This window comes from Miscanthus floridulus, chromosome 6 (genome assembly GCF_019320115.1).
Source record: "Miscanthus floridulus cultivar M001 chromosome 6, ASM1932011v1, whole genome shotgun sequence".
In the NCBI taxonomy this organism is placed as follows: Eukaryota; Viridiplantae; Streptophyta; class Magnoliopsida; order Poales; family Poaceae; genus Miscanthus; species Miscanthus floridulus.
In genome coordinates, this window is record NC_089585.1 from 61,425,607 (window position 1) to 61,497,695 (window position 72,089).

At 42.3% G+C, this 72,089-nt stretch overlaps 1 non-coding gene across 1 annotated transcript; it reads left to right on the forward strand.

Annotated features, from left to right (window-relative positions):
• The first annotated feature begins 49,787 nt into the window (after nt 1-49,787).
• LOC136462062 (small nucleolar RNA R71) lies at nt 49,788-49,894 on the forward strand. The gene has a single exon (XR_010760585.1). It is a non-coding gene; the product is annotated as a small nucleolar RNA R71 (small nucleolar RNA).
• The last annotated feature ends 22,195 nt before the right edge of the window (nt 49,895-72,089 follow it).

Below are 72,089 nucleotides of genomic sequence, written 5' to 3' on the forward strand. Positions count from 1 at the left end.
AAATTATCAAAGCTCAAACATTCATCCAATGCAATAGAGCAAAGGTTGACCAATTTTTTTATGAAAATTCATCTAATAAATCTCCCAAATTTGAACTTAACATTGATTTCCATGACGGCCACAAAATGCTAAGCAAGGGAAAAACAACATTGAATTAAATCTTTAGAGTCCAATTTCAACATGTTTGACTTAGAAACACCATTATATGTTGATTCTATATGTAAGCATCCACTTTGCACTAAAAAGTTAATATTAACAAAATTTTAATCGTTTAAGCAAATTATTAGTCTATAAAATCACAAAGACCTTAAGCACTATTATTGATATCATTTCATGCAACATATGAAACAATACATATGCAATATATGAATTCTATTCTTGAAACATAAATTGCATTTATGACTCAATGCTTGAGGTTTATGCTTGATGATGCTCATGATCAAAGTTTAATTGCTTTTTAACATTTGGGATGTTACAATCATCCCCCCTTAAAGAAATCTCATCCTAAGATTATTAAGTGACAAATGCTTTGGGTTAAGTAATGGAAAAGGAAATGTGTCAAACACATTAGCTTACAAGAAGTTCATAAAGCAACAAGGATTGGTTCAAGAATTATAGCCAAGATCAAAGGAAGGTTGTAATTAACAAGGGATTTAGGAAATTTAGGAGAAACACGAAATGAATTTCCAAAAGAGCTTCCAAGGAGAGCGATAGTACATTAATTGTGGGCAATAATGGATCATGACCGCATACCTCGATAATAGTGAGCAACTAGCAGTATTTCCTTTTATGACCGTGGTCAACAGGAAACCCTAGGTTTTGAAGATGTATCAGTGGTCACGGATCATGGTACCATCATAGGGCACAATTGCAATAACTTTCAACCATCACATGTCGGCTATCAGAATCAAGGTATAGCATGTGTCATGGTAGAAGAAAGCAAGGGCTTACACATGCATAGATTGAGAAGTCAAGGATCAACCAGGTTTTTGTATTGAGTTGTCATACTAAATAAGTGCATCCAGAAGTTCCCCAAGGATTAAGAACCTAATGGAGAAAAGATTGTCAAAGGGTGGTTTAATTTGGCAAAACCTGGTACTTGACGAGATTTAATTGAAACAAAACAGGTATAAAGAAGAATAGTTGTCCCTGGAATAAAAGGAGGAAAATCTCAACATCTTTATATTTTAATCTTATGTGGAATGATATGATGCAAGCTTGTCCTATACGTCTTCACAACGTAAGTCAGGATACTTCTTACTTATATAGGGAAATACTTTATATACTATCTTTACTTTGGTCTAGACGAAATGTTTCAAAGATACCCGATAGAGCATTGTTGGAGAAGTTCGACTCTTCACTTGACTTGCTGAAAAAGAGTGAAAATCTTTTCGGTGTCTTCTACTTCAGTCACTAGAAAGTCTTCATGAAACTTTGGTAGCAAGCATAAGGAAGATCAAAGAACATTTTTAATTTGTTTCCTTCCAAAAACTTTTAAATTGTAAAATCATTTTGAAGTTTTCAAAGGTAATGTTGTAGTCGATCCATATATGAGCTCCGATACCAGCTATGGCAGAATCACCCAAATTATATGGCCCACATGCACATATCATTGTCCTAAAGACCTCTAACTGCTGCACATGAGAGCCAGATAATCTCGGTAGTCTGTCGGGTGTCCTCGAGCAACCCTGAATCATCCACATTGTACAACTCATACAGGATCAACATGGAGTTACCACAACATTACAACATTTGCTACAAAAATAAATTACATCGGAGTGCGGAAGACTTATATATTAGATTACAAAACATGTTCAAGTAAAACTTAACTTAAGTTTCCAAAAGATGAGTAGGACTACGGAAGCAACTTAGGTGAAGCATCTAAGAAGAGATGGTCAGATCATGTCGAGCCCACTGACATACCTAAATTAGCAGCCCAAGTCAGATCCTGCAACAGGGGTTAACAAACCCTGAGTACTTAAGGGTACTTAACAAGTCTTACCCGACCAAAAGGAAAGACTCCAAGGTGTTGGTATTTATTAACGCACATAGATAAATCCACAAGCACATGTATACTGACGTAGCTTTGACCCAGGAGTATTCTAGGGTATCATATTTATCCATAGGGAAGCACTGGTTAAAGAAGTTGATAGCTAACAATCATGTATTTACTAACTTAGTATACTAACTAAACTAAAATGGGGTAAGTGATATACGATAAGAATGGGGTGACACACACAAGAAGTTCTACTCTAGAAAGGATAAAGTGAAAGCATAGCTAAATGGGAGGTCAATGAGTAAGGGAGTTTCCTAAGTTCTTCTCTATATTCTAGAGCAGACCAGATGGGACAACTAGGAATGGGTAAGACAGTGATCACACACAATAACACTTTGGAGCAACAGTACCTTTCTGACCCTCAAATGAAGTGAGGAGAAGTGGTTGGGGGAAGGCTACCAAAAAGCTCTACAAACACCAATACGAACATCTTGAGAGTAGAGAGAGTTTCTCTTGTGGTGTGTGTTTCAAGTGAGGGGTGAGGGTCCTATTTATAGCCTAAGATGGAGTAGGGGCAACTCCAATGCCACATCATCGATCTAGGTGACACCTTCTCCTTGCCCTTGGATCAAACCACCACTGAAACTGACTTAACCAATGCTTGGGATGGCTTCCACTTGTGCTTCTTTGCATGCTATCCAAAGGAGAGGTGGTGGAGCCAAAGTGGGGCTCTGGGCGGTGCCCTTGTAGGGCCAGCCAACCCTCTATGATAGGTGGGGCCTCCTTTCTTTCTTCTAGAAGCTTGGCCCACATGTCTTGAGTGGGTTTGGGTGGCTGAAGATGTTTGTCACGTTGGTTATATTGCTATGACACATTAGTGATCCATGTGATGCTCCATTCGAGCCCTTGATGTTGAACCGACATTGAATCAATGCTTGCCAATGCTCTAGGCCACCTTCCCATGGATGAGTGACATGACAGGGCACTAGGTGGGGCCAAGCGCTACCACCATGGCACCAGGCAGCACCCCCTTGTGGACCATGCCTCTCCTAGCCATGTGGATGGCTTCTAGAAGGCTTGGTTTTGCTCCTCTTTGACTATTTTGTCCCTACAAGCACAATTCTCCAAATACATGTGGAACCAAGTAAAATCTAAACATAAAATGTTGCTTCTTGCTTGATTTTATACATTTTATGACCAAGTGTTGATGGCAAAAGAGGGTGTTAAGAGCCATCAACAAGCTCCCCCACACTAAACCTTTGCTCGTCCCAAGCAAAGTGAGAAAACAAAGATCTAGGTGTAACTTGATATGAAACAAGACTTCAAAAAGTTGTGATGCTAACATAAAAGATATACCAAGTCATACCTCATACCTTGTGGATTTTGAAGTGTCTACCATGTTGCCTTGAGCGATTGAAAAGTGGAACAAGCATTGACACCAAGTCATCACAATCCCCTATGAATCATACTTGGAGTTTTTATAACTTTTGCAATTGAGAACTTAGCTCATACTTCTCCTCAAATGGTACTCTCAAATCACTCAATGGTGTTTGTATCCTCACCAAGGCATTAGTGTTTTGCCTTATATCCTACTTCTAATAGGCTTATGTGGAGTTTTGGGTAGGATAAAAGTAAAGCACACTAGCATTGCATATATTGCTAAGTCGAACAAAGGATCCATGGAGAAAAATTTCATACCCCTAGATCAAGATGTGCATGTGTGTGGAAATGTGATGATCATGATTACTCCTTAGCATGATATGATTCTTTCTCCACCTTTTACTTGAGAGCATGGCTATGTTTCTCTCCTTTTTTCTTTTTTTTCTATGGACCTTCTTGTGTCCACATTTTTTTTTCTTTTTCAATACTTTTTTTATAGCCCATGCCTCATTTGCAAGGATTGTGGAGAAAGATCATGCTTGAAAACATGGAGTATTTATTTGGTGGAAATGGAAAGGCATGTTTTTGCTTTCTTCCAGTGTAGAAGTATAGCATATAATTGGTGGAGTGTATGTGATTTTGATCTTTGGAGCATGACAAATTTCTCAACAAGGGTCAACAAAGTTTGACAAAGCTCAATACAAAGACAAGCAACATATGTGGAAGGTTTTCAACATATAGCATGGTATTTGGCTTTGGTAGGAAATCTCACCATTGAGGAGAAGTGAGGCTATTAATTTTGATGTTTTATCAAAATAGAAATCTCCAAGAGCTTACATAGATAGATAGGATTTCTTTAGTCTTTACCATATCTCACTTCACAACAACTTAGTTGACATTTTTCCTAATATAGATATATCCACAAGTAACAAGTATATGCACCAGGAATAAAGTTTAAGTCGGCCCATCTTTATAAAGTCATGTTCATAGGTTGGCATGATTCACATTTTAAGTTTTAATTTTAGCATATGGCATGATATTTGATATGATTGAAAGATGATATATACTAAAATCAAACTTATAAGAACAAAGCAAGAGTGGGCAGAGGGAATGCAAACTAGTGTGCCAAAGTGGCAGAGGCCTGAGAGGCGGCGGAGAAGAATCGACAGCCTCTCCCACACTAGTACTTTTATGTCATTTGACATTAAAGCCTAGTGTAGATGTTGGGGCATCCCTTAGAGTGTACTCGTATGTTGAATGACAGTTTTGCACAAGTTGTTGCCACCTTGTTGTTTTGATCCTTCATCCTTTTTGATTTCAACCTGAAAGGTTTAGCGACAAATACCCAAAGGCTACAAGTTCTGCAAGATGCTTTTTGTTCTCACTTTACAAAGTTACTTCTTTTTTTGGGTGAGAACAAAGAGAAGAGACTAAACATGATGTTTTTAGAGAGCAAGGCAAGGGGCAACATCGCTAGCTCAAAATAGAATTTAGCAATGATGGATCATGACAAGATGTGCTGCCCCACACTTGCACTTTTATGCAATAAAAATCCAAGTGTAAGTGTTAGAGTATATCTTGAAGTATCTTTTATTGCCAAAAAGTATCAAGATGTTAGAGTTGATGCAAGAATCATGTTCTTGGACATAGTACTCCTCTGGTTCTTTTTAATCTTAAAACAATTAGTGAACAAAGATATCCAAAGGGAACTTGTCCCAGAAGCATTTCCCTCATTGCTTTTTTTGGAGAGGCTTTATTAAAGGTGTGGTTGCAAGCTTTGTAAAGAAACAATGCTAGTAAATCTTTATTTTAAACCTAAGATAGATTGTTCTAATTTATTATGCATGAAAGAAAAGAGACTATAATTAAAGCTAAACAAGCAATAGTTTAAAATCTAAAAGTAATGCAAAAATTAAATATGGGATAAATACCGATTTACCTATTGGCGAGGGCTCATTATTTAGGTCAATTGAGCATGACTTCTCCATTGAACTTAGCTTGAATATGCATCTTCCAATCCTAGAGATAAGGATATGGATTTTGGCCCAGCAGGACTATTTTGGACTTGGAGGTGTATGCTTCACCTCCTTCTTGATCAAGTTTCATTTCTTAACCCTACAAAGGTTAGTGTACAACACATACCCGAAGGATTTATTAAAGAAACAAGGGTGATTGTTGTTATTGGGGCCAAAGGTTTTCATTTATGCTAACAACAAGATGGCGGTTTAGTTTAGTTAGCAAAAATCCTTTTCCCATAATAGCTAGTGGTAAACTAGAGTAGTCGACATCAAGGTCAATATCAAAATCTTCATGCCAATTGCTTCCCCGGCAACGGCACCAGAAAGCTTGTTGGTATTTATTAACGCACATAGATCAATCTACAAGTGCACGGATACTAATGTAGCTTTCATCGAGGAGTATTCTAGGGTATCGTATTTATCCACTAGGGAAGCAATGGTTAAAGAAGTTGATAGCTAACAATCATGTATCTACTAACTTAGTATACTGACTTGTCGCAGAATCGACTAATTTATAAGAGTACAAGTACAATGGCAGCCCGCAAGCGGTTACACTAGTCATACTTGAACCCATATAAACCCTGGTAGTCCATCGAGTACCACGACGGGTCTCGATAAACGATTTACAACAACCAAGATCATACATGATTCAACATACATGTCACATATTACATAAAGTTCACTTGATACATTTTCATCATCAGAGTATGAAACCAAGTTATTACAAACCAAGTTTGATAGATAAAAGCGGAAGCAAATCAAGTTTGAAAGTAAAGTTTCCAACATAGTTTAGTACAGTGCCGAACTAGGATCACAGTCCACAAAAGCAAACAGAGGGATTAATAAAGAAGCCTGCCCAAGGCTTACTCATCATCCACAACAGGATAGAAGCAACTCTTGCAATAACCATGATAAACTAGTGCCATCTACAACAATAGGAAATAAAACCCTGAGTACGAGAAGGTACTTAGCTAGACTTACCCGTCATAAACCAGAAATAATTCGATTTCAAGGATTATGCAAGGCTGTATAAGTGGAGATAGCTTGACAACATTTTGCATAAAAGTGATTGACTCAGTTATACAATTATGATTCCCTTTTATCAAGTTAATTATAACTATCCATCTCTAAATTAGCAACTATCCTATGCCAAACATGTGGTATATCAATTTAAAAGCATACAATAGTAACCATAGCTAGATATTGTAATTCCATAGTCCTTCGAACCATCATGTTCCATAACACAATTACTACGATGTTGGGACTAGCCAAGTTTCTCACTATCCGGGAGAGACGGCGATTCGAATCGATTTCAACCAGCTGGGAATTTATTCCTAACACAAACCTAGGCATGCCGCGGGAAGGTAGCCTTAGGTCACCTTTAGGTACAACTCACGTCTGGCTCCTCGCAAGGAGCGCACAACAGAACGAGGCCCAGCCTGAATTGAGCTACTCGGCTTCGTGGTCAGAATGATTTATCCAGCCAGCTAAATGATAGGCATGCGTTCAATCTTGTCACAAGCACCAACAATGGTACTGGTCAATTAATCAACATGGATGGACATCACATGAGTCAACCTACCCATAGACTCCGCCTGGCTCCGATTTACTTTTGCCCCCTGGTTCTTTTCCACGATAGCAAATATAGCCAACCGTGCTCCTGGTATCCACCTATATCTACCGGCATAAGCATGGCTAAGCATATACTCGATCCTGGACCTATACCGGGTTAAAGGTAGTATTTCTGTACAAGGAATTCATATGCATCAAGTGTTTCCTAATCAACTCTTATACCCTAATGCATCAGTCATAAGAACTTGAGTAATCATTTAGTAAAATATTGGGAGACTTAGAATGCTCCGGGGCTTGCCTTTCAGAAAGGACATGGGGCAGTGATCAAGGGCACTCCGGAAGCTCTTTAGGGTTCTACTCCTCGCCTTTAGGAGCTGCGGCTTGAAGGATTCTCCTGCTGGTCCCCTTCCTCTACTTTGTCGAATTCCAGCAACGTTATTCCTTCCTCTGATCCTAGATGCATGAATATGGCATAAGGTATTGCGAATGTATGCATGACAAGTATAATGTGATGATATGTGACTGAATGCATTCTTGTATGTACTCTTAACATCATGGTGCTGAAGTAATACAAGTGTATCATGTTTTACTGAGTATGTGCATAACTTTTCTTACTTACTCAATAGAACACTTCAACAGTTCATGTACCACGCTACCAAACAGCAGCTAATTGTTTTATTGATAACTAAAGTTCTATTTATCCAAATGCTATAATCTTGAACTTTATGGAAAGCTTATAAAATTGTCTACAACTCTTATTTAATCATCAAAAGCTAATTCACAATTTAACTTAACCAAAACAGACAAGCAACCCAGTGCTGTCCCGAAATTCCAGAGAGCAAGCAATTCGGAAACTCTAACTTTGAACAGCCATAACTCCCAACCTCTTTGGTCTATTGCTCTGAAATTTTAACATAGGATACATGAAGAAGTTTTCTACAACTTTGTTATTAACCATTTTTATAGCAAACATCATTTTACCATGCAACACATCAAACTATAGAATCTGTCCTAAATTCCGCTCAATTCAAATTATAGAGCAACAATACTTCTACTTCATATAAGCACTCCAAATTTGACAACACAAAGTCTACCATCAGTGCAATCATACCAAATACACTCAAGAAAACATAATGGTGAAGCCCAAAATATTTATTTAAATGCATTTATCATTTTATTTAGATACTTAGGTTAAATAATAAACATATACTAAATATGCATCATAAATTCTTAAAAATTTACAAGTGCCTTTCTAATGCTACCAAAAGACTACTGTAAACAGTTTCAGGCCATTTTATAAAGTAGAACATTCTAATATAAAAATGACAAGACAGAAAGGCTTACAATAGAAAAAAATAGAAAACCCTAGTGAAAGTGTCAAGCAATAGATTTCCTACTTTTTCTTATCATCCATATGGTACTAGGATAACCTCCAACAAATTTCATGAATATCGGATTCATAAATAATTTATAAAAATTCATACAAGGATTACCTATTTATAAAAGAAAAATCTATAACTACAAATCTACACATGCACTGATCCTCAAATTTTTACTAGAGCTCACACATGTCAAGAATAGCTTACCACAAAAATTTCATAATTTTTGGAGCATAGGAACTCTAGATATAAAATAAACAAGTTTGCATGCATTCAAAATCACATTTCAAGTTTCAATTTAAATCCCCCAAAAATTCTACTGTAAGTGTCAAGATTATATTTTTCTTAAATACTACACTTCCTAAGGAACACTACCAAATTTATGTCACAATTTTTGAAGCTACACAACTAGAGATATAAATATTACAAAATAGCATGAAATCCTGAATCAAATGAACTATCCTACTCTCTACTGCCGCTGACAGCTGGGTCCCGCTTGACAGAGGACCCCACACGTCAGTGACACTGAGCAGAGCAGTGGTGTTGCACGATGCTTGCACGGCCAGAGCTCGTCGCCGGTGAGTTCACCGGTGGTGGCATCAACACAACATGACCCTCATGACCTAGCGCATCGATTGGTCTACTTGGTTGGTCCTCTCGTCGGCGCTAGCGACGACGGCGGCGACCATGGCGGCTCAGAGGCAGTGGGACGGTGGCGCTACGCCGGTGGAGACCATGGTGAAGCAATCTCAAGCGTGGACTGAGCTCCTATGGACTTAGGCGAACCTAGCGCACAAGCTATCACGTGGAAAGGTGGACGGTGATGGCGTGGCCACGACGATGGACTCGGCGGTGGGACTCCAGCGAGCTCGTGCACTGGTGCTGGGGCTTACCGAGCGCGGTCAGCGAGCATGGGTGGATGTGGCGAGTCACAGGGGTGCTGGTGGAGTAGCTTCGGTGGTGGAGAAGTGACTGAGGGCGAGCTGGCAGTCGGCAATGGCGACTGGTGGCACTCTGTGCTGAGGCGACTGCTGCTGTAGGCAAAGAAAGAAGGCCTGAGGAAATGGAATGACGAGCGTGGGGCAGTGCGGGCGGGTGCTGGGAGTGAAGTAGTGCGCTTTCAAGCCCGCCTTCGCCACGCTGGGCAGGGCACCGGTGACGCGCGGCCATCGCTGGCCACCACGCGGTGCGTGAAGCCTGCCGGTGTCGACCACTGAACCCGGCGTCGATCATCTCATTCAGTTAAGCAGCAACGCCTGACAGCGAGTTTTGACAGCGATTTAACCGCTAAACCATAGCTCCATAGTGCAAATGACCTAAACGACTTTTGTAGACCCATGTACCAGCTCCATTTGTTCTTAAGGAATCATGCTCTAATTCGCAACCAAAATCGAGTTACATCAGCCCCAAAGTCGGCTTGTTAGCCTATCATGTCCAAATGACTTAGAAAAATTGTTAAGTGTTGAAATTGTTGTTTTGCTAATTTTTGTGAGCCAAATTCAAGCATGTTAAGAGCTAATTTCAGTCAATGACCCAAAAATAAAAGTTGTTCCCTATATCAAATACTACCACTTTGCTTTAGTGACCACCTCCATGCAAGGTCTCTAACACATAGTTCAAACTTGGTCAAACGTGCCACATTCAAATGATGGTCTACATTCAAACTAGGGCTTAATGACCTATTTGCCCCTAACCATGAATATCAAAGTTGTTCATAATGATACTCTAAACATGTTTAAGCTAATTGCATGGTCACACACTCATTTCATGTATTAGTCACACATAGGGCTATCCTAGGTTAACACATGTAACATCACTTAAGTGCTTGATCATGAAAGGTGACATTCATGAACAATGTTCTATTTGCTAACCTAAGTGTTACTAATATGTTTTTGTGACTCATATCAACCAAGTACATGTTTACACCCATGATCATATGCCTATACACATGGAAACATGAAATAATAAGCAATGTTGCATATGTTTCAATTAAATGTTTCAAGTGTGAATGCTTATATATGAATGCTTGATGCTCATGCTCATGCTATGCAAGTCAATTTATGCAAGGCTAACACCTAGGGTGTTACAGCCCCTCCCCCTTATAAAAATCTCGTCCTGAGATTTGCAAAACCTACCATTCTTAGGAAAAAGGCGGGATAAACCTCTCAGTAAATAATCCTCTCGTTCCCACTGTAGCATCTTGTTCACTGTGATTGTTCCACACCACCTTATAGAACTTAATAATCTTACTCCTGTGTTACTCTGTCCATCACTTCTAATACTTGGATTGGCTTTTCTTCATAGGTCAAATCCGATTGAAGCTGTACTGTTGGTGGGTGTAATAGCTTCTTCTGGTACACGAAGACATTTCTTCAACTGAGAAACATGGAAGACATCAAATATTGCACTCATCTCAGGTGGAAGTTGTAACTTATAAGCAACATTCCCCTTTCATTCTAGAATCTTGTATGGCCCTACATATCTAGGTGAAAGCTTCTTCTTCATTCCAAATCTCTTTACTCCTTTCATGGGTGATACTTTCAAGTATACATAGTCACCCACTTCAAAAGTCAGTGGTCTTCTTCTTCTATCAGCATAACTCTTTTGTCTCGATTGAGCTGCCTTCATATGCTATTGGATAACACATACTTGCTCTTCAGCTTCATTGACAAAGTCAATACCAAAGTATCTCCTTTCACCGGGCTCAATCCAATTCAATGGAGTTCTACATTTTCTGCCATACAAGGCTTCAAATGGAGCCATCTTGATACTTGCTTGATAACTTGTTGTTATAAGAGAACTCAAGCTAAAGGTAACCATTTCTCCCATGAACCTTTGGAAGATATAACACAAGCTCTTAGCAAATCTTCTAAGATTTGGTTTACTCGCTTCGTCTGTCCTGAAGTTTGTGGATGGTATGCCGAACTTCTAATCAATTTAGTTCCCAAAGCCTGGTGCAAGTGCTCCTAGAAATGAGCTATGAACTAGTGATCCTCGATCTGAAATTATGGTCCTAGGCACTCCATGTAGTCTCATGATCTGAGAAACATATATCTCAGCATATTTCCCAACTATATACCTTGTGTTCATGGGTATAAAATGTGCTGACTTGGTAAGACGATCAATAATAACCCATATTGAATCGTGACCTTGTGGTGTCTTTGAAAGGCCTGTGATAAAGTCCATACTAATCTCCTCCCATTTTCAACCTAGAATAGGCAATGGCTAAAGTAATCCGGCAGATTTCATATGAACAGCTTTTACTCTGCTGCAGTTGTTGCACCTAGCGACGTAGGCTATGCATCTCTTTCTTCATCTTAGTCCACCAAAAATGGGTTTTCAAATCTTGGTACATCTTACTACTACCTAGATGAATAGACAATTTGGATGAATGAGCTTCATCTAAAATTTGATTTCTAAGCTCATGGTCTTTCGGTACCACAAGTCGGTCCTCAAACCATAACACACCTCTTTCGTCCAATCTGAATTGCTTGGTTTCTTGCTCTAGCATCTTTCGCTTGATGTGACTTATACCTATATCTGTTTGTTGCAGCTCTATGATTTTGCTCTCAAGTGAACAACTTATCGTTATATTGTGTAGTACAGTAGGGTGTAACAAATTGAATCCGTCTTCCAATAATGCTTCTATAGTGTTGCAATGAGACTTTCGACTGAGTGCATCTGCTACTACATTAGCTTTTCCTAGATGGTAGTGCACTTCCAAATTGTAGTCCTTAATTAGCTCTAACCATCTTCACTGTCTCATGTTCAGCTCTGGTTGGGTAAAGATATACTTGAGACTTTTGTGGTCAGTATATATATGACATACATTGCCCAACAAATAATGTATCCATATCTTTAATGCATGAACAACTGTTGCAAGTTCTAAATCATGTGTAGGGTAGTTGACTTTATGTTTTCTCAATTGTTGAGAAGCATATGCAATAACCCTTCCTTCTTGCATAAGTACACACCCCAAACCTATACCTGATGCATCACAAAATACATCAAAAGGCTTTTCAATGTCTGATGTCTGGTTGTGCTAGAATAGGTGCTATAGTTAACAGAGTTCTAAGGATGTGAAAAGCTGCTTCACATTCTGGTGTCCATTTGTACTTCTCATCTTTCTGAAGTAGTCTAGTCATGGGCTTAGCTATCTTTGAGAAATCTAGAATGAAACAACGATAATATCCTGCTAACCCTAGAAAACTCCGAACTTCATGAATTGAAGTCGAGGCTTTCCAATCCATGACCTCTTGCACTTTTGATGGGTCAACAGAGATTCCATCCCTTGATAAGATGTGACCTAGGAAAGGTACTTTGCTCAACCAAAATTCACACTTGCTAAATTTCGCATATAGCTTATGCTCCCTCAGTCTGGATAAAACAATCCTCAGATGCTCTTCATGATCTGACTCATTTTCTGAATAAATCAATATATCATCGATAAACATGACCACGAACTTGTCGAGCTCGGGCATGAATACCGAATTCATCAGGTACATAAAGTAGGTAGGAGCATTTGTTAGTTCGAAAGACATAACCAAATACTCATATGAGCCGCACCTAGTAGAGAAAGCAGTTTTAGGTATGTCCTCTAGCCTGATCTTTATTTGATGATAGCCTAATCTCAAGTCAATTTTGGAGAATACCTTTGCCTTTGCTAGCTAATCGAACAAAATGTCGATGCAGGGGCAATGGGTATTTGTTCTTGATGATCATAGCATTGAGTGGTCGGTAATCTACACACATTCTTAGTGACTTGTCCTTCTTTTTCACAAACAATGCTGGATATCCCCATGGAGATGAGCTAGGTTGGATAAGACCCTTGTCTAATAGATCATGTAACTGAATCTTAAGTTCTGCTAACTCATTGGGTGGCATTCTATAGGGCCTTCTTGAGATGGGTGTCGTACCTGGCACTAACTCAATCTTAAATTCCATATCCCTATCAGGTGGTAAGCCTGGTAATTCCTCTAGAAATACATTCGGAACTCACAAACCACGGGGATATCACGAAGGGTGGTGGTTTGGATAGCACAAGCTAAATGTTAGAGTTCAAAATTGTGGGAGAGTGGTACTAGAAAAGCATTTCCTCCTGTGGGTTCTCTCAACATAATAGTGCGAGTGCTCATATCAATGAGAACACCATGATCCTTCATCCAATTCATGCCTAAGATTACACTTATCGATAACCCAGGCAATATTATCAAATCCGTGGTATACTCCCTCCCTTGTATAGAGATGAGCACATTTTTATTATCTTATTTGTAGAAATAGTTGCCCCTGCTAAACTTATATTATAACCCCCTTTGCTTACTTCAATTATTTCTTGATCATGTCTAGATGCAAATGCTTGACTCATAAATGAATGAGAAGCTCCTGAATCAAATAAAACAACAGTGGGATGCTTGTTGATAAGAAACATACCAGCCATGACAACTTCTCCAGCGGGCACTTCCTCCACAGCGGTATAATGTATGTACCCTGGACGTGCCCTTGTATTCGCCTGCCTCTAATTGTTCTGATTTTGGTTGCCATTCTTCTTTGGGTGGGGGCATTCCTTGGACCAATGCCCCACCTAGTTGTAGTTGAAACAGGGCTGATTACTCCTAAGTCCTGTGGAGCTCCCTTGACTGCCAGTTCCTATAGGTAAGGCAATAGTGAATGCCTTACAGAATGGTTTCTGAGGTCTGCTGTTCTGAGCTTTAGGTGGTGGAGGCCTAAACTTGGGTCCAGTGGACGGAATTGTGGCCTAGCTATGATAGGCGCTTTGGACTATGAAGATCTGGAGGCACCTACCTCGAATGCCCTCTTGTGACCCTTAGCAGCCGCATGCATGTTATTGTGGTTTTCCTGGGTCAGAGCATCGCTGATAAACTCGTTGTAAGTAGTGCACTTGGAATTGGACATGGTCTTCATCAGTTTGGTACCTAGACCCCGCTTGAAGCTCTCTATCTTCTTCTCCTCGGTATCCACAAAACCTAGAGCATACCTGGACAAATTGTTGAATGCATGCATATATTCTGTGAGGGTCTTTGTTCCCTGAGTGAGCCTAAAAAATTCAGCCACTTTCATGCGCATTAGGCTCGGGGGAATATGATGTCCTCGAAAAGCCAACTTGAACTGCTCCCATGTCACTCGTGCATTAGCAGGTAGTGATGACAAGAAATGTGCCCACCAAATCCCTGCTGGTCCTTGTAGCTGGTGAGAAGCATACTCAGCTTTCAGATGCTTAGTGACCCTTAGCAAATGAAACTTCTGCTCAATGGTATTGAGCCACTTGTCAGCCGATAGTGGTTCCTCTGCTACCTTAAAGATAGGAGGCTTTGTATCTAGAAATTCCTTGAATGTACTATGTTAATTTGGCTCAGCCCCTTGTTGCTGTGGGTAGCCCCGAGCGGTGTTCTACGCAATGAGGCGCAGAGGTTCTTCCATTGTCCTTTGGCTCCCCAAGAACTGAGCAAAGAACTCCTAAGTGGACAGCGGCGGTGGTGGTGGTAAGTCATCACCATTGCCATCCTGGCTGCTACTAGCTCCTGCACGGGTGCGCGTCATCTACGAAGTTGCAACAATAAGCAATTATTGGTTGATGTCACAAGATTGCAGATGAATTATAATCATGCCAAACTAAAATTACTAGAGACAATTCTCAAATTCACAATAAAAATAGAGGCATAACAATTCATTCTCGCAACATGACACCACCAATTTGATCGCTTATCAGACTAATAAAGTTAATATTCAAATCATGAGCTCGGATAGATCAACTGAAATTTGCATAGGTGTTAAACCAAACGTGCGATAGTCGTGCAAATAACAATATTACATGATAGTTCAAATCACCAACACCAAACTCAAACTACAGGTCCATTACATAACCAATGATGATATATTAAGTACTTCTACTATGTACTACGCGATATAATCCTCGTCATGATCACTATCAAGGTCAGAGATAGGATCATCTCCTTCCTCAGGCTCCACCTCCTCCTCTTCCTCATCATCATCATCATCTTCTTCCATATTTGGACCATCTTCTTCCCCATCTAAGACTGGGTTCAGCTGGTTGTTCAAATAGTGCACTTCATGCTGAAGGTTCATTACTTGAAGTTGAGCCTGTGCAAGCTACTGACGTAGGCCCCTTTTAGCATGGTTCTAGGCATTACTCATGCCACGGTGCCTATCTCGCTCTATCCTTATTGTAGCGACATGGTTTTCTGCTGCATCATGCTAACGTCTAGCTATGGACACCTCCACATGGGTGGTCTCCAACTGCTCCCTTAGTCCTGCAAGTACTGCTTGATCATTAGCTCTAGCTTCTTGAGCTGCTGCTCTCTACTGATCCACTTGCTCCATTTGGGCATGAAGAGTGCCCAAAGCTGCATAGGCTTGGTCAAATTCCCATCGGGCTTTACTTGCAGCTTTCTTTTGCTTGTGCACACACTTCTTGAGCTTATGCTGCGCGGCTTCAGTTCTCATGAGTTTGTCCATGCAGGTGGTGTATGATTCCTGCCAGAAATCCCTAGTGTCTTGGCATGCACAAAACATCTTCATCACCGCAAACATTGCACTCATGGAGGGACTAGAGCTATCTGCTCGCTCATCCCAATCTCTGATCAAAGCATTTTGGCTATGTTGTTCCCAATTTGTGGTGGACGGATCCACCTAAGGAAACATACTCACGGCACTGCCAGTAAGTGCATCCCCATGTTGTTGGCAGATTTGCCTCAAAACCTCAAAGGCCACAATTTGGGTAGCCTCCCAAGGAGTCTTCCCTTCCGATTCTGCCTTCCACTCTTGCCAGAAGGGTGGTTGTGTGCGGGCTGTTATAGTGAGACGCACCTCGTACCATGGTTGTCCTTCCAAGTACTCTTCAATCTAATGATAAAGGGGTAGTTCATGGTATCCCACAAAGTGCAGAACTCTCCACAATAGGGTAGGTGTTTCGAAACACATCAGGAAATTCTCACATCCAACTGGTGCTGCCATCTATACCATCAACATGTACACTTTGTGAGACAAGGCCATAATGGATAAGAGTTACATAACCGAGTAAGAAATTTATAAGGGGAGGAACAATGTAATTATGTGAATGATAATTATCATGATGCATGCTCGTTCCGTACGTCCTCACAAACTTAGGAAAATTTTGTTTCTAACAGTAGACACGGTGGCATACATACGTTCTCTCATATATAGCGTAATTAGTTGAGCTACACGTTTTGTTGTTAGTGTACCTACATAAGAGTTTCATTTCAGCCCAAACCCATAATGAAATATGCAGAATGTAAATTTAAATACTTCCATATATGTATACCCATACATATACTTCTGTATCAAGCTACCCGATAACAATTTAAACCCACAATTAAATATGTGCCATATACACATGCAAGCATGCATACATAGTTGTACCAAAGCTAACTCTCCCCGACTGCACGCTCACATTTTGCGGTCATACTACTCATCATCTTACCTTGGCATAGAGGCATTTGATCCATACATTACCATTCAAGTGAATGGCATCCATACAATAGCACGCCGTATGGACGACGAAGTAAAAACCCCCATGTTAGTACTTAAATAGCCACCTAATAGTCCTTAATTTGGGTATAAGGAAAGTGATCATTGGCACACTTTAGATTTCAAATTCCTATTTATATAGCTATCAGTTACTAGAAAAGGTTTTTGGAAAACAAAAACTTTTGTTTTAAATACACATGTGACAATTAGCGTTGAATCTTGCTCTGATGCCAGCTGTCGCAGAACCGACCAATTTATAAGAGTACAAGTATAATGGCAGCCCACAAGCGGTCACACTGTCATACTTGAACCCATATAAACCTAGTAGTCCATCGAGTACCACGACGGGTCTCGATAAACGATTTACAACAACCAAGATCGTACATGATTCAACATACATGTCACATATTACATAAAGTTCACAGATACATTTTCATCATCAGAGTATGAAACCAAGTTATTACAAACCGAGTTTGATAGATAAAAGCGGAAGCAAATCAAGTTTGAAAGTAAAGTTTCCAACATAGTTTAGTATAGTGCCGAACTAGGATCACAGTCCACAAAAGCAAATAGAGGGATTAATAAAAAAGCCTGCCCAAGGCTTACTCCTCATCCACAGCGGGATAGAAGCAACTCTTGCAATAACCATGATACATAGTGCCATCTGCAACAATGGGAAATAAAACCCTGAGTACAAGAAGGTACTCAGCTAGACTTACCTATCATAAACCAGAAATAATTTGACTCCAAGGATTATGCAAGGCTGTATAAGTGGAGATAGCTTGACAACATGTCGCACCCAATTTTGCAAAGCAAAACCAAGTACTCATATATGTGCGCCCAGGATGTCCAAACACACACATATATCACAAATTGCAGTAGTATCAAAGTAAAGTACTTATTACATCGCATATCCCATCATAAATTTAAATACAAAGTTTGCTCGAAGGCAATATTATTACAAACACAGCGGAAAAACTAGCCCAACTGTCACAGGGACTACAACTGGTGAACGTCTGCCTAGTAGTCCTGGACATCCTCCGGAAACTCTTCATATCCATTATCTGTTACCCATCCGGGATTTTCATTTGATGTAAAGCAAGTGTAAGCTCACCATGCTTAGCAAGTATAACAAAGGGATCTATGAGGCTCAAATAGGCTTGACACTGTTTGACTGCGGTTCGCAATTTTAGTTGATCAATTTTTAGCCAACCTGAAATACTACTTTAATGAACAGTCCCAATTCCCAAGTGGTATTAAAGTATCATCCAGCTTTGTCTCAATTCCCAACCATCCATTATCCATAGTAACCACTAATCTCGAAGGATCCAGACCGCTCGTATCCGTGAGCACGGCTGTTATAACATGTTAATTATTTCTACAGAAATTGTACATCTTTACCCACCGAGCCATGATTCCCAATGCCGGGGTTCGCGAGACCCACTACACCTCTTCCCAGGAAGTGTGGCAGAGTTTCACTATGAAACCCTTAGCTAGTTGCACTAACAAATCATAGCTACAAAGGAGTGGCACACGTGGGCATCGCAGCACGGTGCACACCCTAACAGAAAAAGGAAAGATACCCTCTTACCCCTTACTGGAGCTACAGACGAGCTAGTACAAACTAGATAATAGGTTAAAGTCAGAGCCATTTAACACTCGGGGTTGTACGGTCCCTCCTGGGTTGCCACTTCAGGATAAAGTCCTTATGGAGAGGCACTAGAGTACTCAACCCCGTACTCTAGCCCCCTATCTGTTGCTAAAAAGTTCCATTTTATCACATTGCATATAGTCTTTAAATATGTTTAACAATTACTTCATGTTAAGCGCCACAGCATCTATCCAAAATGCCTACCCAATAAACCCAGGTATCAAGGATATGTGGTACAATGAATCATCTAGGTAAAGTCCTTAAAGGCAATTCAAATTAAACTCATGCATGAATGTAAGTGGTAGTAGTTCATAGGTAACAAGGGGCCTTTGGTACACTTGCCTTCCTCAAAGTCCTCTTGGGAGTACTGCTGATCCTGCTGGGGGTCCTCAGTCACCTCGAATGGCTCACCCTCTAATCGTGATCCAATCATAAATCAAGCATCATTCCAATCATTACATGCATACAAGATAGAACTCTATTAGAACAGTACACCAAATAGTAAAAACATATGTTGAAAAGCTTATAGATCTGTTCTACACATTTCTACGAACACATGAGCGAAAGAATCACTCAAATCGGACTTAAAACGTGAAAGTTATGCACGAAATAAGATGTAATGGCAATTCTGTAAATAAACTAACCTATTTTCGAATTAAAATAATTAAAAATCTGAATTTAAATGAAATCTGGACTGGGCTTACTATTTCTGGAAACTTCAGGGACTTGAATGAATAAAAATAGGACTAAATAAAAATTAGTTTGAACTGGACTGGACCGCGGGTTGATTTCTGGAAAAAACGGGGGCTTTTCTGCAAAACGTGCATGGCTGATCGGATGTTGACTGCGGGTTGACTGGGGATGCTGACAGGTCGACACGTGGTGGCTGTTCATTGGGCGCGGTGCACCACGCGGGCGTGGGCGCGCTGACGTGGGCGCTGACGCGGCCACGGTGGACTGAGTCCATGGTCCGCTGTGGACCGAACCGGTACCAGCTGATCTGGACCATTCCTTGATGATCGGACGGCATAGGGTGAGATCCGGGCGGTGGCTCGCCGGGGAAGAAAGAAAAGCCGGCGGCACCATGGCCGGTGCATCGGGACCTTGGGCTATGGCTTCCTAGGGCGCCAAAACAAAATCCGAGGGCACGGGAAGGTGGAGGGGCTCACCGTGAGCCGCCTGGAGGGGAACACAGCGTCCGGGAAGGCTCCGAGGATGGTCGTCGACGGCGGCCGCGAACTGGAGAGAGAAAGAGAGCGCGGGTGAGGGCGTAGCCGGGCAAAATAGCACCAAAATGCGAAATGGGATGTACCTACGGGCGCGGGAAGATCCGGCGAAGCTTCGGGTGGCCTTGGCGTCGGCGTTTGCGCTCGGAAGGGGAAGGCTCTCACCGGCGGTGGCGGCTCTCGGTAGCGGGCAAAGGTGGGGAGAGAAGGCGGGGTCGGCTCGGGGTTTTATAGGCCGGGTGGTGCGCGGAAATAAGGAAGGGAAGCAGGGGATTCAGTCACCTGCCATGCGGGGGCGACGGCGGTGGCCTTCCCTGCATGGCCGCGCCATTGGCGGCCGAAGAAAGGAAAACACCGGGGGAAGAAAAGGAAGCTCGGGGAAGAAGAAAGGAAAGAGGAAAAGGGCGCTGACCGGTGGGGCCGGAGCGTAGCGAGAGAGAAAGAGAGAGGGCGAGCGACGCGGGTGAAGCCAAGCAGGCCGCAGCGACGTGCCGTCGCGTGAAGCGGGCCGCAGCGAAGCGTGCGCGCGCGCGGGTGGCCAGCTGGGCCGCGTGCGGTGTGGGCCGCCGAGACAGGCCAGCGGAAGGAGGAGGGGGAAAAGGGCTGGGCTAGCTGGGCCAGAAGGTGTCTTTCTCCCTTTTTTTCAAATCAAAAGTTTATCAAATTCTATTTTCTCCATTCTCATTTTTAAGCCAAATTCAAATAAGTTTTGAATACAAATTTCAAATCTTCTAGCCCTACACTCAATCAAAACCCATATGACTCGGCATGAATGCAACAAACAAGTTTCTAAACTTATAGTTTATTTTATTTATTCAATATTTATTATTTGGCCTAAGTTAAAAATACCTAGAAAATGTAATAAATGCTAAGAATTAATTGCTAATTTGTGGTAAAAATTTTTGGGTGTTACAAACCTACCCCCCTTAGAATGAATCTCGTCCTCGAGATTCGGATGGTTCAAAGAGATTGGGATAGTCAGTTCTCAGATCTTCCTCTCTTTCCCACGTTGCCTCGTCCACTGAGTGTCTGTTCCACTGAACCTTGCACATTCTTATTATTTTACTCCTTGTGATTCTCTCCGCTGTTTCTAGGATTTTCACCGGATACTCTTTGTATGATAGATCCCCTTGGATATCCAGTTCTTCCAAAGGTAGTTGTTCCTCAGGTACTCTCAAACATTTCTTAAGTTGCGACACATGGAAGACATCATGAACACCTGAGAGCTGCTCTGGTAATTCTAGCTGGTAGGCAACTTCTCCTCTCCTGTTAATGATCTTGAATGGTCCCACATACCTGGGTGACAACTTTCCCTTGGTATGGAATCTCTTTACTCCTTTCATAGGTGAAACTTTGAGATAGACAAAGTCACCAATTTCAAATGTCAAATCTCTTCTTCTTGTGTCCGCATAGCTTTTCTATCGGGACTGTGCAACCTTTAGGTTTTGCCTTATTGTTTGCACTTGTTTTTCTGCCAGTTGCAAAACATCTAGTCCAAAGACTTGGCTTTCCCCCGTTTGATTCCAAAACAATGGTGTTCTGCACTTTCTGCCATACAATGCCTCAAACGGTGTCATTTTAAGACTCTTTTGGTAGCTATTATTGTAGGAGAATTCGGCATAAGGTAAACTCTTATCCCAACTTGTTCCATATTGCAGAGCACAAGCTCTTAGCATATCCTCTAAGATCTGATTTGTCCTTTCGGTCTGTCCATCTGTTTGAGGATGGTAAGCTGAGCTGAAGTTCAACTTCGTATCCATTGACTCATGCAATTTCTGCCAAAAATGTGATGTGAACTGTGTACCCCTATCCGAAACAATCTTCTTTGGTACACCATGTAAACATACAATCCTTTCCATATACAACTCTGCTAACTTTGCACTCGAATAAGTTACCTTGACTGGAATGAAATGGGCCACTTTTGTCAATCGGTCAACAATCACCCAGATAGAGTCAAATCCTTTCTGTGTACAGGGTAATCCAACTATAAAGTCCATTCCAACTTCTTCCCATTTCCACTCGGGTATCTTCATAGGCTATAGTAAACCTGCTGGCCTCTGATGTTCTGCTTTCACTCTTTGGCATGTGTCACATATCGCCACATGTTCTGCTACGTCTCTCTTTAGTCCATACCACCAGTACCTCTCTTTAAGATCAAGATACATTTTAGTACTTCCTGGGTGTATGGAATAGGCTGAGTCATGAGCTTCCCTCAAGATAGACTCCCTAATAGATTTTACTTCTGGCACACAAATCCTTTTACCGAACCATACTGTCCCTTGATCATCCATATGGAATCCTGGGGCTTTACCAATCACTACACGCTCTGCAATATCCTTGATCCTCTCATCACCCATCTGTCCTTTACGAATCTCTTGTTCTAGAGTGGATTCTACCACTAACTCCATGGTGTTGGCCACAATACCCAAATTCAAGTATTTGAACTCCTCACACAACTCTTCAGGTAGTTGAGTCGTATAGGCCATGTTCACATAACTCCTTCTACTCAAGGCATCTGCTACAATGTTAGCCTTTCCTAGGTGATAGTGAATATCCAAATCATAATCCTTAATTAACTCGAGCCATCTTTGCTGCCTCAGATTCAGATCTGACTGTGTGAATATATACTTTAGACTCTTATGGTCCATATAAATCTCACACTTATGACCAATCAGGTAGTGCCTCCATATCTTAAGAGCATGCACCACAGCTGCCAATTCCAGATCATGAGTCAGATAATTTAGCTCATGTTTTCTCAGCTGTCTAGATGCGTAGGCAACAACTCTGCCTTCTTGCATAAGAACACCTCCTAGACCTTGCCATGAGGCATCACAGTAGATAGAGAAACTTTTGGTGAGATCAGGTAAGATGAGCACTGGAGTAGAAGTCAGTCTCTTCTTCAACTCCTCAAAATTATCCTGGCATTGTTTAGTCCATACAAATTTGGCATTCTTCTCCAACAACGCAGTCATGGGCTTGGCTAACTTAGAGAATCCCTCGATGAATCTCCTATAATACCCAGCCATACCCAGGAAACTCTGAATCTCACTAACATCCTTAGGTGGCTTCCAACTCAACACATCTCTAACCTTCTTGGGATCTACTGCTACTCCTCCATTAGAGATTATGTGACCAAGGAAAGATACTTCTTTTAACCAGAACTCACATTTGCTGAACTTGGCATAAAGTTGATGTTCTCTAAGCTTTTGCAACACCAATCTCAAATGCCCTTCATGTTCTTCTTCATTCTTAGAATACACTAGTATGTCATCAATGAACACGACAACAAACTTATCAAGGTACTCCATGAATACTTTGTTCATCAAATACATGAAGTAGGCAGGTGCATTAGTCAGACCAAAAGACATGACTGTGAACTCATACAGTCCATAGCAGGTCACAAAGGCGGTCTTGGGGATGTCAGTACGCCTTATCCTCAACTGATGGTATCCAGATCAAAGATCAATCTTGGAAAACACACAAGCCCCTTTCAATTGGTCAAATAGGTCATCAATTCTAGGCAATGGGTACTTGTTCTTAATTGTGACCTCATTAAGTGACCTATAGTCTATGCACATCCTTTGTGTACCATCCTTCTTTTCTACAAACAGTACTGGTGCACCCCATGGTGATGAACTAGGTTGAACATAACCCTTATCTAGCAAATCCCTTAGTTGTTTCTTAAGTTCTGCTAATTCATTCACTCCCATTCTATAGGGTCTCTTAGCTATGGGTGTAGTTCTAGGTAAAAGTTCAATTATAAACTCGATGTCTCGGTCAGGTGGCATACCTGGCAATTCCTCGGGAAAGACATCCGGGTACTCATTTGCTATCCTTATATCTTCTAAGGTTGTGCCCTCCAACTGATTAACCCGACAGATTTCTATAGCAGACTGAGTTGCCACAAACACCACTTCTTCTCCAGTTGAAGTGATAAGATTCACCAAGCTATTACCACAATTAATAACTGCTTTCTGCAACCTTAGCCAATCCATACCCAAGATGACATCGATACCGGTGGAATTTATGACTACAAGATTTGCTTGAAATTCTACCCCCCTTATGCTGAGACTAGCAGCTAAGCATATCCACTCTGCTTTCATTACCCCACTAGGTGAGCTTACTAACATGTGTTTCTTCATAACACTTACTGGAATACCATGCTTCTTTATGAATGTATACGTTATGAAGGAATGCGAAGCACCAGAATCAAAAAGTACTATAGCTGAGTTTGAGTTGACCGGAAACGTACCAATCACCACATCCGGTGCCTCCTGAGCTGTTTCAGCAGTAACATGGTTCACCTTTCCCCGAACGTAGTTTTGCTGTGAGTTAGTCTTCTTGGGGCATCTATTAGAGTAATGTCCCGGCTCTCCACAATTGAAGCACTTGTTGTCATTAACTGCATTTGGCGCTTTTAGTGCGCCATTCCTCTACGGAGCATTGGGGGCATTATTCCTCACTGGTACATTGTTGGGTTGCTGCTGGCGCTGAGCTGGTGCCTTGTACTGCTGTTGCTGCTGCTGTGCACGCTGCTGCTGCTGGTTGTGGTTGAGACCTGTCTGACCTTGATAGCGCTGCTGAGGTTGAGTTGTTGAGGGTTGGTACGGAAGCGAGAGTTGCTCCCAGATTGCTGTCCCTGAAATTTTCTCTTCTTGTCCTCCATCTGGTGGCGCTTGTTCTCAATCACTAAGGCTTTGTCCACCAGCTGCTGGAAGTTAGCAAAGGTATGGGACAACAGCTGGTACTGGAGACCATCATTCAAGCCCTCCATAAACAGCTCCTGCCTCTTTCCATCCTCGTCTACCTCAGTAGGTGCATACCATGACAATTGTATAAACTTGTCATGATATTCAGCAACAATCATGCCCCCCTGCTTGAGAGCCAAGAACTCCTTCTTCTTCAGCTTCATTAGTCCTGCAGGCACGTGATGAGTGCGAAAGGCACTGCGGAACTCAGCCCAAGTGATGGGATTAGCTTCGGTGCGGCCGAAGCGGAATGAGTCCCACCAATCCTGTGCAGCTCCCTGCAACTATCCAGAAGCATATAAAACTTTCTCCCTATCATCACATTGGGCAATTTCCAGTTGCCTCTCAATGGCACGTAGCCAATCATCAGCTTGGAGTGGATCGGCAGAGTGCTTGAATACAGGTGGGTGTCCTTTCAGAAACTCTCCCCTCTTATCCCTGACATGAGGGGGTGCATTTCCATTCCCTTGCCCCATGTTCTGCATGTTCTGGGCCATCTGCTGAAGTAACTGGGTCTGCATCATCATCAGCTGCTCCATGGAGACTGGGGGTGGTGGTGGCGGTTCCTCGCCTCCCTGGTTGTTTCTCCTGGTGTTCACCATCTGTAGAGGCATCATATAAGTCTCACATGTCCAAGCATATAACTCTTACAAGATACTGGTGTAACAAGAGTAGGTGTAGACAAGAGATATATGTAGGGTATGCAAGAAGATATTTGTTCTGAATTTTTCCAGCGAGTTGGATAGCAGCAGCGCTGTAAAATGAGCATATCTCAGTCTCTGTTTATCATATGATTGCGTAGCATACTTTTCTGGAAAGATTATGAAATTCCCTACAACTTTTGTTTAGATTACTTTTTCAGATTCCAACGTTTACTTAGTCAAACTCAGACGATAAGAAGTACTGTTCCGGAATCCTGACAGCACAGAAACCTCGACTTACAACAGTTGTATCTCACAATTTGTAATAGCTATTGAGGTGATTCCAGAGCCAGAAGAAAGATGTTGAAGTCTACTTATCTCCATAAAAATTTCATGACCTTTGAGTATCTAGATTATGAAATATGAACTGATAAAGATAGACTGTTCCGAAAGATACAGAATGGACAGCATGATAAAACGAAACCCAACTATTTATTCATAATATCCCTAAACCTTAACCTTAACTAAATGACCGTGGACATGCCCACAAGTCATCACAATCATATCAAAGATCCAAATCAAACATTATTCATAATGATAAACATCCAACCATGCAACTAACACTTGTCCAATCATAAAAAAAAGAAAGAAACTAAATACTCTCTCGCGTAGCTACGCGTGCTTATTACATATTTTTAAGACTCTCCTATGGGTGGTGCTGGTGCTGGGGTCTCCAGACTCTCCTCTGGTCCTCGGGGGTGACTGAGCGGGTACTCCTGAATCTTCCACATCTGGACCTCCTAGCTGTTGCTTCAGTGTAGCGTTCTCACGAGCCAGCTGCATGTAGGCCCTCCCCATGACATCGAGCTCGTCCAGGGCCTGATCCAAGTCAGTGTGGGTCTCAGCCAAGCACAACAGGGTAGGCCTCAGCCTCAGGTTCGCCTCTCCAAGTGGTGTAGCGATGTTGCACGTAGACTGTCCGCTCCGACGGCGGGGAAGATAGTGGTCATCCTCCTAGGTGATGTCGTCGAAGTGACAGTCGCGGTTGACCATCAACGCCTGTCGAGCTGCATCCCTGATGACGGCCACACGTGTGAGCTGTGCAGTGGTGGCGCGGTGGATGTAGCGCACCCGAGTCCCCTCTCGGATGTACACTTCTGTCTCCCAGAAGCCAGTGTAGTCGGGGTGGGTCCAATGCTCCGTCCTGTACTGAACAGTGCCTCCAGGGTGGTAGCGATGCACAAGTGCGAGAAGCCTAGGGTGGTAGTAGCCATCAAGCTCCAAGTCGTAGTGGATCTCCGCAGTCCATCCCTGAGCCAACGGTGCATTGTGATCATCATCATTGTCATCATCCCCATCGTCTCCACCGTCTCCATCGTCTCCACCATCTCCACCGTCCCCCACCATCATCGCCTCCATCAGCATCAGAATCATCAGAACCATCTCCATCATCGGGGTCACCTGCTCCCTCCTGGCCACCTTGTTCCTATACTTCCTCAGGATCTTCCTCAGACTCCTCTATCTCAATGGGTCCCTCGAACATGGGTCCCTCCTCTATTTCTTCATCCATCGGATCCTCCAACAAGTCCTCTAGAGGTTCCCCCATGGGTACCTCCACAGGTGGTTCTTCCTCCTGGTTCCTCAGAGCTTCCACCAGATGTGCCGGGACACGCTTGCCCAAAGTGAACCTAGTCCGCCTGGTGGGCATCGGAATGGTCCTCTTGCGTGCGGTCAGCTTGGTACGAGCCATCTATAAGAATGAAAAGGTTGAGTATTAGAACAAAAATAATTTTTGGCAATAGATAAAGAATAGAATATAAGCAAAAATTTTATAGCAAATTAAAGTAGTAAAATAAAGATAATGTGATCCTAGAAACGTCCATTTCTAACTAGGTTGTTCGTCCTACAGTCAGTTATAGCTCTGATACTAATTTGTCGCACCCAATTTTGCAAAGCAAAACCAAGTACTCATATATGTGCGCCCAGGATGTCCAAACACACACATATATCACAAATTGCAGTAGTATCAAAGTAAAGTACTTATTACATCGCATATCCCATCATAAATTTAAATACAAAGTTTGCTCGAAGGCAATATTATTACAAACACAGCGGAAAAACTAGCCCAACTGTCACAGGGACTCCAACTGGTGAACGTCTTCCTAGTAGTCCTAGACATCCTCCGGAAACTCTTCATATCCATTATCTGTTACCCATCCGAGATTTTCATTTGATGTAAAGCAAGTGTAAGCTCACCATGCTTAGCAAGTATAACAAAGGGATCTATGAGGCTCAAATAGGCTTGACACTGTTTGACTACGGTTCGCAATTTTAGTTGATCAATTTTTAGCCAACCTGAAATACTACTTTAATGAACAGTCCCAATTCCCAAGTGGTATTAAAGTATCATCCAGCTTTGTCTCAATTCCCAACCATCCATTATCCACAGTAACCACTAATCTCGAAGGATCCAGACCGCTCGTATCCGTGAGCACGGCTGTTATAACAGGTTAATTATTTCTGCAGAAATTGTACATCTTTACCCACTGAGCCATGATTCCCAATGCCGGGGTTTGCGAGACCCACTACACCTCTTCCCAGGAAGTGTGGCAGAGTTTCACTATGAAACCCTTAGCTAGTTGCACTAACAAATCGTAGCTACAAAGGAGTGGCACACGTGGGCATCGCAGCACGGTGCACACCCTAACAGAAAAAGGAAAGATATCCTCTTACCCCTTACAGGAGCTATAGACGAGCTAGTACAAACTAGATAATAGGTTAAAGTCAGAGCCATTTAACACTCGGGGTTGTACGGTCCCTCCTGGGTTGCCGCTTTAGGATAAAGTCCTTATGGAGAGGCACTAGAGTACTCAACCCCGTACTCCAGCCCCCTATCTGTTGCTAAAAAGTTCCATTTTATCACATTGCATATAGTCTTTAAATATGTTTAACAATTACTTCATGTTAAGCGCCGCAGCATCTATCCAAAATGCCTACCCAATAAACCCAGGTATCAAGGATATGTGGTACAATGAATCATCTAGGTAAAGTCCTTAAAGGCAATTCAAATTAAACTCATGCATGAATGTAAGTGGTAGTAGTTCAAAGGTAACAAGGGGCCTTTGGTACACTTGCCTTCCTCAAAGTCGTCCTGGGAGTACTGCTGATCCTGCTGGGGGTCCTCAGTCACCTCGAATGGCTCACCCTCTAATCGTGATCCAATCATAAATCAAGCATCATTCCAATCATTACATGCATACAAGATAGAACTCTATTAGAACAGTACACCAAATAGTAAAAACATATGTTGAAAAGCTTATAGATCTGTTCTACACATTTCTACGAACACATGAGCAAAAGAATCACTCAAATCGAACTTAAAACGTGAAAGTTATGCACGAAATAAGATGTAATGGCAATTCTGTAAATAAACTAACCTATTTTCGAATTAAAATAATTAAAAATCTGAATTTAAATGAAATCTGGACTGGGCTTACTATTTCTGGAAACTTTAGGGACTTGAATGAATAAAAACAGGACTAAATAAAAATTAGTTTGAACTGGACTGGACCGCGGGTTGATTTCTGGAAAAAGCGGGGGCTTTTCTGCAAAACGTGCACGGCTGACCGGATGTTGACTGCGGGTTGACTGGGGATGCTGACGGGTCAACACGTGGCGGCTGTTCATTGGGCGCGGTGCACCACGCGGGCGTGGGCGCGCTGACGTGGGCGCTGACGCGGCCACGGTGGACTGAGTCCATGGTCCGCTGTGGACCGAACCGGTACCAGCTGATCTGGACCGTTCCTTGATGATCGGACGGCACAGGGTGAGATCCGGGCGGTGGCTCGCCGGGGAAGAAAGAAAAGCCGGCGGCGCCATGGCCGATGCATCGGGACCTTGGGCTATGGCTTCCTAGGGTGCCAAAACAAAATCCGAGGGCACGGGAAGGTGGAGGGGCTCACCGTGAGCCGCCTGGAGGGGAACGCAGCGTCCGGGAAGGCTCCGAGGATGGTCGTCGACGGCGGCCACGAACTGGAGAGAGAAAGAGAGCGCGGGTGAGGGCATAGCCGGGCAAAATAGCGCCAAAATGCGAAATGGGATGTACCTACGGGCGCAGGAAGATCCGGCGAAGCTTCGGGTGGCCTTGGCGTCGGCGTTTGCGCTCGGAAGGGGAAGGCTCTCACCGGCGGCGGCGGCTCTCGGTAGCGGGCAAAGGTGGGGAGAGAAGGCGGGGTCGGCTCAGGGTTTTATAGGCCGGGTGGTGCGTAGAAATAAGGAAGGGAAGCAGGGGATTCGGTCACCTGCCATGCGGGGGCGACGGCGGTGGCCTTCCCTGCATGGCCGCGCCATTGGCGGCCGAAGAAAGGAAAACGCCGGGGGAAGAAAAGGAAGCTCGGGGAACAAGAAAGGAAAGAGGAAAAGGGCGCTGACCGGTGGGGCCGGAGCGCAGCGAGAGAGAAAGAGAGAGGGCGAGCGACACGGGTGAAGCCAAGCAGGCCGCAGCGGCGTGCCGTCGCGCGAAGTGGGCCGCAGCGAAGCGTGCGCGCGCGCGGGTGGCCAGCTGGGCCGCGTGCGGTGCGGGCCGCCGAGACAGGCCAGCGAAAGGAGGAGGGGAAAAGGGCCGGGCTAGCTGGGCCAGAAGGTGTCTTTCTCCCTTTTTTTCAAATCAAAAGTTTATCAAATTCTATTTTCTCCATTCTCATTTTTAAGCCAAATTCAAATAAGTTTTGAATACAAATTTCAAATCTTCTAGCCCTACACTCAATCAAAACCCATATGACTCGGCATAAATGCAACAAACAAGTTTCTAAACTTATAGTTTATTTTATTTATTCAATATTTATTATTTGGCCTAAGTTAAAAATACCTAGAAAATGTAATAAATGCTAAGAATTAATTGCTAATTTGTGGTAAAAATTTTTGGGTGTTACACAACATTTTGCATAAAAGCAATTGACTCAGTTATACAATTATGATCCCTTTTATCAAGTTAATTATAACTATCCATCTCTAAATTAGCAACTATCCTGTGCCAAACATGTGGTATATCAATTTAAAAGCATACAATAGTAACCATAGTAGGCATTGTAATTCCATAGTCCTCCGAACCATCATGTTCCATAACACAGTTACTACGATGTTGGGACTAGCCAAGTTTCTCACTATCCGGGAGAGATGGCGATTCGAATTGATTTTAACCAGCTGGGAATTTATTCTTAACACAAACCCAGGCATGCTGCGTGAAGGCAGCCTTAGGTCACCTTTGGTACAACTCAGGTACACATTTTGCGGGTTCGTACCGCGCTGCACAATCGGGGACAACCAGTTGCCAGGACGTTCAGGACTACCCTGCCCTTGGGCTCATGTCTGGCTTCCCGCAAGGAGCGCACAACAAAAAGAGGCCCGGCCTAAATTTAGCTACTCGGCTTCGCGGTCGAAATGATTTATCCGGCCAGCTAAATGATAGGCATGCGTTCAATCTTGTCAGAAGCGCCAACAACGGTATAGTCCTTAATCAGCACCGATGGGATCACATGAGTCAACCTACCCATAGACTCCACCCGGCTCTAATTTACTTTTGCCCCTTGGTTCTTTTCCACGATAGCAAATATAGCCAACCGTGCTCCGGTATCCACCTATATCTCGCAGGTGACAGGAAATCACCCGACTTCTACCGGCCTAAGCATGGCTAAGCATATACTCGATCCTGGACCTATACCGGGTTAAAGGTAGTATTTCTGTACAAGGAATTCATATGCATCAAGTGGTTCCAATCAACTCTTATAACCTAATGCATCAATCATAAGAACTTGAGTAATCATTTGTAAAATATTGGGAGACTTAGAATGCTCCAGGGGCTTGCCTTTCAGAAAGGACATGGGGCGGTGATCAGGGCACTCCAGAAGCTCTTCAGGGTTCTGCTCCTTGCCTTCAGGGAGCTGTGGCTTGAGGATTCTCCTACTAGTCCCCTTCCTCTACTTTGTCGAATTCCAGCAATGTTATTCCTTCCTCCGATCCTAGATGCATGAATATGGCATAAGGTATTACGAATGTATGCATGACAAGTATAATGTGATGATATGTGATGAATGCATTCTTGTATGTACTCTTAACATCATGGTGCTGAAGTAATACAAGTGTATCGTGTTTTACTGAGTATGTGCATAACTTTTCTTACTTACTCAATAGAACACTTCAACAGTTCATGTACCACGCTACCAAACAGCAGCTAATTGTTTTGTTGATAACTGAAGTTCTATTTATCCAAATACTGTGATCTTGGACTTTCTGGAAAGCTTATAAAATTGTCTACAACTCTTATTTAATCATCAAAAGCTAATTCACAATTTAACTTAACCAAACCAGACAAGCAACCCAGTGCTGTCCTGAAATTCCAGAGAGCAAGCAATTCGGAAACTCTAACTTTGAACAGCCATAACTCCCAACCTCTTAGGTCTATTGCTCTGAAATTTTAACACAGGATACATGAAGAAGTTTTCTACAACTTTGTTATTAACCATTTTTACAGCAAACATCATTTTTACCATGCAACACATCAAACTATAGAATCTGTCCTAAATTCCTGCTCAATTCGAATTATAAAGCAACAATACTTCTACTTCATATAAGCACTCCAAATTTGACAACACAAAGTCTACCATCAGTGCAAGCATACCAAATACACTCAAGAAAACATAATGGTCAAGCCCAAAATATTTATTTAAATGCATTTATCATTTTATTTAGATACTTAGGTTAAATAATAAACATATACTAAATATGCATCATAAATTCTCAAAAATTTACAGTGCCTTTCTAATGCTACCAAAAGACTACTTTAAAGTTTCATGCCATTTTACCAAGTAGAACATTCTATATAAAAATGATAAGACAGAAAGGCTTACAATAGCAAAAATAGAAAACCCTAGTGAAAAGTGTCAAGCAACAGATTTCCTACTTTTCTTATCATTCATATGGTACTAGGATACCTCCAACAAATTTCATGAATATTGGATTCATAAATAATTTATAAAAATTCATACAAGGATTACCTATTTATAAAAGAAAATCTATAACTACAAATCTACACATGCACTGATCCTCAAATTTTTACCAGAGCTCACACATGTCAAGAATAGCTTACCACAAAAATTTCATAATTTTTGGAGCACAGGAACTCTAGATATAAAATAAACAAGTTTGCATGCATTCAAAATCACATTTCAAGTTTCAATTTAAATCCCCCAAAAATTCTACTAGTAAGTGTCAAGATTATATTTTTCTTAAATACTACACTTCCTAAGGAACACTACCAAATTTATGTCACAATTTTTGAAGCTACACAACTGGAGATATAAATATTACAAAATAGCATGAAATCCTGAATCAAATGAACTATCCTACTCTCTACTATCGCTGATAGCTAGGTCCCACCTGATAGAGGATCCCACACGTCAGTGACACTTAGCAGAGCAGCGGTGCTGCGCGATGCTTGCGTGGCCAGAGCTCGTCGCCGGTGAGTTCACCGGCGGTGGCATCAACACAACATGACCCTCATGACCTAGCGTATCGATAGGTCTACTTGGTTGGGCCTCTCATCGGCGCTAGCGACGACGGCGGCAACCATGGTGGCTCGGAGGAGCAGGACGACGGTGCTACACCGGTGGAGACCACGGCAAAGCAATCTCAATCGCGGACGAGCTTCTACAGACTCAGGAGAACCTAGCACACAAGCTATCACATGGAAAGGTGGACGGTGATGGTGTGGCCGCGACGATAGACTCAGCGGCGGGACTCTGACGAGCTCGTGCACCGTGCTAGGGCTTACCGAGCGTGATCAGCGAGCACGGGTGGATGCGGCGAGTCATGGGGGTGCTGGTGGAGCAGCTTCAGTGGTGGAGAAGCGACAAGGGCGAGCTGGCGTTGGCAATGGCAATGGCGGTGCTCTGTGCTGAGGCGGCTGCTGCTGCAGGCGAAGAAAGAAGGCCAAGGAAATGGAATGGCAAGCATGGGGCAGTGCTGAGCGGGTGCTGGGAGTGAAGTAGTGCGCTTCGGCCTGCCTTGGCCGCGCTAGGTAGGGCTGTCAGTGACACGCAGCCATTGCTGGCCACCACGCAGCATGCGAAGCCTGCCGGTGTCGACCCCTGAAACCCGGCGTCGATCATCTCATTCAGTTAAGCAGCAACGCCTGACAGCGAGTTTTGATAGCGATTTAACCGCTAAACCGTAGCTCCATAGTGCAAATGACCTAAACGACTTTTGTAGACCCATCTACCAGCTCCATTTGTTCTTAAGGAATCATGCTCTAATTCACAACCAAAACCGAGTTACATTAGCCCCAAAGTCAGCTTGTCAGCCTGTCATGTCCAAATGACTTAGAAAAATTGTTAAGTGTTGAAATTGTTGTTTTGCTGATTTTTGTGAGCCAAATTCAAGCATGTTAAGAGCTAATTCAGTCAATGACCCAAAAATAAAAGTTGTTCCCTATATCAAATACTACCACTTTGCTTTAGTGACCACCTCCATGCAAGGTTTCTAACAAATAGTTCAAACTTGGTCAAACATGTCACATTCAAATGATGGTCTACATTCAAACTTGGGCTTAATGACCTATTTGCCCCTAACCATGAATATCAAAGTTGTTCATAATGATACTCTAAACATGTTTAAGATAATTGCAAGGTCACACACTCATTTCATGTATTAGTCACACATAGGGCTATCTAGGTTAACACATGTAACATCACTTAAGTGCTTGATCATGAAAGGTGACATTCATGAACAATATTCCATTTGCTAACCTAAGTGTTACTAATATGTTTTTGTGACTCATATCAACCAAGTACATGTTTACACTCATGATCATATGCCTATACACATGGAAACATGAAATAATAAGCAATGTTGCATATGTTTCAATTAAATGTTTCAAGTGTGAATGCTTATATATGAATGCTTGATGCTCATGCTCATGCTATGCAAGTCAATTTATGCAAGGCTAACACCTAGGGTGTTACACGACTAAACTAAAGTGGGGTAAGTGATATACGATAAGAATAGGGTGACACAAACAAGAAGTTCTACTTCAGAAAGGATAAAGTGAAAGCATAGCTAAATGGGTGGTCAACGAGTGAGGGAGTTTCCTAAGTTCTTCTCTATATTCTAGAGTAGACCAGACAGGATAACTAGGAATAGGGTAAGACATAGCAATCACCCACAATAACACTTTGGAGCAACAATACCTTTCCTACCCTCGAATGAAGTGAGAAGTGATCGGGGGAAGGCTGCCAAAAAGCTCTATGAACACCAATCCAAACATGGTGGATTACAAAGGCCTAATAGAGCTATCACATCTAGGGCTACCACAACTATCCATAGGATTAGGCACAAACTCAGGTAAACACTAGCCTAGACACCACGTCTATGCTAATAATTACTACTCTAGTCAAGTACTATAACTAGAGCACCCGATGTGAGCGGAAGATCCCATGCTAAGGTGAGATACAACTATACTAACCATACTTAGCTAAACAACTAAGGCATGAACTAGATAAATAATAAGGAAGATACTAGTATATTGCATAGAAAGTAATATACTGAAATAATGAAAGTACTACAAGAGAGATACAAAGCTATACTAGACTCCTGAAGACTGCTCTAGACTCTAGGAAGAGCTCCTCTTCACTCTAACTCCTAATAAAGCTCACACTAAGACTACATCTTGAGAGTAGAGAGAGAGTTTCTATTGTGGTGTGTGTTACAAGTGAGGGGTGAGGGTCCTATTTATAGCCTAAGGTGGAGTATAGGCTACTCCAATGCCATCATCATCGATTCAGGTGGCACCTTCTCTTTGCCCTTGGATCAAACCACCACTGAAATCGAACTTAACCTGACACTTGGGATGGCTTCCACTTGTGCTTCTTTGCATACTGTCCAAAGGAGAGGCGATGGAGCCAAAGTGAGGCTCTAGGTGGTGCCCTTATAGGGACGACCAACCCCCTATGATAGGTGGGGCCTCCCCTTTCTTCTAAAAGCTTGGCCCACAAGTCATCAGTGGGTTTGGGTGGCTGAAAGATGTTTGTCACATTAGTTATATTGCTATGACACGTTAGCGATCCATGTGATGCTCCACTCAAGCCCGTTGATGTTGAACTGACATTGAATAAACTCTTCTCAATGCTCTAGGCCACCTTCCCACGGATCAGTGACTGTGGCAGGGCACCAAGGTGGGGCTGGGCGACACCACCGTGGCACTAGGCAGCACCCCCTTGTGGGCCCTACCTCTCTTGGCCACGTGGATGGCTTCTAGAAGGCTTAGTTTTGCTCCTCTTTGACTATTTTGTCCCTGCAAGCACAATTCTCCAAATACATGTGGAACCAAGTAAAATCTAAACATAAAGTGTTGCTTCTTGCTTGATTTTATACATTTTATGACTAAGTGTTGATGGAAAAATAGCAGTGTTAAGAGCCATCAACATAAGGGCATGAAGGCTTAAAGGTAAGTTTGAAGCAAGAAAAAAACTTTTGTAGAAAAGCTTACTACAGGTGGATCCTTACTTTCAATGTTTTAGCTTTTGTATTAAGTCATTATGGTATCTAGTTTATACCTGATCTAAATCAATCACTTCTTTAATTAGCTCATCTCATCTTCATCTCTTATCTAGAAGTAACCATGTTCCATTGATTAACTATGATGTAGGGCAGAGGATCGAGTCTCCATAACCGAGGAGCACTGACAATTTGAATCGATTATACCTAGCAGGGGTTTCCTTACCACACAACATATGCAGATCCTGGTCTTAGACTTACATATATCAACCTTCACTTGAATCCTCCAAAACGTGAATTAGGTCTACTGCTTCCCAAGAGCATGGTACTCCACCTCCCTACACCACTCTTGGTGGATTCATAGGATGTGTACATGCTACTCTCACCATCTCCCACGCCTAGTGCATAGTTGTCTTTTCACATAATGGAATAGCCGAGCTATCAGGCTTACCAGAGTATGTGGCCAGTACTGCAAGGTCTCAAACACATTCAAGCCTACAACAAACAGTTCTTAATCGACACAGACTGGGACAAGAATGACTAGGTGAACCTATCTGCTCAAGAACAGTTACCCTAATAAGTAAGTCCCGTTCGGTCTCAATTTAACATTATTATATATCATGGTATTCTCAAGACCCATAACGGAGCAGAGAAGAACCAAGGTAAACCTACAGTCTCATGAACGATGAAACCATCATTCAACTTCTATCGAAATCTAAGCACTATTAAGCATAAGAGGTATCGACCTATTTATGCTAGCAGGGTACAATTGAAGGTACCTGAATATCAAGGTAATCATGCAGCAACAGTATTCAACCAACTCCTAATTACTTAATGCACATTTCATAAGACTTAAAGTACAATAAAGATTTGTAAATACTAAGAGAGGGTTTATGCTCTAGGGCTTGCCTACGTTGTAGAGAATGTTACATTCCATAGAAAGATCCAGTTAGTCAGACATGGCCCCAACACCATTGTGGATGGACCTCCTCCAAAACTTGATCATCATGAGCCTTTTCACTCTCGTTTGCACTAATGCTTTGTTGAATATGATGGACTACATGCCATGATGCATGATGAGAGACATAACAAGTGCATAATAGAAGTTTAACAAAGTTAAGAAAGTTGAGTACAACTTTCCTTCATCATGAAACTACGGTTATTATTATAAAGGCATTTTTAGTTATTTAACAAACAAGTTAATTAGTTGTCTATCATAAAGGAATTATACTTACATAGACCAGCAAGTGATTAACATGAAAAGCATCTACATGACTTAATCACTTACTCAAGATATTGCTTACAAAAAGTAATCAAGACTTGCATACATGCATCCATGGGTTTGCTATTTAATTAAGCCATTTTAATTAGTAATCAAAAGTTGATTATGGGCACATCAAGAAAATAATTAAGTTGCCAAGGAACAGCAGAGGTTTGGTGTTCCAAGGTCCAAAATCAACCCCAAAATCACATCAAAGTCATTTAAGGATTTATACAAATCATTTGTTATTTTTATTAATCCATAAAAGGCATTTAAACATACTTAAATTAATTAACCAAGTTACACATGTCAAAACAGTACCAAACTTTTTGTGAAGCCAGGTATTAGCATGTAAAGCATACACAAAAAGTTTCATGATTAAAGGATTAGTATTTTAGCCTATAAAAGTCATGCAAGGTCCATTTATTAATTAAAAGAGGTAATTTTCAAGCATGCCAAAACTACTAATCATGACCAACTAATATTTTTCCATGGTAAGTCTACACATAAAATTTCACATTTTTATCACACTCCAATAATTAGTTATGTATTTCACAAGAAACAACACATTTTAGCATTTTCTGAAAAACAACTAATCCTTTTCCCACGTGCAAAATGTTTCTCACCCACCCCTGCCTTACCCACCGTGGTTGACATGCGGTGCCGGGGTCAAACAGGCCCTGCTGGATGTTGACCATGGGCATGCCAGTAGGGTAAGCCGCGTATCTCGCCGGCTGCAACTTCGCCAGCGACGAGGCTTAGGACCGATGGACTCTCCCCTCCCTCGTGCACCTTTTGGTGATACCAGTTGAACACCTAGAGCATAGTAGTGAGCACGGTGCCATCTATGGTGGGCTAGGCGGCGCTCTGATGAGACTGAAGATGGACGGCAGTGAGATACCGATGATGGGGATGGCACCTAATAGACTCCTAGCAACCCTACGCACCTATCTACAGTTCTACACTGCCAGTTGAACAAGTTAGGGGTCATAGCAAGCTTGGCTACGGCCATGGTGGCATAGCAGCACAGGTGCAGTTTTGCTACTATGATGTTATAATGGCCTCGACAATAGAACACACCATGACTTGCGTGGCCCAAGGGTTGGAGCAGGAGGTGAGTCAGAGTGCGATGCCAAGGGAGGGGGCGATGGTGGCGACGCAAACTAGGCAACGAGCACTGTGTTCCAGTGAGTCTGGTGCCCTATAGTTAAAATGAAGGAACCGATCAGCATCATGGCATCTTAGGGAAGCCAAAACAAGATAGAGGAAGGAGGGAGATGCAGTGGGGCTAGCTAGCCATGATGGAGGCGCATCTCGGTGGCTATGGCAACCACCAGTGATGGCAAACGACGCTGATGGCGGTTGCAACTGCGAGAGGTGAAGCGAGCGAGTCACTGGAGGAGTGCATGGGTGAGGCGAAGCTAGTAGGCGTGGGCTATTGGGTGGAGGTACTATGGCGGCAGTGAATTTTGGCTAGCGGCAGAGGCTGACTGGTAGTGAGTAGGAAACGGAAAAGAGCAGGAGCGCTGGTGGCTTCGAGTTTTATGTGCGCGGTCAGGGCTTCTAGGGTGAGCTAGCAACTGCTTGGCCATGCCACCATGAAGCTGCTACACTGCCAAGCTTGAGCGAAGCAGCAAGCGAGGGCGGTGGCTAGCTATGAGTAGCTGCAGTGGCACCTGCTTGCTGACCACTATAGTAGACTGAAAGCCACAGTCTTCCTCTTCTATTTTCTCCTGATTTTGTTCGTAAACGTGATGATCAATCTTAAGCAAAGTTGCTCATCAATAGGAGATCTCCATCTTTGCTTATAGAATCAACATCAAAAGGTTGATAGATTTTGAGATTCAAATAGGGGTTCAGTGGTTTTAGTTTTAGGTTTTGAAGAACTATTTTAATCAAACATTTTTTAGTAATTAATTAGTGACCAAACATCTATCAAACCTATCAACCAATTACATATTATCAAAGCTCAAACATTAATCCAATCAATCGAGCATAGGTTGACCAATTTTTATTTATGAAAATTCAACTAATAAATCTCCCAATTTGAACTTACACTGATTCTATGACAGCCACAAAATGCTAAGCAAGGGAAAATAGCATTAAATTAAATCTTTGGAGTCCAATTTCAACATTTTTGACATAGAAACAACATTATATGTGGATTCTATATGTAAGTATCCACTTTGCACTACAAAGTTTATATTAACAAAATTTTACTTGTTTAAGCAAATTATTAATCTATAAAATCACAAAGACCTTAAACACTATTATTGATATCATTTCATGCAACATATGAAACATTACATATGCAACATATGAATGCTATTCTTGAAACATAAATTGCATTTATGACTCAATGCTTTGTGTTTATGATTGATGATGCTCAGGATCAAGTTTTAATTGCTTTTTAACACCTAGCATGTTACACATAGCGAACCAAAGTTTATGGTAGGGGTAAAAAGGGTATTTTCAGGATAGCAGACACACATCTAGGACAACCTCAAAGATAAAAGTAAAACAAATAATAAAAGAATATTCCTAAGTGGAGCAGGCCTATTCTAATATAGCCGTGCAAAGAACGATGGATGATCATACAAATTACATGGCTAGAGCTAGAACTAAGTGCAAGATGGACGGGGAGATCTCTGGGCACTAGTCTGCTAGCAAGCCAGGGGAGACTTTAAGACTCCTACACAATACCCGAACATGGGGGATTACAAAGGACAGGACAGCGCTATCACTACCTGTCGCCTACCCCTCAATTGTGGATTACCATCATATCCAAAGGCTCCCATGCACCTAGGCACCACGCCCATGATAAGGAAACTACCCACATCCCCTCGAGACTCCAATCCTATGGATCAACAAGCATAGGACATGGGCAAATCCGAAGGAACGATGAACCGCCACCTCAACTTAGCTCTACTTCTAATCATACAAGTTATATGAATGATTAAGCATAAATTTCTACATGTCAAGCTCATAGCATAGAAACTATATGCTAGGTCAAATGTCATGATTATAACATGAAAACTATACTCTAGTTCTATAGCATAACTATATTGAAGATATGAGAGCAAGACTTTGGAAGAATTCTTTATAGTATTTGTCACAGAACTGACTAGTTTATAAGAGCACAAGTACAAAAACAATCGCCGAAAATGATCAAATTCTCGCACTTGAGCCCATATAAACCCGGTAGTCAACTGAAACCACGAAGGATTTCAAACCAACTTGCATATAACCAAGATCACAGTAATTCAACATAACATATCGTACGTTGCAACATTTCACAGATGGTTTGCAATTAGGTTACAACACCTCAGAGTCATCGTTATTACAAAATAGGTCTTGTAAAGTATGCGGAAGCAAATACTTTAACTTACACACCCGAGTTCAAATACAAATACTAGTTTGCTGATCACAACCCATAAAAGCATTCGGATAAGTGAAACAGAGATCATGCCCATGATCTAGTCTTCATCACCCGTTGGGTGGAGACAATACTTATAGAAGCCCTGATATAGAAGGTCATCTACAATAAGAGGGAATAAACCCTGAGTACGAGAATGTACTCAGCTAGACTTACCCATCGAAAACCAAACAAATGACACCAAGGATCATGCATAGCTTAATTTAGTGGATCTGGCTGACACTTTCTCTTTGTGGAAAAAGCATAAGTAATAATGATCAACTCTTCACCAGAACTAGTTGTGACTTTTAGCCATTAACCTATCATCTATATTAGCACCTATACTAAGCAATCATTTGATTAAGATGCAAACATTAATAACCATAGCAGTATAAATCATGGCAACATCATCATCCTCCTCCATTTAACCATATCGTTAAATTAATTGAATCTACATTGCCGCTGCTCAGTCAAGTTCTCACTATCCAGGAGGGACGGCGAATTCGAATCGATTTCTATCCAGCTGGAGGGGTATTCCTAAACACAAACCCTACTTCCCCCATCAGGGTCGCAAACAAGTCACCTTTGGCACAATTCAGGAGTCACTGAGTCTGAATAGATCGACATCCTTAGAGAACCACTCTGCCAAGGTTGCTCAGGACTCTAACCCACCTTGGACTTATGCCAATAGCTCTCCACACATCCTTACTACCTCTAGAATGCACGCCACTGCTTGCATTCCTAGCCTAAGTCGAGCTACTAGGCTTTGATGTCGGAACGAGTTATCCGGCCAGCTAAGTGTTAGGCTACGTTCAACATGACATGAGGACTGTACAGCGTATCGGTCCTTAAATGACATAGACGGAGTCACTATGTCCAACCCTACACAAGACTCCGCCTAGTCTTAATTCATTATTAACATAGGTTCTTTTCCATGATAGCAAATATAGCCAACCGTGATCCACCTCATCCTAAAGCTCGCAAGTGATAGGGAATCACCTGACTTCTACCGCACTAAGCATGGCTAAGCATTTAACCCATTCCTGAAACTTAAATAGGATTCAAGTGCGATACCTGGACAAGGATAGATATATAATGCAACAATTGGTTCCAACCAATTTCTATACTTAATGCATCCGGGGCTTGCCTTTCAGGAAAGAGGAAGGACGGTGGTTAGGGCACTCGGGTAATTCCTCCTCGGCGGCTGCTTCGTCGATTTCCTGCACCTCGGGCTCCTCCTCCTGGCTCACTCCCTCGAATTCCAACAAGCATCACTCCCTCTGGCACACCTATTGCATGTATGCGCACGATAAATATCATGGATGCACATGAACGAAGTTAGAAATGCTCGGGGAATGCACATGCTTACTGCAGTCTGCATTTTCTGACTTAAGTTCTATTCAAATCACTTTAACTTATCAAGTTTATACAATCTAATGTACAATTGCTCATCTTTAGTTAAGGACCTAGCACCTGCACCTAAGCATGTTCTCAAGTTAGGCTAGCACCTAAATAATCAACAAGAACATCGCAACTGATCACACACAATCATTCGTATTTCAGCAAAACAGAAACTTATATAGCGGTATAGTAAACTGACCAAAACTAGAGATCCAAAAATCGAAATGATAGGACAACACGACAATTTGGAAATCTTATGAAATTGCCCACAATTCATTTTCAGACCTCAAGGCATGATTCCAAACTTTACCAGGTCGAATTTATAGAACCACATAATCAGGTCCAACAAGACAGAGCAAACAAAACTATGATCTAACTTTGAACAGTTGTAGCTCCTAAATTACTAGGCCAATTGCCACCAAATTTTGACAGGAGCTAGATACATAAGTTATCTACAACTTTTGTATTCACCACATTCCTAGCAAACCAAAATATCATGGGGAACTTTGTAAAGTCCCGAGGACTGTCCAGAAAGACATAATGCCAGGAAATATTTATTAACTTATGTTGCAAACAAATAATTGGACAAAACTAACTCTACTCACTTATCACACATGTCACAAGAACACCAGAAAATAAAGTGTTCACCACCAATTCATTTATTTTAATGCCTTTCTTAATTTATTTAATTAATTAGGGGAAATGGTAAACATATATGAAAACTACACCATTTAATCTACAAAAATTACAGTAGGTACCACATTCTCCAAGTAGACTACTATAAAAATTTCACATCATTTGAGCAAGTATAACATCCTAATACAAAAATGACAAGGCATAAAGGCTTAAAATGACATAATTAGGAAACCCTAGTGAAAAGTGTCAAGCAACACATTTTATATTTTTCCTAGCATTCTTAAGGTACTAGGACATTCCCCACAAAATTTCATGGTCATTGGATTCATAGATAAATTACAAAAATTCACACAAGGATCATTCAATGATAAAAGGAAAATCTATAACTCAAAAACCATACATGAAATGACTCTCAAATTTTTACCAGAGCTTCTACTAAGCAAGAATAGCTTACCAACAAAATTTCATAATTTTTGGAGCACATGAACTGAAGATATAATTTAAACAAGTTTGCTGTGCATTTGAAAACACATTTCAAGTTTCAATTTAATTCATCCAAAACTTCCACTACAAGTGTTCATATTATATTTTTACTAAATACTACACTTCACTATGATCCTAACAAAATTGGAACCACCCAATTTGGAGCTACCAAACTCTAGATATAGATTTGATAAAATAGCATCAAAACTAGAATTAATGAGCTATCCTTTCACTCAATAGACGCTGACAGCTGGGGCCCTTCGGTCAGTGGGACCCAAGTGTCAGTGAAATGAAATAGAGGAGGCAGCTTGGGACGGCATGGGACCGGTGAAGCTCGCTGATGGCAGCGTCTCCGGCGACGACGACGGCACCAACATGATCGCCTCGACCTCCCACGTTGATTGGTGCCCTAATCTCACTCTCTACCGACCTCTAAGCACTCTAGCCACGGAGCTCGGTGGCTCGGCCATGGCGCACGGCGGCGCACAACCACGTTCTGGCCTGACTAGACTGGCGGGGAGGGTAACGTCATCACACAAGCAATGGTGAGTGACGGTGAAGCCAAGACGGAGGCTAGGGAAGGAAAAGGAGAGCCATGTAGTGCTGGCCATGGCGAGCGCCACTCCGACGAGGTGACAGTAATGGCGACAGTGGTGGAAATGGCCAAAGGCCCTCACCTATGGCTCAGCGAGGGTGACGGTGAGGTACATGGGGTGCTAGCGGAGCTTTGGGTGGAAGCTTGCTAGCTGTGGTACCACAGCGAGCATGCGCAAGCACGACGGAGCAAGTGGCGATGATGATGGTCCGCTGCGGCCGCTGTGGGAGAGCGAAGGAAGCAAGAAAGGAAATGTGGCGCTGGGGGGCTCTCGGTCGCGTGTAGGGGCTCCAATTGCTGTGCTCTGGCCTGACTGTGGTCTGAGCAGGTAGGTAGCCAGCGATATGCAGTGCCACGTGGCGGTGAACCTCTATAACCAGTTGGACTACTATAGCTCGCCGTCAGTTAAGAACTCACAATCTATCAGCCCAAATTGATGACGCTTGATCTATAAAACCATTGATGATTAGTGAAATCCATCTAAATGAAAGTTGTAGCCCTACATATAGTCTACAATTCATATTAAAAGACCAAGACCAAATTCTCAAGGGATCATGAGTAAAATCATCCCCAATGTCGAGCCAACTGAAACTGAAAACTGGTTTTTGACTTAGAAATTTTCAGAGTCTCCAATTGAACCTCAAAACTGACTTATGGGTCCCTTTAGAGCATGTTCTGCACATTTTCATGACTTGGCTCCTAAACAAAGTTTGTTCCTTATAAAATTTGCTATAACTTTGCTTTAGGTTACTCAGACATGCAAACACTCTAAGCTACACTTTTTAAATAGTCAAACCTAGGAGCTCTAGGGGTCTACAATAGTCAAACCATGACTTGGAAACCTAATTAGGCAAAATGACCAACATGAACATTGTTCCTAATGACCTTCTAAGTATAACTAAGTTGCTTAAGAGGATAATTAGCCACACCACACATTGGTCACACCAAAATCAAGCATCACATGTATTGAAACAAGGAAAACATGTGACTTTGTTACTTCTGTTTCAACACCATGTTTCATGTGTTTCATGATTTTGTGGCATTGTACTAGCTAACCTTGTTTCACTAAAGTGTGTTGCACATGTTGCACTTGAGTGTTACACACTATGCATTTCCTAAAACAATCACACATAGAATGTAACAATATGTTGCAATGTTTCAAAAGCATGTTTTAGACAAATTCCAAACTCATGAATGGATGAATGATGCTCATGTTTATGAAATGCAAGTGCAAATGTGGAAGCCAAACACCTAAGGTGTTATAAGCATTCATACCAAGATGTTTCTATTTCTTCCAAGGAGCCAAGCCCTCCTTGATAGCTTTGCTAGCTCCAAATACTAATAAAAGGTAAAAGAGAACAAGAGTGTGGTAGTGAATTAGAGCCCAAATGAGGTGTATGTGAATGGTGAGCTCCACCCATCTGCTTATACAAGTGTGAGGTTGGTTTGGCGCAGGTAAATTAGGAAACTAGCCTAAACCGACTATGCATGCCTCCATGCAACTGCCTATAGAGGATGGGCCTAGGAGGCAGGTGGTGCAGGTACGGGTGCACCCCTAGTGTGGCTGCACTAGGGCTAGCCCCCCTCGCCACCGACTTCATGCTGTGGGCTGCTGGCTGGGCTAGGATCATCCCCATGTCGGTGCTTGGCCCAAATTTATAAGTTTGCTTGGGCTTTTTCTTCTTATGCTTTTGATTGCGCACTTTTGATCATATTCCCATGTATTTCATGAATAAGTACTGCAAAACACAAAGTCTCCATCACATGTGGAAATATGTCAACAGTAAAATCATGTGTCAAAAGTTTGTTTATTTCTCCCATTTTGGATATGAATTGGTGGTCGGATATGGTCATTTAGGACCACCAACAAATCCCCCAAACTTAGACTTTGCTCATCCCGAGCAAATAGCTAAGTACTTGGTTGTTGATCAGGAGTTGCTACTATGCCAAATATAATTCACAAGTGCCATGCTTGTAACAAAGTATTCTTCCGCAATTCAAATAAGTTGGCATTTTTATCCACCCTTTACCTTGATCCCTGTGGGGCGTATATCTTTTTCAAGTTCTTGGGCTGGTTGCAAGATAGAATGGTTATAACAGAATCACCAATCATTCATTCCTTGATCAATTGTCTATCTAGAGGTTTTTATGAATTTTGCAAAATAAATGTAAGTTTCCTCAAATGATTCTCTCAATTGCTCAATGTGTATGAAACCTCATCAAGGCATTTGATATTTGCCTTCTTTTAATCATACCACTAAAGGCTTTTTGTGGAGTTATGGGTAGGTACGAAATTTGAGGCATACTTGCATCACATATTTTGCTAAGTCAAAAATCGGACCTCAAGGAGATGCAAGTCAAACACTTTGATCAAGACATGCAAGTGTGTGGAGTTTTTATAATGTCCCTAATTCTAAATATTTTTGGTACTCCTTTGAATCATGAATCTCTTTTTTTGGAGGAATGCCTTTTATTTGAAAGTATGGGCTATCTTTATTTTTTTCCTTTTTCTTTTCTTTTCTTTTGTTTTCTTCATGCTCTTTGGCATGCATTTTTTGTCTCATGCCTTTTGGCATGGATATTTTTCTTTTCTATCTTTTTTTAGCATAGCCCATACTATTATTTTTCGGCATATGAAAATTTTAGAAAGAGAGACTCATGATAAATGAATGGAGTAATTATTTGGTGGACGGAAAAAGCATGTTTTTATGTAACTCTCAATGTAAGAGTTAACAGTTTATTTGTGGGTGTATGTGTGTCTTGATCATGGGCGCATGACGAGAATCTCAACAAGGGTCACAAAAAAATTGACAAAGCTTAATGCAATAACAAGTAGCATATGACTAAGGTTTTATATATTGAATATTGTCATATGGCCTTGGTAGGTATTCATAATCATTGAGGAACTTTGCATTTTAGCATTTTTGAAATTGATAACTCCGGATGTCTAGTCTTTCTTAGAACAAAATCATAGCAAATTCCATTTGTACCATATCATAACTCGCAACAACTTAGAAAAGGAGCATGCATTTGCAACCCACTAGGTTTTCAAGTTTTTAGGATGAGACATTTTTGGCCAACAAACTAAAATCTTGGAGAATACTAATTCACAGCCTAGGCACAAATGAGTTATAGACAGAGCAACTATTTATCATTTCAACATAGGAGAAACTAAACATTCCTAAAACACATATGAGAGTGGAATTCATATTTATTTCATTTTTTGGTATTTTTAATTTTTTCAATACTAGGTACCTCTACGGGGGTCCTACCCCAAGCTAGCTCATGGCCTATGGTCTAGGATTGTATCCCAAGGACCACCAATAGGCCACCTGCATGTCGTATTGTTGCTTCAGCAGTGCGTTCATTTGAGCCATCTGTTGCTGCTGTTGAAGCTATCACTGGGTCGTATCCTACACATGAGTGTTAAGTGTATTTTGTATTTCACCTAAGCGAATCTCTAATCCTCTAAGGCGGGTGTTGGCATCTTCCCATTCTTGCTGGTCTAAAATAGACTATCATGGGTGGATAGTTGGTGGTAGCCCCTCGGAATCGGAGGAGTGAGCTTGGCGCCATGCCACGTCGTTAGCCTCCTGCCATCCTGAACCTCCTACCTCATGTTGTTGTGGAGTGTGATCCTAGCCCGGCTGGTACCCAGGTGTGAACCTAGGCACTTGCATGGTTGGAAAACACTCCATATGGTAAACCTGAGGCACAAGTGGTGTCAGTGTTTGTGGTGGCTATTGAGAGCTGCATGCTTCGTTTCTAGTCCTGCTCTGTGTTGAACAGCGAGAAACAGAACTCCTGCGTGCTTCCTCATGCTCAACAAGAGCGAAGGTTAGCTCTGAGGACTTATACAAAGAGAGTTTTGGGTTAGGTAATGGAATCTCATTTGTATATCCTGGGAAGAAAAATACAAGGTTTCTAGCATCATCATACTTCAAATGGTGCCCTTGCATCAAGTAGTGCTTATTAATATTGATGCGTGGAGTAGAGATGTATGTCACATCTTGTCCATCCAATGCACTAATACTATTGGAAATACAAGTCATAAGGGACATGCCAGAGATAGATGTCAAAGCCTTGAATGTCTCTAACCAATGTTTAAACATTCCTTTTATAGGAGCAACTTTAATCTTTTTAAGCATGGCATAGAGCAGTTGCATTTTAGCATGATAAACAAAGCGTATATCTTGTCTAGCAAATAAAGTCATGGCAATCCATCGATGCATGAACCTCAAGGTAGGATGGTGAATATTCATATTTTGAGGTTGAAACTTGCCAACTACGTTTTGACCCAAAATTACTCTAAAAAATTCATGGCGATTAAAAGCTTTGAGAGCATGATCTAAGTCAACTGAGCATTTTGTACTGAAACCTAGGTGAGAACTAAGATTTCTCCATGTGAGATAATATTCTTGTTCAAAAAGAAAGAAAGTAATCCCATTCTCAACTTCTTTTAAAGAGCATAAAAACTGGATTGTCAAGAGGCGAGAACCTTGCTCGTCAACGGAAGCAATGTTCTCCCATCTAATGGCTTTCTAGATGGTGGCAAATTCGGTGTCCATACCTATCTTTTTGAGGAGGTCGGGGTGGTATGCTGGTGTGTGGATGAACTTGTGATTCTTGATGAGGTTGTAAGCCTGCATCTCCCGTTCTCCTTCCAAATCAAGGTGGGGATCATTGTCACCTTCCTCCATCGGTTGTTCTTGCTCTTGCTCTTCTTCCGTTGGCACATGTTTCTTCATCTTCATGCATTGGGCTCTCCTCGGGCTCAATGTAGCGCGTGCTTGAAGTTCCATGGGAGTGACTTGAGCTCATCCATGTGACCTCCTTGAGTGCACTGGCTAGCTTCCTTCTGAACCTATTCATGGTGGAAACAAGAACAACACGAACAAACAAAATATTTCTCAAACGTGGAGAATTTAGCACAAAAAAATCTTTGCACCCGAGAACTTTCTTGACATGCTTGAGCTAAGAATTTCTCAAAGGTTTCTTGCACTAGAACTTTGTTGGAAAATGCTTGAAACAAATTTGGGAGCAAGTGAGTGAGTGAGAGTGAAAAAATGGAGAGAGTGAGGGTGAAGAGGGCTTCAACCCTGGCTCTGCCATTTATAGTTGGCCGAGCACCGACCTAGGGGGAATGGCCTTAACGGCTAGGAGCCATTAGAGGCGGCAAAGCACGCGTGGCACTAGGCATGGTGCTTGGTGGGCCCGCCACTACTCCCCCTTGGTAGGTAGTGGCCAATGGCCATTTCAAACTCATGATCGTCGGGGATTGGCTCTGATTCCCAACGGTCTGCTCGAAATTGATTTTCCACCAAAATTTTATTAAATTTTTAATTTTTATAATTATTCAAAAATGATAACTAGTAAAACAAAATTATTCTTATTCAGAAAATGATTTTTATTTTATTTTTCTTAAGATTTTATTTCAAAGTAAAATTTTAAATTTTGAATTTTAAATTGTTTTTTTGAAATTTTGAATTTTTAAAAGATAACTACCGATTTACCTTTGGCAAGGGCTCAACATTTATAGTCCATTAGGCATGACCTCTCCTCCTTCATTAGTCTATAGCTGCATGAACAAACTCGAGGGAATTATCGGGTTACTCTAGGATTTTCCCCATGTTTTTGACAGGAATAGCAGCAGCTATTTGTGCTATTTGTGTCTCAATCATTTTATTAAAACTTAGTTGGTTTTTAGCAGAGGCAGGATAAACTTTTAAGTTTAGAATTTATATTTTCAATCATTTTATCATTAAACATTAATTTTTTTGTGATATTTTCATTGATTTTAGCCTAGCCTAAGACCAGGTCTTTCAAGGAAGGTTGATTCGAATTGAAATTTGAGTTGAAATTCGAATTGCCTCCTTATGGGCGGGATTGATTATTCCACCCATTATTGTTCTGTTGTTGGAACCCGTTGTTGATACATGATGCTTCTTCATAGGTCTTGGAGCAGTCGTTCCCCAAGTGTCCAACTTCTTCATAGATTTCACATGTCATATGTTAGTCCATGGCCTAGACGATGCTTTTCATTGTTTCTTTGTTAGCAACACGTTTGTCCATTCTTTTCAACAACAAATCCATTTTTGCGGCAAGCATATCTGTCCTCCTTCATAGTATGTATGCCTTTTTGTTGTTTTGTTTCTTCCCTCAGCTTTGATTGGACACCATTTTATCAATGAGAGTCGTAGCTTCATTGATGGTGAGGGAAAGAAACGCTGCCTCCAGCAGTGGCATCAATGTGCCCCATCGACTTGGGCTTCAGCCCATCATAGAAGTTTTGAAGCATGAGTCAACACTCTATCCAGTGGTGCGAGCATGCTTGGATGTAATCCTGTAGCCTCTCCCACACCTCGGGGATAGATTACATGGAATTCTGCTAGAAGTTTGAAATTTTCCCCCTCAGGGTATTGGTTTTGCCCATTGGGAAAATTTCATGAGGAACACCATGGAACATTTGTCCCACATGTTGACAGCTTCCTTCTCCTTGTAAAACCACTATTTTGCCTTCCCCGCAAGGGAGAAGAGAAATAGATGGAGCCTGATGCTTGCTGGTGCGACGTCTTTTATGACGATGGTGTTGCACAAGCTCAAGGAGGTGTTGCAAGTGTGCACTTGCATCCTCACTTGGCAAACCACAAAACTGGTTTGCCTGCACCATCGTGATCAGGCCAGTCTAGAGCTCGAAGTTTTCGGTGCCTGTGTTGACAATGGGCCCAATAAGCATGTTGGCAATAGCAGGGGTGGAGTAGGAGCGAAGTGATTTGGCCATAGCCATAGTAGCGGATGGTGCGGGGGTGACTGGTTCAACTATCGGCTGGAGTAGTGGAGGAAGAAGCGGTAGGGGACTTATTCTTCCTTAGGAGCGCCTCTAGATTATTGGTGTAATTTTCTAGCAAGACGAAAACCGGTCATACACTATCCTGTTTTCATCCACAATAGGAAGAAAGCAAGCAGAGTTAGCCTACATAAACTATGGCTACCATTACATGCATGTGATCATGATCATGTCCTACTTAGATTCTTTTAAACCATGTCTTCCCCTGGCAACAGGCGCTAGAAATGCTTGTTGGCATTTCTTAGTGCAATCACCAAGTATGGAGATGGAGTCCATTCCTGGCAATGGCACTAGAAATGCCTATTGGTATTTCTTAGCACCATCACTAAGATTTGGATAAATCTTAGCAACACCGCCAAGGAACACCAACATGATAATTCTTAATGATTATAGAAAATATCCGCAAGCACACAGATCTATTGTTGTAGCATTTCACCTAGAAGTATTTAGGGTATCATTATTTGTATTTTCCCAAAGGAAGGCAAGGTGTAAGAGTCTAGCATGGATATGAACAAGATTACTATGCTTGCATAGTGAACCAAAGTTTATGACAGGGGTAAAAATGGTATTTTCATGATAGTGGACACACATCTAGGCCAACCTCAAGGATAAAAGGAAAACAAAGAATAAAAGAATATTCCTAAGTGGAGCAGGCCTGTTCTAATATAGATGTGCGAAGAACAGTTGATGATAATACAATTTACATGGTTAGAGCTAGAACTAAGTGCAAGATGGACAGGGAGATCTTTGGGCACTGGTCTGCCAGCAAGCTAGGGAGACTTTAATACTCCTACACAATACCCGAATGTGGGGGAGTACAAACGACAAATAGGGCTATCACCACCTGCCGCCTACACCTCAACCGTGGATTACCATCATATTAGAAGGCTCCCATGCACCCGGGCACCATGCTCGTGTACAAGGAAACTACCCACATCCCCCTGGGACTCTGAGCCTATGGATCGACAAGCATAGGACATGGGCAAACCCGAAGGAATGATGAACCGCCACCTCAACTTAGCTCTACTTCTAATCATACAAGTTATATGAATAATTAAGCATAAAGTTCTACATGTTAAGCTCATAGCATAGAAACTATATTCTAGTTCATATGTCATGATTATAACATGAAAACTATACTTCTAGTTCTATAGCATAACTATATTGAAGATATGAGAGCAAGACTTTGGAAGAATTCTTCATAGTATTCATACGAAGATATTTCTCTTTCTTCCAAGGACCCAAGCCCTCCTTGATAGCTTTGCTAGGTCCAAATACTATTAAAAGGTAAAAGAGAACAAGAGTGTGGTAGTGAAGTAGATCCCAAATGAGGTGTGTGTGAATGGTAAGCTCCACCCATCTATTTATACAAGTGTGAGGTCGATTTGGCGTAGATAAATTAGGAAACTAGCCTAAACTGACTATGCATGCCACCATGCAACCCTATGGAGGATGGGCCTAGGAGGCAATGGTGGGGGTGAGGGCATACCCCTAGTGTGGCCACACCTAAGGCTAGCCCCCTCACCACCAACTTCATGCTGTGGGCTGTCGGCTAGGCCCAGATCATCCCTATGTCAGTGCTTGGCCCAAATTTGTAAGTTTGCTTGGGATTTTGCTTGCTTGTGCTTTTGTAAAGTCTACTTTACACTTTCTGGTTTGCGCACTTTTGATCATATTCCCATGTATTTCATGAATCAGTCTTGCAAAACACTAGGTCTCCAATACATGTGGAAGTATCTCAATAGTAAAAGGATATGTGTCAAAAGTTTGTTTATTTCTCCCATCTTGGATATGAATTGGTGGTCGGATATGGTCAGTTAAGGATCGCCAACAGGACATTCAATACTCACCTTGAAGATGCACCCAGACTTAGTGCAGTTAAGATGCTGTGATCTAGGGAGCACGATGAGGTATACGACGGTTCCTAGCGTAACAAGTGGTGGGGACTGGTGTTGGAATTTGGGACAACATTCAACACTCACGCACTGCTTTCCTGAGTTTTGGGCTTCCTATTGTCAGATATATGGGCCCGAGGTACCCTCACTGACCATATATCTAGCCCATCAATGGAGGATGACTAGAGGAGGAAGCCCACGAGGACTAGGCGTAACTACCAACTTGGAGATCACGACGTATCAAGGATATCTACCACCATCATAGCTATGGTAGGATAGAATTGATTTGTTGTAACAAACTCAAAATCCAATCTATAGCACCGCTTGCCCTCAATATAACCCTACCCCTCAACCTATATAAAGAGGGGTAAGGACTCTGTGATTATCATGTCCACCATGACACCATCGCCTCATTCCAATCTACCTCATAGTTAGGCGCAATAGCCCCTATAACCGAGCATATGAATACAAGAAGTAGCAACTCGACGTACTGTTTTACTCTCTTCCCAGGGGCCCAAACTAGTATAAATCTCTAAGTCTTGTGTACAACCATCTGGATTAATCTATGTGATCACGTTGCTAGGCATTGCCGGAGCTAAATAATCCTGACAGTTGGCGCACCAGGTAGGAGCCTTTCACATTTAGATTAATCTATCATGTTTCAGATGGGAATCATCATCAACATCGATGATGCCATGAAAAGGATGTAGTTAGGCTAGAAGATCACCTTTGGTAGCCTCAACTTCATCGTTGAGCAGTTCAGGGACTTGCATCTGCAAGAACCTGAACTTTCCATGGAGGAGGAGGAGTAGCCTCCCCCAATCTGCGTGTTCTTCACCGGATTGGAGGAAGTTGTGAATCTTGGGACTTACGCTCTTGCCCAACATCTCAACCGCTATGGATGTGACATCTTCACCAAGCTTGGTTGAGAGAGTGATCTCGAGGTCGCCCTTTGAATCTAGGTAGAACCAAACTAGACCCCCTAATTAGAGCTACAATTGCCACCCGATTACTTCCTTCCTAGCTTTCTGGCCGGGTCAAGGAAAGCGGCGGCAACCTACTCTAGCTAGCTTTAATAAGCCCTAGCAAAACCTACCAAAAGATTGGGAACATGCAAGGGATGATGAGCTAATCCTAGATCTCAGTCTTGATGAGTATGATCAATTCCTCCTCGACAACCCAAAGCTAGAGGAGGGACTACCCGAAGAGGGAGGCACGAAGTCCAAAGAGCAACCTGAGTGTTATATGAATCTACAAGACCCCGAGCCACCTCAAGAAGCTCATGCTTAAAAGCACCACAATGCCATCGAGACACGCTACCATCTTAGATGCTTCATATGAGACCAGCGATGAAGCAGCGCCTACGTCTCCTTTGTCATAACGATGATATCGAAGCTGGAGAACAATCACCTTCTCCAATAGCTCAACTAATCTCCTAGCACTCAGTAGATTCAAGTTGAGCGCACCCATCCTGTGGGTAGCCAAAACTTGGCTAATCATCCCTACAGGACCGTCAAGTTGCATCAATCAACTCCCAAGGCCAAATGAAGGACGCACCCGATGACTCGAAAATCATGGTTTAGTCGAGAGACTCTCGAGGCATGCCACTAGGCCTGCCTTGCACGATCACCTGTCAATGCCTTCTAGGGACTAGGGGCCGACCAAAGGGAGGACCTAGAGCATATTGCCCCCCAACCCAATCTATAGTCGACCATAGGATGGGCAAGATGTTTGCTTGTTGATCGACGCATGGAAACTAGGAGTGCAATACTCAGTAGCCCTGCCCAACATTCAATAGCTCTCGGAAAGTAGGTTCAATCCACCGATCATGCTCGAGTATTCCATCCCTGAGAATAGCCTCGATCCCTCACATGAGGTAGGCTTATCGAGACATGTTCGAAAGGATCATGAACAACCCATGTCAGAATCATAGCTTCGTTGTGACCCACCCTACCAAAGACTGCAGTCGCTTATCATAAGCGTGTTGTTCTAGAAGTCGAAGAGGCAGATAGATCAAGAAGGGTAGTTGGGAGACCATGACAATGATTAAGGCCATGATGCAACCACCAAAAGCTCCATGCTCATCTTTGGTGGCCCTCAAGCCTACAAGGATCAAAGGCTACAGAAGTTAACTCCCAGATGGATCTATGCGACTGCATCGGCCACCCCAGCTATACCTACTGCTGGTCAGAATGGCCAATTACTTATGATCGAACCAATCATCTAGACTGGGTGGTTGAGGCAGGTTGATTCCCTCTAGTGGTAACTACGGTCATCGAGAACATGAGGGATGGCTGAAGATCCTCATGGACGGAGGAAGTGGTATCAACATCCTTTACAAGGATGCCTTCGACAAGCTCAACGTGGACATAGGGAAGCTACATGCATCGTAGTCCCCCTTCCACAGCCTCATCCCTGGGCAGTGCATTATGCCCCTGAGCACGATAGATCTCTCTATGACATTCAGCGATGTGGTACACTACTAAAAGGAGACACTCTCCTTCGAAGTTGTCGACTTCTAGGGACCTTACAGCGCCATATTTAGGGAGGTCCTGAACTATGCCTATGTCAAGCTAAAGATGCTAGCACCGCGTGGCTTAATCATGATGTTGGGAAGCTTCTAGAGTGCCTACCAATGCGAGAGGGATGCCATCGAGTAATGTGGAGGCCAACAACCTAGACTTAGGGGCTCTGAGCTTCCCCTGCTCGAGGTCGGGGAAGAAGCTCTTATCAACAACTCTGGGACAACAACCCACCGCCATCCTCGACCCATCATCCTTAACTTCGCTACTGGCTGCAACCAAGGTGGCCCTTGCCATCGGATCTTGAGAAAGCAGCTAACGACCCATGGTTACATCAGCCCCTTTATTTTTGCTTAAATTTTGGTTATCATTTACATCTTGCAAAGAGCATTTATTTGTTACATGAATAAATTGTGATCTTTTGAGTACCTTACGAAGAACCTCTCTGAGTTGCTTGGGGGCTAACCTTTGCAGCTGTTGTGTTCCTGTCTAGCACATTCACATGTTATACTAACCTATCAATGTGCTTGGGGCTACAATGATAACCATACGTGTCACGCACTCATACATTTTCTTGATCGATCAATGTCTCATAGGCCATGAAATGGTATAAGTGACTTAACAAGACCTCGCATGGACTCGATCAAAGTGTTTCATTTTGGCCAAATAATCCCCAAGTAGTTGGTCCAAAGCTTAAACTAGCATCAAAAACTAAAGACACTGAAAGATAGAACATAAAAAGTTGGGTGTAGCAAATTACAGGACGGCCTCAAGCGCTGCCCAAATCCTTTGATGAATCAGGCATACTGCCCTACACTATCATGTAGGGATCAACATCACGAATGATGGCCTTGGAAGGTTCTATGGCCTATTGCTTAATTCAACTATACACCAAGGGATCCATGTCAATAGGTTTCCCTCGGATGGAGCTGATGTTCAAGTTAGTGTAGATTGTCCCGATGGTCACCAACACCATATGCGCTCCAGGTGGACAAACCGTATTGGGCAATCTCCTCCAGGTGGTTTGGGATCCCCTCAGCTGGGAAGCCACCTCTAACAAAGAGGAAGGCCCTCCTGGCTAGGCATAGGCTGCCTAGCAGGCAACATGGCTAGCCGTGACTATGCTCTAGAGCTCATCCTCAAGGGATGACATCCGTGACACATACTTCACCTCCATGGCCAAAAGGGTCCCTACATGTAGCTAATCAGCTTCAATAGCCATGGACTCCAGGTTCGCATACTTAGACTTACACTCAACAAGTTTGTCCTTGAGGCACCTCGCCTTAGTAGACTCTACAGCGAACAAAGTGTATCAGTCCAAAAATCCGCATACAATTGTAACATGATTCATTGTCGAAAATAAGACATGCCTTGGAACTGCTTTTGGAGCATCTCTGTCTCTTTCCTAAGCAAGTGCCCACTTCTGCCTCTCCCTCCTAGTATGTGGAGCCTAAGGCATGAAAAGAGGCCATCTCCTAGGATAGCTCGACAATAGCCTTGGTAGTAGCTGAAAAGGTAATAAAGGTTTTACAAGCCTCATCAAACATTATGGAGAAAGATCTCAGCGGAAACCCCACCTTGGGTCTCGTCCTGATGGCACTTTAGGGCCACCACCTCTCTTTCTAGCTCGGCTATCCATGCCTTCACTTCATCGCCTAGTCGAGAGAATCTCTCCTAGATGAACACAGACTTGGCTGAAGAATTCTTCTGAAGATACTACAAGAACAAGATAGCATAGGTCATAGCTTCATTCATAATGAATCAACCAAAGACTCGGGGGCTAGACCCATCGGGTCCACTTCATGGCCTCGAGTATAAACCAAGGGCACCTGATGTTCGGGGGCTAGGGCACCCGACATGAATTGTACCTCTAATGTAGCACTAAGGGAATCCCTAGCAAGACACTCATGGTCTTCATGGCGTCGGCAAGGGCTCATAGCATAGCGGACAAACTGTCCACGTGTTTTGCCATCCTGTCCAACTCTTTGAAGCAGGAGATGAGACGATGCTGCTCCTTGACATCATCGAACAAGCTCTCAGCCTACAGCGTCGAAAGCTTGCAGCGACTGAACCTCACCCTCCTCGTTTGGCCCAAAACCCAAGAGGTACTAGGCGAACATCATCCACCTATGCAGGAGAGTCAATCCACAGCAACACCCACTTGAGGTCATCCTCTAGAATAACTTCCAGGGATGGCTCCGATGGTCCGGGCCCTGTGCACTGCCTTAGTGATAGGCTCTTTCCCTCGAGCACCCACACTAGGAACCCGAAGCAGGTTCACCCTACGTAGGCCCCACCCAAATTACCAAAGAAACATCTTCCCAAGCATCCTCCAAAGGCAGTGCACCTATGTCTAAACTAGCCATGAAGTCATTATGGGTATGAGCGACCCAAATCCTCTCTGAAATACTCAAATCCTCACTCTTGTTCGGGCAAACTCCTAGATCTATGGTATTGCTAGCAGCTACCTAGAACTGATCGCTTCAGGCAACCTCTCGGTTGACAAGGCCTTCAACCGAGAACTGCGCCCAAACAGCAAGCATTAGAAACTCATCACAAGATAAGACAATGAGATAAAGGAATTGAACTTACATGTTCTCATTAGTGGGAACAACTAGCAGCGTAGGCTTCTTCATCTGACTATGCAAGGTTCCTGAACCTTGCTCAAAGGGGACATACTCCACCTTTAGGGCCAACATTGCCAATGACTAAGACCATCCCTAGCTGACGGCTTGTCATCAGTGGGCCTAAGCGACCCTAGAGCCCTCAGCACTATGAACAACTCATGGTAAGCTAAATTCACACATGCCAAGGCCATAACTGGCCAAGGATAACTGACATACCTAGCACTACCAATGCCTATGCTCGGTGTTGCCTCTTCTTCTTCCTCTTGGAGGCTTCACCTCCCTCATCGGTGCTTGTAGACTCTGCCATAGCCCTATGCCTCCTCGTCTACACACTCAAACCTAGCGTGCTGTGACTGGCATGGCCTGAGCTAGGAGCAGGGACAACGGCACTCAACTCCTCTCGATGTGTGGATGTCCCACCATTACTGGTGGATGTCTCTGCACCATCGGTCCTCCACTCCTATACCTTGTCTAAAGGGGCCTTGAAGCAGTACTTCTGGCAATCCTTCAAAATAGAGCAAGTTACACAAGGAAATTAGAATGGGTCATTAGCTGATAACCAAACAACTAACACCTTACCGAGTTTTCATCAGTCTCTCAGCTTCAACCTCAGGGGCTCCACCAGATGGTATCTACCTGTGAGCTGGGATTTATGACCCATCACCTTGTTGGTAACAGCCAGCACCTGAAGCGCAGTCATCAGTTCGATGGGCTCCCCTAATGGACTGATAGAGTCAAGAGAGTCTCACATTAGGGATGCACGTTCCCTCAGGTGCTGGATCCACCTCCGAAAGAAGGCCGCAAGGCAAGCCTAACCGGTAACTCCCTCTCCTCCGGTGATAATCGTATAGGTCACTCTCAAGTTTGTTTGCTTCTTCCTACTTGGACTTGAGAACCTCCTCGTTCTCTACTAGAGGCAGAGGGGCGGGAGCTTGTGGGAGAAGGCCAGGGCCGAGCAGTCATAAACATAAAATCACTTCTTCGCTTAATTTAGGATGTTGGAAGGGAGATTAATGTGAAAGAAGGGAGATTTGTTGGCTGCCTGGATCCAAAGGCTACCGGTGACCTTTTGATCAGATTGAGGAAGAACATTGATGCAACAACAGAACAACGCCTAGTGGGGTTCAATCCCCATGAAGTCCTCATAATAGGAAATAAACATCACCAGAAGCACGATCCCATTCGGGGTCAGGTGGTGTACCTACGCATCGTGGTATTGGAGGAGATCTTGGACAAACCAGTGGATGGGAACCCTAAATCCATGGTGGAAGAAGTCAACGAAGACTACAATCTCACCGAAATCGGGGGCGAGCACATCCTGGCCAAGGGCACACCAGTAACCCAAAAGATCCCTTGGCTCTAGGAACCCCCCAACCACAAGATTCTTGATGTCCTCCTCCATCGCCTTTGACACCTCCCACGGAGAACTAGGGATGGGACTCCATCCCCCTTTGCTCTTTGAGCTCATATCTTCTTCACTTACTAAACTAATGGTTTTGGTTTTCTTGGCCAGGGTCTTTCTCGGCGCCATGACTACGACTGCTAGGAGTGAGATCTAGATGTGGTGACGTCTGCTAGTTCAAGGTAAGCAGAGGAGTGAGCACTACTGCTTTTGTCGGCAGCGACAAAGGGACGGACCGTCTCCACCCTTGGCTAACCTATAAGGGCAACTAATAATAGTCAAAGACCCTTATGGACCCTGGGCTTGAGTGTAACATTCTAGATATTAAAAGCTAATTAGAATTATGATCATGAGCATCATCAAGCATAATCACTAAGTGTCATGTCATTTGTGCATTCAAAGTTCTAATTGTTGCATTCACATGTTGCATGTCATGTTTTATATGTTGCATGAAATGTTATCCTTGTTATCAATTATGAAACATTGTGAATTTATGTAGGAGAATTTTCTTAAATAATTAAAATCTTGTTAAAATAAACTTTGTAGTGCATAGTGTGTACTTTAATGTGGGGTCATAGGTTGATGATGATTTCAAGTCAAATATGTTTAAATTTGACCTCAAAGATTGAATTTGGTGATGAATTTCACATAGTCATTTTGACTAAGTCCCTAAATTTTAGTGTTAAATTCAAACTTTGGTGAATTAATAAATCAATTTTTGTAAATAAAAGTTGGGCAAACTTTGTTCCATTGTTTGGAAGTGTGTTTGAGCTATGATAATATGTAATTAATTGTGTTGTTAGATCAGTGTTTAGTCTTTAATGAATTGCTCAAAAGTGCTCAGTAATAATGTGCGATTTAGTGAAATTGAAAACAAAATAAAAGGCGTGTCTAGTTTGCTTTAATTTGTTTTTAAGAGCTGAATAAAATAAAGAGGACTCAGAATAATATCTTAAAATGGAAATGGTGAATAGTTGCTATGTTATAATTCCTTTCAAGTACCTAGCTTTCAACCTTGAATTCTCCTGAGTTTTGGATAAGATTGTTTTGATATAAGGATTTACTCTAAACTTGAAACTTATGGGTAGCATATGCTTGATCTAAGTCTAGGGAATTGACGGATATGATATGAGAAGGTCTGAGCTAGTTGTTTATCTTGTTCCAAGTGACACTAAAGTTCTAGAGATTTATCTTTATGAAAAACACAAAAATGCTATATAATTAGTTTCTGTATGACAAAGCTTGAATTCCCACCAGAGTCATACATGTTATTTAGGCTAGGAAAACTTCCATATATATGCTGCTTGCTTTTGCATTAAGTTTTATCAAGCTTTGTTGACCCTTATGAGATGTTTGTCATGCTTTTAAAATCAACATCACATCCACACCACCCAAAAATGCACTACTCCTACACTGGGGGTAGGCACAAAATCATGCTTTCCATCTAGATCCACCAAAAAATGTTCTACTTCTATACTGAGGGTGAACACAAAAACATGCCTGATAGGTTTTCCATCCAGCAAATAAATGCTCCAAATTCTTGTTACTATCTCTCTCAAAGTTTTGTTACAGAAAAGAGACTAGGGGACTATGCAAAAGTTATTCATGAAAAAAAAGAGTTGAGAAAAAATGGACAAGTGTCCTGAGATATCTAAAACAATGGGTACTTAGATGTCCACCTAAAAAAGAGAGATGAATAAGATAGCCCCTGCTCTCTAGCAAGTGTTTTTAAGTTTCAAAAGAGAGATAAGTTTTTAAGGAGCAAAGTAGAATAAGGATTAGCCACCATATATTCCACACACATGCACATCTTGATTTGATTGTATGACTCAACTCTCTTTGGATCCATTGTTTGACTTTACAATATATGCATTGCAAGTATGCTCTAGCTTTCTCTCTACCTATGAACTCCACATAAGCCTTAGTGGTAGGAAGAGAAAAAGGCATAACATCTTTATTGCCTTGGTGAGGATCTAGAAATACCACATGTATTGAGAGACTTGAGAGTGTCATACAATGGAATCTCTGAGTTTTATTTTGAAAACTTATAAAAACTCTAGAACAATGGTGAAACAAAGAACTTGAGACATAGTGCTTGACTTGATTGTTCTGTCTTTCAATTGCTCAAGACCCAAGTGAAGGCTAAGAAGCCCCATGGTTGAAAGGTAATATGGGTAAGTTTGAAAGTCAGATCAGTTTATTCTAATCCGGAGGAGAATTCTTGATTGAACGCATGTGTACTTTTGAGGTGTGAAGCATTGTAGCAACTCCTGATCCATTGCTGAGTTTAGCTTTGCTCAAGGACAGGCAAAGGTTAAGCTTGGGAGAGCTTGTTGATGGTCACTAACATCAATTATAAACCATCAGCATAACCTGCATATATACTCAATTCTAGCACCAAACATAGGACTAGGGGTTTAAACTAATAAATTCCATGGATTTTGGTGAATCTGTGTTTTCAGTAGGGTTTATCTAGAAAACCGCCAAGGAGGACCTAATCATCAAAGGAAATCATGTAATTCCATAGCAAAACCAATGTGGGAAGTCTCTAAAATATTCTAGGAGGCTCTCCACCAAAGTAGACCCTAATGGGCTGCCATGTAGGGCTAGGTAGCCCTACCCCCTAGGCCACCCAGCCTATGGGGTCCACTGATCAGCCTCCGCTTTGAAAGTCGGTTCCCCACCGCCTCCTAGATTACATCTACACCATCCTTTCAAGTCAGTTTGATCCAAGGGTCTAGAATTGATGCTCTAGCCTATATAAATAGCCATGTACCCCCTCACTTAGTAGATCCCTAAAATCCTAATTCATATCATGAGGATCAGAGTTAGCTATCAAGAGAAGATTAGTCCTCCATAGGATCTAGTCTTATAAATAATAGTGAGATAGAGAGTGAGGGAAGAGTTTGGAGGAGGTGTTGGCCTATCAGTGCTCTCTCTACATCTTGTACCTTGGCAGATCCAAGTTCTACTTGAGCTTGCCTTCGAGATTTCTCTAGTAATCAACTTCTGATTCAAGTAAGTAATTGTTTATATTGTTCATCAGGATCAAGACTCTCTTTTGAGTGCTTTAATCTATGGATGCTCTAGGTTAAAGTATTAATCATAAGTGTAAGCATGGTGTCTAGACTTGGGTTAATTATGGATGCCCCCTACATTCCGGAAGGTGGTAGATCGCGTGTGTGACATAAGTTCTATATAGCATGTACTATATAGCTTCATTGATCCTTTGTAGTCCACCTCCCATCTGTAGGCACAAGTAGGATGCAGGTTGCGAAGGAAAGCATCCTCTGCTGGTGTCTTTCCCTAGTAATGTCCCTAGTTGAATAGTAAAAGACATAGCTTACCCAAGTTAGAAGTAGAGAACCTCAATTATCCTCTCTATGCTTCTATTTATCCTAACTTTGTTGCTACCCCTAGTTAAGTTAGACCGTAGTTAGTCTCACACGTTTCCCTAAGGATATGATACTTGGAATACCTCCGAGTCAAAGCTACAGCGGTATCCATGTGCTTGCAGATTTATCTATGTGCGTTAATTTATACCAACAACAATTGCTGCCTCATGATCTTCGAGGGCTCCTAGGCATATGAGTCCTGCCGACAGTGCCACATCATCGAGAAGGAGGTGAACACTATCCACACCCTTGCTGCACCAACATGGCTCTGATGGTCCTAGATGGCCATCACCTTTGACCAAGGAGACCACTCCGATCATGTTCCTCACCTAGGATGCTACCCGCTCGTGGTTAGCCAAATTGTGGGCACCACGCACCTCACCAAGGTGCTCATGGATGGGGGAAGTAGCCTCAACATACTCTACGCCAGCACACTAGATAGGACAGGCATCCCCTAGAGCAGCCTGTGCCCTAGCAAGGTGCCATTCTATGGGATCATCCTAGGGAAGAAGGCGGTGCCCCTCGGGCGCATCCGGCTCAACATCACCTTTGGCCAGCTAGACAACTTCTAGAAGGAACAGCTCACCTTCAAGGTGGTGGACTTCCCTAGTGTCTTCCATGCTCTCCATGGTTGGCCATGCTTCGCTAAGTTCATGGTCATCCCTAACTACACCTACCTGAAGTTGAAGATGCCTAGCCCCAATGGTGTCATCATCGTCGAGGGTAGCTTTGAGCAAGAATACTACTGTGAGCAGGACTGCATCACCCAAGTGGCCACACTATCTGCCCCTTATGGACCCTATGGCTCTGACCACGACACAGGAAAGGCCTCGGGGAAGGAAGGAACCAAGGCGGCAGCGGCGCTTAACCAACCAAGCGTCGGTGAGACACCTAAGGGCACTGGCGGTAGCGGTGGCTTGGATGGCCTCTCCATCTAGGCGCTCGGCCCTCCAAAAGGGGCTAACCCAATTAAAGTGAGTTTTGACCTTTCCACCTAAGGGAAGGCCATCGCTGAGCCATTCGCCTAGTGTAACACCCTAGGTGTTTGCCAACAATTAAGCAATGGGTTTGAGCTCAAACATGGCATATTAAGTGATGATGAAGATGTCAAGGTCAAACCTATGGAAATGAGCCCCAACCTAAACTTGGATATTGTACCCTTGCTTTACATATAGGCCCTTGTCAAGATATATGCTTGGCTAGTGTTATTGGAATATCTTCATGTGTCTTACATCAATACCCATCTATATTGATCCATGGAAAAGTTTCGTGAAGTTTGGAATCAAGAAGTCACATGAAATGACAAGTTATGTCCTTGCTTGAATTAATTTATAAAGTGAATGGAATTCTCGATCATCAATCCAAACCTTGCAACCATGCCCAAATGACTCTAGATGAACTCTACAACAAAAGTCATGAAAGGTTAATGTTGAGCAAATGCCAAGAAAATGCTTCAATAAATCACAAAGGATAATTTAAGCTTTATCGTGATCCTACTTTGGTCTAAGTAGAACTATAGCTTCTGCACCTGTTTTAAAGTTGGACATTAAATAAAAGTTGGAGCCCATGTTATGTAGAAGAAACTTTGTTTTTGGAGTATACCATAGATCAGCTCGGAACTAAGTCTAGCAGTGGCTCAAAGTTGGAACCTGCTGCTGATTTCAGCACTTAGAAATATTCTAAGTCTAGAAATTCATCGACATCGGCATTGACGTCTCGCGTTCTCCAAATTTTGTTAAGCAACTTGATTTGGTCCAAAGATAAAAGTTGGAGTGTACATGATGGCGAAGAGCATGTATAAAGATGGCACTCGTTGGACCTTGTCTTGACCATCGATTTTTGGAGTTTGTTAATCGCCGTCAATGCATTGACGATGCCACTTTGGAGACTAAATTACCCACTGTTAGGTTGCTCAAATGACTAGGAGTGCCTTAATGAAAAATGTAGAGCAGGCTGAGGTGAACAAACTTCATTTTTGGCCCAAGGTCTGATTCGGCCTGGAAGTGACCCAAATTGGCTCCCCACCTTGCCCACACCGACGCACGCCAGGTGTTCGACAGCAGGCCAACGCGTCAACCATGCAGCAGAGCGCGCCCTCCATTGCCGACGCATGTCCAAACTCCATGCCACATGCCACCCTGCTCCCTGTGGCTCCAAATGCAGACGCCCGAGCTACCCTGGCATCCTGCACTCGCTTTCGCCCTTCCTGGCACTCTCCCTCTGTGTGCGCGCACGCCAGAGCGGAGCCACCATGGCCGCCGCCCCAAGCTTCTGTGCCGCCGCTGCTCCCTCTCCTACAACCCTCCTGCGCCTACACAGAGCTCTCCATCAGATGCATGCGGGACTGTACGTCCTCCCTCACCTCTCTGTCGTCTCTTCAGGCCACCGGAGCACCAGTCGCCGCCAGTTCTGGCGGGCTCGAGCCACCGGCTTCTGTGGCCGGCCGCCTGTGGGCCCTCTCCATCTGTGTTGTGCCCCTCTGCGGGTTAGCGATAGGCCCCCTTTGGCCATGGCACCGCCGCTCACCGCCGGGGAGGAGCCCCACCGGCCAGAGTCGCCGTTCCTGGCCTCCTCCTCTGCTCTGAGTGACGCCAGGGACTTCGCACAAAAATTTGAACAAAGGGAGGGGGTTAAGTGAATAGACAGTGACTCTGATGAATAGTGCAGTAAGGATATATTTGTCGGGTTTAATTTGTGTAAATTCCTAGGGTCCTCGATGCAAGATTTAAATTTCCTTTCTCTGATTTTTTGTAGATTTGAATGCTCCACTTTGAAAATTCATAGTAATTCATACAAAAATCGTAAAATAGAAAATGAGGACTTTTTGGAATCCTTGTGAAATTATCTATGCAGTAGATCTATAATGTGGCATGTTTTAGTTTAAATATTTTGCTGTAAAAATAGATCTATGCAGCTAGGTTCTTGATACTTGTCATGTCTTGTCTTTTTCATAACTGCAGTTTTTATGCTCAAATAAATGTGAAATTTTTGTGGAGTGCTACTAAGGTCATTGTTGTTGTATGGTAAAAATTTCAGGAGTTTAGGATTTATAGTTTAAGAGTTATAAAAATAACAAATGCCCTGTATTGCTTTGCTTCTACTCTGAATAGTTCTGCATGTTTGAATTAATTGGCTCAGTTAAGTTATGAATCATGACTTGGTGAAAATACATGAGTTGTGGTAATTTTCTTAAGCTTTCCAAAAAGTTAAATATCATGATTTTTGGCTAAGTAGATCTTGAGTTATACTTGCTTAAATCTCTGTGGCTGTTTCTGCCCAAACCCAGATAGGGTTTCCTTGTTCTTACTGTGGGGCCTTCTTACTAGTAGAATTAGCTTTAGGTGTTTACAACAAAGTTGTTTATAATTTTCTAAGATTTCTAAAAAGTCTAGAACCACATTTATTGGACATGTATAACTCCATTTATAGCTGTTTAAAGTGGCATGTCAGTTTCTGTCTATGTTTTGGACAGAGATGCAATTATTGGATTAATTCACCCTTCTAACTGTAAAATAATCTTAATATGAGAATAATAAAGTTGTAGGTAACTTCCTAAGCTTTTCAAAAAGTTATGGTTTATGTTTGTTGGAGGTCTAGAACTCCAGTTATGCTTCTCTGAAGTTTCTATCAGTTTTCTATACCACTGCTGTTGGGCTGCATTTGCAGTTTTGCTTGCGCAATTATTTTCGGGGTGTAAATGATGTTTGCTATGGTTGTAGTGAATACAAAAGTTGTAGAAAATTTCATAATATTGCTTGTGTTCAAATTGTAAGACCATAGGCCTGATGGTTTAGGAGTTACATGACTTTTAAGTCTTCTATCAGGTTTTGATTTTATTCTGAGCAGATCTGAAAGATGCTAGTGTTTGATCTAGTTAGGATTTTAATCACACCAAGATGATAATAAGAAAGTTGTATATAATTCATGTATATAGATGCTGTTAAAATTTGGTGTCATTTGGCCAAGTAGTTTGTGAGTTATGCCTGTTTAAAGTTGGGTGTCAGAAATGGCTGCTCTCTGTCAATTGAGGATCAGTTTCTATAAATGGGTATATATGACTTAGTTCACTTGAGAATCATGCTAAGATGATTAAAGATGAATTGTAGAAAATTTCATAAGCTTTCCAGAATGTTTTGTTGCATGTCTATTGGATTTGTATAACTCTAGTTATGATCCAAACATGAAGCTGTTGTTTCCAGTCCAGAAATAGACATATGCTAGTTGTGGTTGTTTACTCCATGTGTTGCTAAGTGTGGCTTATGCCCTTGTTGATGGTCAAGTTATGATACTTGTGACCTTGTTAAACTTGTGTCATGCTTGATGTGCTTGCTCTCTATGGTTAGTTGTGTGATGTTAGTTAAATAGCTATTGGTGTCTATGTCTTGCATAATCTTGTGTTGGTCTTGAATGCTTATGTGAGGCATCTTGTGTTACCATTCATCACATTCTTACACATGCATCTTGCATCTCATTTAGATACGCTAGATGAACCACGTGAAGGATGTGATGTGGAGCCAAACTCAAAGATTGGGTTTGGTGGATCTATCCCGAACATGGAAGGACTAAGCAAGTGCTAGGACCGAAGATGTCACCAAGACGGTGCAAGCTAACTGAATTGACTGGTGTCGGATCCCAGGCAAGCCCCGGAGCATTCTAAGTCTCCTACTTTATAAAAGCAATTATTTCTATATATGAGTTTATATATTGTTGCATTAAGTTATAGGAGTTGATTGAAAACCGTTGATGCATTTATTACTATCCTTGCCGACCTTATTACCTTTTTACCCTGTTAGGTCAGGATCGAATAACTACTTAGCCTTGCTTAGACCAGTAGCGATCGGTGATATCTGGTCACCTACATTTATAGGTGGTTACTGGAAGAATTTAGCTATGGAAAGAATGATATCCTGGAATTAACCATGTATGATGGATAATTGGAGACCGGACGGAGAAAGTTGTAGGCAACCAGACAGGGTTCTGGGGTGCTGTTAGTTTTCCATCTGTGTCGATTAAGGACCGATCATTGCTCGTCCCTCTTGTCATGTTGAATGCATGCCTCACATTTAGCTGGCCGAATAAAGTACCTTTCGACCGTGAAGCTAGTGACACTATTCAGGCCGGGATCTACATCGGGTGGCAGTATTGGTGCTGATGGGGGTATGACAGGGACACGAAGAGTGAGCCCAAGGGTAGGTGCGCCCTGATTCCTAGGCAGTCGGGCGGTCCCTAGGGTATTGCGGCTCTAGATTGTCCCGCGGCTACCTGAATAGTGTCCTTGGTGATCTAAGCTACCCTGGCAGGGGAAGCATGGTTTGTGTGAGGAATAAATCACCAGCTAGGTTAGGAATCGATTCGAATCGTCATCGCTCCTGGATAGTGAGCACTTGACTCGAGCTACGGCATCATAGTAATTATTATGGAACACTAATGGTTATCTGGATGGTATGAGATATGCTAAATCTAAGTTGGTAACTAGGATGTTATTGGTTAATCAAGTGATTGCTATAGTACAGGTGCTTACCTAGATGGATAGGTCATAATAAAGATGATGCAAAGTACTTAAAATGGTTCCTTCATGATAGCTTATGCTTTTCGCAAACAAGTCAGCTAGCCCACTAAAGAAAGCCTTGCATAATCCTTGGTGTCATTTGTTTTGGTTTTCGACGGGTAAGTCTGGCTGAGTACATTCGAGTACTCAGGGTTTATCCCACCATGTTGCAGGTGAAGTTCTTGGCCTACTGAAGATGGTGGCTAACCACCGGTGAGCTCGGTGATTCTATATTTAGTTCTCATCTATATGCTTTTGTCTGAGGACGTCACTTTTGCTAGCAATGTATTTAGAACTTATATTAATGTAATTATTTGAAAGCTATGTTGTTTTCAATAATCGGTTTTGAAACCCAAACTTTTACTATTATTTGTGAATCCATTTGTAATATTATTTTTGCTGTAACTCTACGTATGTGATGTGTATTTGCTTAATCACGCGATCTTAGTTGTGATGTTGATTTACCGAGGTCCTGCGTGACACTTGGCGGACTACCGGGTTTATATCAGTAAAAGTATGTGCGTGTCAATGTGTTAGCGGGGACAGCCGTACTTGATCTTATATAAATTGGACGGTTCTGTCACAGTTGGTATCAGAGCCAGGTTAAGCATAATACTATCAGGTACATAGTTTTAAAAGTCAAGTTTTGGTTTTAAAAAGTCTATTTTAACTAAAACTTTAGCTACAGGCAAATTTTTCAAAACTTATTTGCAAAACTATGCTAGCGACATCCTCTTTTATGCCCAGTTAAGGACTATTAGGTGGCTATCTAAGTACTAACTATGGGGGTTTACTTCTTGCAATTTTTATTTTGTCGTCCATATGGCGTGCTATTGTATGGATGCCATTCACTTGAATGGTAATGTATAGATCAATTGCCTCTACGCCCAGGTAAGTGTGAGTTGTGAGAGCATGACCGTCCAACTATCGGTCTAGGAGAGAGTTAGCTGTGGTTACTGGAATATTTACATGTTACACACATGTATATATGAAGGTACTTAATTGCGGGTATATTTATCGGGTAGCTATGGATATCAAAGTATATACATCTGGGGATGTGTATATAGAGAGTATCTTAGTTTACTGCTTTTATTGTGTGCTTATTTATCTCTTGTGGGAATGGGCTACAATGAATTTGCCTGCAGGTACGCTAACCCCGAATGCGTAGCTTGAATGTAGCTAACGACTAGCTATATGTTGAGAGAGTACATGTTATGCCACCGACATAGAACGTGATTGTCGCCTTAGGCTGGCAATTTTTGTGAGGACGAATAGGACGAGCATGCATCATGATTGTGCTTGTGCATAAATATGCTTCCCTCACCTTGTTCTAATACTAAGTAACTTGTGACCAATGTGATGCTACTATCTTCCCTGTGTGAAGCTAGACAAAATACCTTGTCCCCTGCTGCTTGAATAACTATGCTTGAAGATAGTGTGTGATTAGCCTTGCCTTGTATGTTTGCTTCTAAAAGGAAATAAAAGATAACAGTACCTTATCACCATGTTTTGCATGATCAGTGTAGTGGTGTTGCAGTAGGTGACTGCTTGTTATGTATGAGCTTGTGCTTAGTAATAGTCGCTTAAGCTAGTTGGATTGAGTGTTTTGAAATGCTTGCTTAAGACCAGGATGTAGGTGTGGATGCTCGTTATCTAGGTAGTGCCGTAGTTGTCACCACTTTTGTCCTCGGTAAGCATACGAGTGTTGAAGAGCGCTATCCTAGAACAACGTCCAAGTTTTGGTAATCTCATGGTTGTCGTTTTCAATTAAGTTCTCTCTTAGGAGCCTGAGCCTATACACGTGGTTGTTAGCCCTTGAAAGTTGTGCTACGAAGACCTTTATCCATGCCTTGGCATGACCTTAGGCCCCAGCAAAGTTCCCTTGAATGCTTGCTTGTGTCGTGGTTGTCCCGCTCCTATGTGGGAGGACCTTGCTCAAAAATCATTATCGGATCTCATTGCTCCTTCTTCTACAGATGATCTGGTGCAACGCTAATCGCTATCTACCTTGCTTTGGAACCTTTTCCTCATAGATCATGTCATTGTTTTATCAACTGAATCCTTAGTCAGTGCCTTGGCTCTGTCCCTTGAATTTTGTTTGTTTTGTCTCCAACCCTTTCAAGTCTCTAGATGTTTATCAGTCTTGATCTCATGTTGCTGCTAGGGAAGACCAAATCTCATGTTAATCTTTATCTAGGTAATCACTTGGGTGGACACAAGACATATATGGAAATTAGCAAGAGTCGCTTGCTCAGTTGTCGTCGAGCAATTAGGCTATGTTCTCTTACGCTGTGTTTTGATCTTCAGATTGCCTCCTTGCTGACTCCTAACCTTGTGACTACCCTTATTTGCTATCCCTCCTTCTCATGGTGCTTGCTCCTATGCAACCCAAATTGTGCCACATGAGATTTCTTGTGGGTTGTATGCTCAGTAATGGTGCCACGATTAGCGATCTATGGTGCCGTGACGAAACTGAGAGCCTCCTGTGGGCACGCACACAAGGTTGTGCTGCTCGGCACGTGCTAGTATCGAGGTTTCTAGTCATGATCCATTGCAAAACTACACCGATGTATTATTTTCACAGTGAGCTCTTCCTTGGTTATCTCTCCTTATCATGTCAAGAGATCTATATGTCGAACTAGATGCAATAGGACTCCCTTTTGAAGTCATCCAAAGGATAACCTTCAAGAATAGGTCACTAACCTAAACATTAACAGACTGCAAGAGTTGGTAGACAAGTGACTCGACGTGACTATCCCTGTAATGACATCGGTCATCTAGTGAGCAACTTATGTCATTCTCGTTGGATCAGAAAGGTGCAACACACTTAAGGTTGAACAAGTTATCAGTCGGATGATAAATGGACCAGGATATTATGTGCTATAATAGGTCACCTAGTATATATGAGTTCATGTCCAAGTTCTCAATCTTTAGGTGCATAAGGATCACGTAGATGAACCAACCTTCCTTGGTGTGACCCCTTTCTGCTGACTTCAATGGCGACCATATGTATGCTTCGACCACAATTTTTATTATCAAGAGTGAAGATTTGGAACCTTTTTAGTGTTGAGGGACAACTGATTAGTTACCAGTAGGAAAGTTAGTCTTCAGTTAGGTAACTACTAGTTGGTAACTATGAAGACCAGATCTCACAGAATGATGTTGATCAAGGAAACAGCCAACCTAGGCCCTGCAATGCAAGTGCTACTTCTTCTCCAAATGTGCTATCAAGTCAATTCCATCTTGGACAATCACGTATATAGTGCAAGATGTTGTATCAGCTAAGTAAAGAACTAGAGAAAGCATATCCCTAGTTTCGATCAGCATCATTGTGCCCCTAGGTACCACAAACGGATTTGTTCAAGGCTCTATTGGACTGAGGTGCCAGAGAATATTCAGAAACGGTTCCTTATCTATATAGGGATGCCCTTCCTATGGAGTAATGCTTTGTGCCCTGTGAAAATAGCCCACAAGTCCAATGTTTGTGCATCGTCGAGTTGGTGTCTAAATCAACATTTGAAGTTGTTTCCTAAGAGACATGTGGGGAAAACCCTAGCCTCCATCCTCAGCGAGAAAGCTACCGCGATTATAAAGGAAGAACGAGAAATTTGTCCAGATTTTGTGGCACTAAACCGGTTATCTTCAAGCCAGGCAATTAGTGACTCAAACTAAGTTGGATTGACCCCAAACTTTGGTGACCTCATTCCTCACTTAGGACAGGTCGATGCCTCAAGTTTGTTGGAGTATTGGTTGAGTAAAACATCGGATTTGAGAGATATCTTGTCGGCTCGGTTTGCTGCCATTTCTAGAACGGAGCAGTTTTGGTAGATGAATTGTTTGGATGGTCAAACGGTGTCCGGTTGAGTTGAATTTTGGTGAGTAGTTAGAAGACCCATGGATCTACATGCCCACCAAAATTTGTGCATATTGGAGCAGTAGTTTGTGAGATATGAATAGAAAACAAAAGGGTACAGAATCTGCAATTTCGCTGTGACTGCGATCATCATTTGCATTAGACGGTTGTGTTTGTCATTCCTGCCAAGAAATTACAACTTGTAGGTGTATTGCTGTTAGACAACCCTCCATACCCTTGAGAAGACTAATTGCACCCCTATGTGCCTTGCTTTTGCCCTCTTAGATCAGCAATGCGTGAGCAGTCAAGGTGTTCTAGAAGCCAAATTGTGCCCTTGCAATTCGAAAGTAATTAGAAAGGTGTCAAATCATAGATTTTTGGATTATGGTTTTCGAGATATTGATTGGCCTAAGAATGGAAGCCTCGACGTCAAATATAGTTTAAGAAGGCTAGTTTTGCTACGATACAAGTCAACCCAACTTGCTGTGCAACTGCACCACGAAGGCAAATTGTACTCAACCTGC